General features: G+C 34.3%; 3 protein-coding genes across 7 annotated transcripts; 1 reads left to right on the forward strand and 2 right to left on the reverse strand.

Annotated features, from left to right (window-relative positions):
• Positions 1-6,975: 6,975 nt before the first annotated feature.
• Positions 6,976-29,027, reverse strand: LOC141718306 (protein FAR1-RELATED SEQUENCE 5-like). The gene is made up of 11 exons (XM_074520689.1): positions 28,973-29,027; positions 27,714-27,829; positions 27,120-27,654; positions 26,966-27,068; positions 26,643-26,829; positions 9,198-9,280; positions 8,889-9,089; positions 8,283-8,565; positions 8,145-8,207; positions 7,646-7,651; positions 6,976-7,077 (listed from the first exon to the last, which is right to left on the reverse strand). Exons 1-11 carry the CDS (start codon positions 29,025-29,027, stop codon positions 6,976-6,978), a joined length of 1,734 nt encoding a protein of 577 aa, XP_074376790.1.
• Positions 29,028-30,196: 1,169 nt separating this feature from the next.
• Positions 30,197-34,614, forward strand: LOC141717714 (uncharacterized). 5 transcript variants are annotated; one of them, XM_074519890.1, is made up of 4 exons: positions 30,197-32,901; positions 33,013-33,084; positions 33,787-33,867; positions 34,013-34,614. In XM_074519890.1, exon 1 carries the CDS (start codon positions 30,518-30,520, stop codon positions 32,846-32,848), a length of 2,331 nt encoding a protein of 776 aa, XP_074375991.1. In that variant the 5' UTR covers positions 30,197-30,517; the 3' UTR covers positions 32,849-32,901; positions 33,013-33,084; positions 33,787-33,867; positions 34,013-34,614. The 5 variants fall into 5 exon arrangements, with proteins under 5 accessions (XP_074375991.1, XP_074375992.1, XP_074375993.1 ...); XM_074519891.1 differs by having other exon boundaries at positions 30,197-32,905; positions 33,787-34,614; XM_074519892.1 differs by lacking the exon at positions 33,787-33,867 and having other exon boundaries at positions 30,197-32,905.
• A 4,294-nt stretch (positions 34,615-38,908) lies between these two features.
• On the reverse strand, positions 38,909-42,018 carry LOC141717715 (pentatricopeptide repeat-containing protein At1g74600, chloroplastic). Its single transcript, XM_074519893.1, is given in 2 exon segments — positions 38,909-40,198; positions 40,200-42,018. Coding segments are annotated over 2 exon segments (2,682 nt in total). The 5' UTR covers positions 41,949-42,018; the 3' UTR covers positions 38,909-39,265.
• Between the last annotated feature and the right edge of the window lie 30,071 nt (positions 42,019-72,089).

Genomic DNA, 72,089 nt, shown 5'->3' on the forward strand with positions numbered 1-72,089 from the left:
CTGATCTGAAATCCTACAATGCTGAGAAATTGGATTCAGTTATACCCTATGGTACTATGCAAGATTTGTTGGGGAGACTGAGGAAGGCATCTGATGCTGACAAGCGGCTGGCCAGATTGGAAGATAGGGTTCAAATCATTGAAGACTCTATGGTCACCATTCTTCAGAATCAACAAACTCAAACAAATCTACTCATGCAGCTGGCACAAGCACAAGGCTTGACCCCTACCCTTGATGATAACAAAAAGGGGGAGAATAAAGGGAAAGGGGAAGGAGAGCCATCTACAACAGTTCAGATTTCTCAAGTGCTAGTTCCTGTCATCACAACTTCTCCACCAATTCAAGTCAAAGGAAAGCTAGATGGAATTGATCTAATCCAGATAGCAGCAGCTGAATTGCAAGTCAAAGAGCAAAGGAAGAAGATTGATGAAAAGATGCAACTAATATTTGGTTCTACAACTTCTCAATCACAATCTGTGAAGCATATCACAAAAGTGGAATCAATTATTATGGAACTCAAGCCAGTAGGGAGGCATAAGGATGGAGAAACTTCTTCCAAAGATCTGCAACCTATGGTTCTCAAGCCCAACAACAGATCCAATAAGGACTCTACAAAGAATCCTCTAAAAGAGGTAGATTTTCCTCTTCCAAAAGCTGATGAGGACAAGCTTTTAGGAAGAAGTATTGCATATCTCAAAGAGACCATGGATGAGGCTGTAAGGAGAAACATGGCTATTATCTTCAGAGAGGGAAAGAGCATATGTGTGATGCAGGACATCCCAAATTCTCAATAGCCAAGAGGGAAGAAACCAAAAGGTTGAAGGAAGAAGCCAAACAGCTAAAGGCTGACAAAAGAGCACAAACAAAGCTTGAAAAACAGCTAAAGTCAAGTCAGGCTGAAGAACAGAAAGAAATTGAAGACAAAGGTGAAGATGAAGCTATGGGGGACATGGTTGGTACTGAGATGGAGGAAAGAAGTAAGGAAGAATGGCAGAAAGGGAAAAGAAAGAAGGTCAATGCAAAGAGAAAGAAGGTAGATAAGACTGAAGAAACCCAATCAATATCCAAACCACTACCCTCTATTCCTGAACCCATTGTACCTGACCCCTTCATGAACATTCATGGTGAAACAATCATTCCCAAGGAGGAACCAATTGATTGGGACACCATCAAATTGCCCACCTTCCTAACCTCTTCTCCACCATCAAAGAAGCAGAAAAGAAGAATCAAATCAACACCCTCTAAAGCCTCAATCAAATTCACACAGAAGCCTAAGCCTAAACCTCAAACCTCTAAAGATGATTATGTTCACATCTGTGACATAAAAGAATTTTCAGACATTGAACTCTATCTGGATGAGCTGGAGGAAGTAAGGGGAATAGCTGCCTACGGACAGCTACCAGAAAGACTAGTGTTCAAATATAAAGGAGCTGGGGAAAGAACATGGCCTCTTCACAAAATTCTGAATGAAGGCTACTCTACCTTGATTAGAGTCTACTCAGCCATACATAAGGATTCTGGCTTTACCAGAACTGCCAGGACTGAGATTCTCAACAAGATTGCCAACATAAGGAAAACTTGGAGGGAGCCCAATGCCTTGCCTAGAACTTTACTCATTCAAGAGAGAGGTATTACAATTCATAAATCACCTCATTGGTTGATGGAGTTCAGAGACAACAAAGGAGTCAGAAGATTTTTCAGAATTGAAGATCAGCTAAAGATTGCCAGTAATGAAACTCTCAAGGATATGCAATCTAAGTTAGATATCAATGAAGAAGATGAAGCTGAATTCTACAGACAACTTCAACTTCAAATAGAGGAGAATGACTGGAGGCTAGGAAAGAAAACCAGGGATCAAAGGAAAAGAAAGTAATTTGCTCAGGCTAAAGGAGCACCCTTGGAAATAATGTATTTCTTCAATTTTATCTCAGCATATACACTTTTGCAGCACTTTTGAATTTCTGCTTTGTTACAGTTTATATATTTGTTAAGTGTTTTGTTATCATCAAGCTAAACCCAAATTTATGCCTACAGTTCTAGTAGACATAAATAGGGGGAGATTGTTAGGAATATGTGTATTAGTTTGATGATAAGTTCAGCAAAACACTTAAGTAGAAATCTAGTGTTTGTAGCCTCAACGGATAAGACCATCTTGGCTATCCGTTGAAGGAGTAGCCTTACTTAGCAATAAGTTTGGTATTGTAGCACATCTCACTCTCTGGTTTCAAGCTGTAATTCTTAGATGTTGTTAGGAGATAATCAGTCATGTTGACTACTAATGGATGTACAAATAGGAGGGCTAATTGTAAATATTTCATGCCTTGTAATTTTGTATAAGTGAAGAAGTGTCAACGGATATTGAAGACCTTCAACGGATAAGAAACTAAGCTTCAACGGATGTCTCTAACGCTTCAACGGATAATATCCATCAACGGATAAGTGCTTCAACGGATAAAGCTTCAACTGCTAGAGCATCAACGGATAAAGCCATCAACGGATGAAAGCTTCAACGGATGCACTGCTAGAGCATCAACGGATAAAGCCATCAACGGATGAAAGCTTCAACGGATGCTCAGTCTCATAGCAGTTGATAGTGACAGTTAACAAAGCTGACAGAGGCACATGGATTGACAGAGATGTGGTAGCCTATTTCAGGAACAGCAGAAAAAGCAGCCGTTTTTAGTCTGGTTCAAAATGGAAAGTCAACAGATAATTCCATATTACACTGGATAAAAATGGAACAGAAACAAGTGGAGAACTATTGTCTTATTGTACTTTATCTTTGTCTTCACTTGTAAACTTGGTGTTATATAAACCAAGTAGTAGCTAGTAATTAGATATGAATTTTCCCTGAGCTGTTTAGAAATATCAAGAGAGAAAATCATCTAGTTTGTACTAGGAAGCAGCTGTGATTTAGTTTTGAATCACAGATTTTCTGAAATAACACATCTCTGGTGGAACAACAAATCCACCAGAAAAGTTTTTAAGTTCTTTGTGTTCATTACATTTATGTTTGAATATATATATGTCTGCATCAGCTCCAAGCAATTCACACACATTTGATCACTCAAACACTTAGTCTTACAAACTGCTCAAAACTTGAAAAAGTTTTGAGATTTACATTCAACCCCCCTTCTGTAAATCTCATTGTTAGTCCACTGGGAATAACAACTATTAATACAGTCTGGTTTCTGGGATTTAGGGTCTAACGGTCCTAAATTCTAGACAGAGTTGGGGTTTAGGGCCTTAGTCCTAAACCCTAAATAGATGCAATATTTATCCTAATTTCTTATTAGTAGAAAAAGATAAATATTTTTAAAACCTATTTAAGGAGTTAGTAAACCCTAAAAAATTAACAACTGTTAAATTAAGTTATATTTTAAATTATAGATAGTAATTTCCAGATGTTGAATTTTTAATTTTTATAAACAGACAAGACACACTATTCAAAACAATGTTGAAGAGGAAATGGAATTTGAAGAAACTGAAACACAAGACTGTCAAGATCAATTTCAAGAGCAAGAACCAAACAAGAAACCAAAAATGAACAAGTGGAAGAGGAGGACAGAGAAAAAGGTAAAAAATCACTATATTACAAATTTATTAATCACTAAATTACACATTGTAATCACTATATTGTACATAAAAATCACTATTTAAGTTTCAATTTAAATTATAGATATTAATATCTAGATCTTGAATTATTAAATTTTATAAACAGGACAACATTAAAGGTGAAGAGAAGGAGCCAAAGAGAAAAAGGGAAAATTTGAGAATTCCTAAGAAGAAAAATGCAAAACTGGACACTGAGGTAAATCATATGAATAATAAAAGTAAGTTCTTATGCTTACTTTTATAGTCGCTCACATTTTTTTATTTTAAAAATATCAACCAGATTGAAGGTGTTGTACATATCAATAAACAAAAAAAAGAGATTTAAAAATCAGGAATTCTCCAAGACTGTTCAACCAAATAGTATAATACCTCTCAAAAGAACAAAAGGAATGGGTTATATATTCTGGATTTGAGCATCTAGTCAATTTTTGTTTGGAGTTGTTGCCATCAAATCTAGCATATAACATCTTTCAGATTTTTGACCATAACAATGTTTCTTTGAGGCTTAAACATTCAAACATACAAATCACCGAGGAAGATATTTTTGATGTGTTGGGAATCCCATATGGAGGACAGTCTATCATATTGGCAGCAGGAGACAAGTACCAGAAGAGGACTGAATAGTGGTGAGAACAATTTCCTGCTGACAAATGGGAACAAAATACTACTGGAATGTTGGTCGAACTAATGAATGGCCAAGGGCTGACTGTGAAATTTAAACTGAATTTTATTATAGTTTTATTAAATGTCATGTTTGGAACACCAACACATGCATACATTGACAAACAACTTCTTAAGTTGGATATCGATCTTGATGATTTGTACAAGTTTAATTGGGCAGAGTACCTAATTTCCTCCTTGGTCAAAGCAACTAATAGTTGGAACAAAAATAATTATGTTTTCTTCAGGGGATCAATGGTCTTTCTGATGGTAACAATTGTATTTATTTGTATTATGTACATTGTTATTTTTTTTATAAATAAATGTATTTATAAAAATATGTTGTTATGTAGTTATTCTATGTAGACCGAGTACGCCACAGAGAAATTAACTTTGTAGAGAGGCATTTTCTGTCTTACAAAGGCTGGCATGAGGAACTATTGAAACAAAGACAAACAATTAAAGTGTTCAACGGAGTTTTAGGGTTAGTGCTGTTATGCCACCATTGAGGGATTATTTGGAACAACAATAACAAAAGGAAAAAATAACTAAAAAGGTAAAATTTACAATCATTAAACATCTATGCATTCTTTTTTTCAATACTTGTTTAAACTAATTATTTTTTATGGTTTAAATTCCAAGGAAAAAAACTTGAATGACAACGAATATACTGGATATGAAGCTGGTAATGACAGTTGGGAACATAATCAGGATGGACGAAACACAGATGATGTTGTCAAAGATCAAAATCGGGTACATTAAAAAATCATTGCTCTCAATACTGTATTACATAAAAAACCACTACTAACAATTAAAAAAACACAAGGTGACAAGGATGGTGAAGAATAAATGGAAATTACGCAGAATGATCCAGGAAAAACACATGAGGAAAATGTATAATCACTAAAATTTGATATTTTAATCACTAGTTCTTGAACTTTAATCACTAATTCACTGCTATAAAATCACTAATACTTGACAGTTTAATCAACAATTTTTGCTTCTTAATCACTAATTACAACTTGTATTGTATCTTATATAATGTCTCCTAAAATATATTGCATATACAGGATGAAGTTGAAAAATTGCGAGACACAACAAATGATATAATTGAATCAAAGATTTTGTTTGATACGGATCTGAAGTCTGCATTAGAAAAAGATCCAACAAATCAGAACTTATTGATGATTAAAGACTTAATCAATGATGTATTTAATCCAAAGAGCCAAGGGGATCCAACTGCAACGAAAAATAAGCAATCAAATCAGCCAAGACAACAGCAAACGGACAAAACAGATGTTGAATTGGGAGATGAAGAATTTGATGAAGAATTGGTAGATGTTGATCTTATTGAATATGTGAGAGCAACACAAGGAAATCTAACCAAATTTGATCCAGATGAAGGCGATGATGGAATTTCATCTTTTTATTTTGGAATTGATAAAGATATATATGGAGAGGATAGTACTGATTGCATTACTCCTAAGCCAATAATCAGAGAGAAGAGCACACGTCTCCAAAAGTTGGGTAGATTTGGCAAATCACCATATGTTGATAGAATGGGAAACATTGATTCTAATTTCGCATAAATATTGGCAGGAAGATAATGTTTAGCATTGATGATTTCTTTTGCATAAGGGAAGATATGCAACCTCTGAAAATTAACAATAATTTAGCAAGTGCAGTTATTGACACATACACAATTATTCTCAATGATAATAAAAAGTACAAGGCAGAGGAATCTCCGTTGCGTGTATTCTGTACTATTGACTGTTTGGTAATCAATATATCCACTAATATTCGTAAGATTATCCACTTATTTATCAATGTCCACTTCTAATTTCAAAACATACATATTTAACATCATCCAAGCTTGGATACTGACAAGAGTGTTACTGCAACATATCCGATATTTGCTGAGAATATGGATAGTATGCTTGAAAAATTCAAGAGGACAAGGCTTGATAGTATGGTCATGGTAAAATTTAAATTTACAGTATGAGCATTTCTATTTGATTTGCTATAATATTATTGTCATATTTACGTATCTGATACCAAATTTATTGCATGTGTTTTTCCCAATTATTGCCTATGAGCATTTCTATTTGATTTGCTACAACATCAAGAATCCAACATGGGAAGTAATTGACAATATAAGAAGGAATGATGATCCAAAGATCTGATATGGACAAAAACCAAAAACTCTGGTATAAAAATATCAACACTTTAAGATAAAATATTAATTTCTTGAGTAAATTCATGTAACTTATTTTTTTTCAATTTTTTTCAGCATTCACACTTTTCAAGTACATGAAAGAAAAAGGGACATGTCATGTCGACAAATAGGATAAAGGCTTGAAGCCAAATTATTTGAAAATGTCATGGAAGACATCAAATAATTCAATTGATTGTGGCATATTCCTAATTAGGCACATGGAGACTTATAAAGGAGACTCAAAAAACTGGCAAACGGGATTGAAAGAAGAACATGTATAAACAAAATTTCAAAATATTCACTAAAAACACACAAAAGATCAAAAAAATATCACAACTAATCACTGAAATCTTATAATTTTTTTAATTACAGAATGGGCAGAAAAATCAGCTCAACAGGCTTCGAATCAAATATAACAGCGTTACTATCATCACGGCTCAATTCTATAAGGCAATAAATCATGAAGGAGGGAAAGTAACTTTATATTAAAGTTTCCCCAAATAAGCTAATGAACTTGGTGATTGAATCCTCTCAACAGTCTCAGGAACAAAGAATGAGCAATAATCCAGGAGACAGAGAAGAGCAGTCTGCAAAAATGAAAAATGTAACATTTGCAAAAAACTTGACAAGTACATTTGATGAAGCTGCAAAGAACAAAGATGTACAAGACTAGTTCTATTATGTTCTATATTTTGAAAATATAGATTTAAATGGTTGGAATCTCTGTATGATATTAACGCTTAAGTAGAAGCACTATTGATGTTTTAGTACTTTCAGTTTCGAAAACTGGATAATAACGATAAGATTGGAATTTCAAATATTATGAATGTTTCGCCATATACATTGTTACTGCGTAAAATTTATATGTTATGTTTGTTTTAGTTGCTAGATAATGTTTTACTGAAATATTGATATTGTATAAAATTTATCTTTATTAGACATAAATTTTATTTAACATCCTGCATTCCTCTAAATATAATGCTAAAAATGATACAAAAGCATATCATATCATAATGAAAGTTACAAACATACTTTATAACAATCAAAAAATATTAGCTCGTCCTGTAAAAGTTAAACAATCTATATACGCAAAAATTTAAATTGTCTAAACAGTAGCAACATATTCTTGCAAGAACACATGACATGGTTACTAACAGAAACCTGCATAAAATATAGTGAACAAATTATAATCACTAATTATACAACTAACAATCACTAAACAAAACAAACCCAATCATTAAAAAATATAAATCAATCACTAATAAAAGGTGAAAAGTAACAGACTAGTAAAATAGATTAATCTTAAAAAGTTTACCTTTTTACTTTCCTCTAAATATAATGCTAAAAATTGTACAAAAGCATATTATATTATCATGAAAGTCACAAATATATACAAGTACTTTTAGAACAATCAAAAAATATTAGCTTGTCCAGTAAAAGTTCAACAATCTATATAGAAAAAATTTGAATCGCCTAAACAATAGTTACGATCAATTTTATTCAATCCTGGCTTTCTTCCTTTTTAAATAATTTCTTGTATCATGAGTTTTTGCGCCACATAGTGCACACTTCCGAATCCTTTTCTTCGATTTATTGATTGCTTTTTCCCTATCACTCATCAGCCTTTAAAGTAGTTTCTTTTGTTCTTACAAACATTAGGTGGAAGAATGTTAACTTCTCTTTCAGGTTGCTGCCCGACCATTGCAGCAATATGATCCTTTTTCGTAAAACTGACAATAGATCAATCATAATCATCCAACTCTGTATTTAACTTCTATAAAGTGCTATGTACAGGCTCAAGCCTATCCATTTCTACCCCAGCCTTGTCAACTATTTGGCGAAAATTAAACCAAATTGTGGTCAGTTTTAAAGATACTTGTTCCATCTTAAAATAATCGCTGGTTACCACATCTAAATTTGATGAAGTTCCACTATCAGCAGTTTGCATCCAGCGATTAAGAACAAGGCTTATTGGAAATTTGGTAACCCCAAATTGCTTTAAGCCACAAAATGCATGTCTGCAAACAATACCACACATCACAAATTTCTTGCAAGAACACACAGCATGGTTCATACTAACAGAAATTTGCATAAAATATAGTGAACACATTATAATCACTAATTATACAACTAACAATCACTAAACAAAATAAACCCAATCACTAAAAAATAAAATTCAGTCACTAATAAAAGGTGAAAAGTAACAGACTGGTGAAAGAGATTAACCTTAAAAAGTTTATCTTTTACCCTCACATCCCTGATTTCAAAATGAGTAACATTATCAACTTCTTCACTCATATGCTTAATTTGCATTTACAAACAAGAAGCAAGGATTTTTTCCTGAATTTTATAAAAGATAGTACGTGTGTATAAAGTGGTTGCATCATCTTATATAAACCACTTTGACAATGTTGTAGGAAGACTTAACTTTAACTCATAATCCAGTCTAACTATCTCATTCATTTTCTCGTCCATTGCACTCTCAAAACGCAACCAAAACTCACATAACGTATCTCCTTGTTTGTGAAACTGCCCAAAAAAGGAGTTTTCACTCTCAGATCTTGAAGTAGTTCTTAGCAACCCAAACATTGACTCATTTCTAAAAAATGCAGGAATCCATAAAGCCTTTAGAGCATACATATCTTGCAATCACTTATTATCTTCTAAATGAAATTCCTTTATAACTGCCTCTCATCCGCTCTCAAACTCTTCCGTTTCTATAATAGATGACAATATATAAGTTTTCATTTTCTCCATAAAGTCTGCCTCTTTGGAAAATCGATTACCAAGCTGTAAAAAAAACAATAAAATAACAAATTAGTGGAACCTAATTGTGACGCCCTCAAACTCGAGGTTAGGAATAAGGACCCACATCATCAATATACCAATATAATATAACAGAGGAAATATAATAAACCCCGAAAACTATTAGAATCTAAACAGGATAAAGTATGAGACAAGATTACAACTTCCAACCAGAATATAATTATTACAACCCATATTATAAATAAATCCAAATTATTCAATTCCGACTTGGAATCGACAGATAACCCAAACATATCTGGTTCAGCTATTACAACTCCCACCATCTATCGTCATTTCCTCACATAACAACTACCTGATCGGGCATCTAGAAATTAACGGTACGATAAAGACCGTCGGGAACGCTCTTGCGAGCGGTGCACCTAAATCTGACCATCTTTTTGCTTAACTGTCATGGTTAGATCAATGCAAATAAATGAGCAAAAATGCTCAACAAGTAACTATTTAAACAATTCTAAATATCAAAATAACAGAGGCATTCTATTTCCAATAAACTAGGTGGCAGTATTCTATCAATGGCCAGGAAAGGGTGCTAGAAGAGGTTTTTAGGGCTTTTAAGACTCAAAGTTGTAAAGCCAACATTTATCAAGATCAATGATAGGGTTCTCAGAGGGTTTCTCATATTTGAGGAGAAAAGTCATTTCAAGCTTCGAGCATCAATATCAAAGTAAAGTGACAGGGTGTTAGGAATATATGTGCATTAGTTTGATGATATGTTTAACAAAATACTTAAGTAGAAATCTAGTGTTTGTAGCCTCAACGGATAAGACCATTTTGGCTATCCGTTGATGGTGTAGCTTTACTTAGAAATAAGTCTAGTGTTGTAGCACATTTCAGTCTCTGAATTTGAGATATAAATTCTTAAATGTTGAGGGAAATTATAAGTCATGTTGACTACTAGAGGATATGCAGATAGGAAGGCCAATTGTAAGTATTTCATGCCTTGTAATTTTGTATAAATGAAATGGTGTCAACGGATAACTTAAAGACCTTCAACGGATGAGAAACAAAGCTTCAACGGATGTCTCTAAAGCTTCAACGGATAACATCCTTCAACGGATGAGTGCATCAACGGATAGAGCTTCAACTGCTAACACATCAACGGATAAAGCCATCAACGGATGAAGGCTTCAACGGACGTTCTGTTAAATAGCAGTTGACAAGTGGTAGTTGTACCTACAAACAGAGGCACATGGGTTGACAGAGAGAACTGAGATGTGGTAGCCTATTTCAGGAACATCAGAAAAAACAGCCGTTCTACTCTAGTATAAAGAGGCAATAGTCAACAATGCACTGGAGTAAAATGGAGAAGAAACAAGTGGAGAACTTATTTTATTATTGTACTTTTTATCTTTGTCTTCACTTGTAAACTTGGTGATATATAAACCAAGTAGCAGCTAGTAATTAGAAGAGAATTTTTTCCAGTGCTGTTTAGAAAAATCTTGAGAGAAAAATTATCTAGTTTGTACTAGGACGCAGCTGTGATCAACTTCTTGAATCACAGATTTTCTGAAATACCATCTCTGGTGGAACAACAATCCACCAGAAAAGTTTTTAAGGTCTGTTGTGTTCTTTACATTAGTGTTTGAATATATATCTGTCAGTATTAGCTTAAAGCAATTCATACACTTGTTTATCTTAAACACATAGCCTTTGAAACTGCTCAAAACTTGAAAAAGTTTTGAGATTTACATTCAACCCCCCTTCTGTAAATCTCATTGTTAGTTCATTAGGAATAACAATTGGTATCAGAGCAGGCTCTTGACACACAAAGAGTTTAAAGTTCTTGGAAACTAACAAAGATGAGTAAGGAGGATATTGGAGTAAAAATCTCAGTTCTTGACAAAGACAGTTATCACCATTGGAAGGTGAAAATGCACCTTCATCTACTCTCCCAAGATGAAGGTTATGTAAACTGCATTGAGAATGGTCCTCACATTCCCCACAAAGTAGCCACAGTTGCTACAGCCACAATTGCTGTTGGTCAATCCATTCCAAAACCTAGAGCAGAATGGACAATGGAAGACACAGAAGAAGTCCACAAGGATAAGAAGGCTATGAACATTTTGTTTAATGGTCTTGACAAGGATATGTTTGATAATGTGATAAATTGCACAACTGCCAAAGAGGTTTGGGACACAATTCAGCTACTGTGTGAAGGTACAGAACAAGTAAAAGAAAACAAAATGCAGCTTCTCATTCAACAGTATGAGTATTTTCATTTTGAAGAAAATGAATCTTTAAATGACACATTCAATAGATTTCAAAAGCTGTTGAATGGACTGAAGCTGTATGGTAGAGTGTACCAGGTGAAGGATTCAAATCTTAAATTTTTAAGATCCTTGCCAAAGGAATGGAAACCCATGACTGTCTCCTTGAGAAACTCTCAAGATTATAAGGACTTCACTCTTGAAAGATTATATGGATTCTTGAAGACTTATGAACTAGAGCTGGAACAGGATGAGGTATTGGAGAAGGGAAGAAAGAAAGGAGGTTCAGTTGCCTTGGTAGCTGAAAATGAGAAAGAATGCAGACAAGAAACTGTGAGATCAACATTAAACTCCAAAGATAGCACAAGCAAATCAGAATCAAGCAAGGGTAAGGAGCAAGTTGCTGAGAATGAAGACAACTCCAGCTAAGATGACTCTGATGGTATTGATGAGCATCTTGCATTTCTGTCCAGAAGATTTGCAAAGATGAAATTTAGGAAAAACACTAGAGCCACTAAACCTCATAAGAACATGGTGGACAAATCCAAGTTCAAGTGTTTCAATTGTGGTATAAGTGGACACTTTGCAAGTGAGTGCAGAAAGCCAACTTCTGAAAAGAAGAAATTTGACCAAGTAGATTACAAAAAGAAATATTTTGATCTGCTCAAGCAAAAGGAGAGGGCTTTCATTACTCAAGAAAAAGACTGGGCAGCTGATGGAGAAGAAGAGGATGAAGATGTGGAATATGTCAACTTGGCTCTCATGGCTGATTCTGAGGAAAATGAAGTTAGTTCATCAAGCAACCAGGTAATCACTACTGATTTAACACAGCTTACTAAAGAAGAGTGCAATGATGCTTTTAATGACATATCTACTGAACTGTATCATTTATGTGTGTCTCTTAAATCTCTTGCTAAAGAAAATAGTAGGATTAAAGAGAACAATTTGTTTTTAAGTAATAGAAATGCTGTGTTAGAAGATAAGTTGATTGACCTAGAGAAAACTAAGCTACATTGTATATCTGTTGAAAATGAACTAGCTAAATCTGTTAAGAAAGTAGAAATACTTTCTAATCAATTAGAGAGAGAGCAAGAGGTGATTAAAGCCTGGAAGACATCTAGGGATATTAGTGCTCAAATTGTCAAGGTCCAAGGAATTGAATCATTTTGTGAGACTGCCTGGGATAAAAACAAAAAGAAAATGGAATTAATTGATGGGCTGTCAACGGATGTGGAATCAACGGATGATGAAAATTATCCGTTGAAGGAAGAAAAGGAGCATCCGTTGAAGGTTTCTCAATTAAAACAGGCAGATGTTTCTAAAAGTGAAAATCTAAAGAAACTCAACAAAAAGTTTGGTTCAACTTCCAAGAACTTTGTCAAAGAAGAAGCAAGCACATCCAAAGATTTCAGTAAGGTGAATATAGGACACATGACCTTAGAACAGTTAAAGAATAGGCTCAAAGTGGTTGAGGATAAAAAGGAAACTAAAAGGAAATCTAATAGAAATGGGAAGGTAGGGGTTAAAAAACATAACAATTACACACCTGATAAGTATGCTCCTAGAAAAAGCTGTGTGCATTGTAGTAGTGTTAATCATCTATCTGCTAATTGCAAATCTATTAAGAAAACTCCCATACCTGTGCCCTCTTCCATGCCTAATATGTCTGCATCACCTCTGCATGCTATGCCTGTTATGTCTCAACAGAATCCTTATGCACATTTTGCAAATATGCCATATTTTAACAATCCTTATCTTGCTGCATTTAGTATGCCTCAAATGCCATACAATATGCCAATATGGAATAACATGCTTGCACAATCCATGCCTTATCAAATTCCAAATGTGCTAAATGATTCTGTGACTAACCCTACACCTCAACCAACTACATCTAAGATCAAGGTTGACTCAAAGTTACCTAAGTCTAAAGATGCAGGAGGAATGAAGTCTAGGAGAAAGGCTAACAAGAATGGACCCAAGGAAACTTGGGTACCAAAATCAACTTGATTGATTTTATGGTGTGCAGGGAAAAAGAAGAAATCTATGGTACTTGGACAGTGGCTGTTCAAGACACATGACAGGAGATTTCTCCCTGCTCACAGAGTTTAAGGAGAGAGCTGGCCCTAGCATAACCTTTGGAGATGACATCAAAGGGTTTACTATGGGATATGGCTTGATTTCAACAAGGAATGTCATAATTGATGAAGTTGCATTAGTTGATGGTCTCAAGCACAACTTACTGAGCATCAGTCAACTATGTGATAGAGGGAATACAATTTCCTTCAATTCAGAAGCCTGTGTTGTCACCAGTAAGAAAGACAACAAAGTGGTTCTAACTGGAGTTAGAAAAGGAAATGTGTACTTAGCTGACTTCAACTCTACAGATGCAGAATCTATTACTTGTCTCTTCAGCAAAGCAAGTTCAGCTGAAAGTTGGCTATGGCACAAGAAGCTATCCCATTTGAATTTCAAGACAATGAATGATCTAGTCAAAAAGGACTTAGTTAGAGGAATTCCTCTTGTTGAATTCTCAAGGGATGGTTTGTGTGATGCTTGTCAGAAAGGCAAACAAAGGAAAACATCATTCAAAAAGAAGCTTGAAACAACAATTGATGAACCATTACAGCTGCTACATATGGATTTGTTTGGACCAGTCAATGTATTGTCAATTGCAAGAAAAAGATATTGCTTGGTGATTGTAGATGATTTCTCAAAGTTTTCATGGGTCTATTTTCTTGGATCAAAGGATGAAGCAAGTGAAATCATTATCAATCATATCAGGCAAGTCAATAATCATCCTGACTTGAAGGTTAGGAATATCAGGAGTGACAATGGAACTGAGTTCAAGAATTTGACAATGAGGCTGTTCTGTGAAGAAAATGGAATCATGCATGAGTTCTCAGCTCCAAGAACACCTCAGCAAAATGGGGTAGTTGAAAGAAAGAACAGATCTTTAATTGAGGCTGCTAGAACAATGCTTGAAGAATCAAAGTTACCAACATATTTTTGGGCTGAAGCTGTTAATTGTGCCTGCTACACTCAGAATATTTCTTTGATCAATCAAGCTAAAGGCATGACTCCTTATCAGTTGTTCAAGAGAAGAAAACCAACTCTAAACTTTCTTCATGTCTTTGGATGTAAATGCTTTATACTGAGAAATCAATCTGACCATAAAGGGAAGTTTGATGCAAAGGCTGATGAAGGGATATTTGTTGGTTACTCAGCTGGAAAATCTTATAGGGTCTACAATCTAAGAACCAACATTGTTATGGAATCTGTGCATGTTGTGTTTGATGATAAAAAGATTGATGGACTAACAGATGAGGGACACCATGAAAGACTTAAATTTGACAACATTGAGATATATTGTAATGATAGTGAAGAGGAGATTGATGGAGATGACACTTCAAAAGGGATTCAAGATATGCCCTTGGATAATGCACAGAATTCTGCATCCGTTGAAATAGGCAATGCAGTATCCGTTGAAAGACATAGTGCATCATCCGTTGAAGTACATAATGAAGCATCCGTTGATCATAGTTCATCAACGGATAATCGATTTACATCATCAGTTAATAGAACTCCAAGTTTCCTGCAAAGGACCAACAACTCAGGGGGAGTTTCAACTGATCAACACTCTGTCTCACATCACGACAATACTGAGGCCACCTCATCTAGAGCACATCTTCCACCTCAAAGGAAATGGACCAAGAATCATCCCTTTGAACTGATCATTGGTGATGCATCATCTAAAGTGCAAACAAGAAAAGCTACTCAAAATGAATGTCTGTATAGTAGTTTTCTATCTCAGGAGGAACCTAAGAAAGTGGAAGAAGCCTTAATGGATCCAGATTGAATATTAGCTATGCAGGAAGAGCTGAACCAATTTAAGAGAAACAAAGTTTGGAAGCTGGTACCCAAGCCAAAGAACAAGAGTTCCATTGACACAAAATGGGTATTCAGAAACAAGATGGATGAAAATGGCATTGTCATAAGGAATAAAGCCAGATTGGTTGCTAAAGGCTATTCTCAACAAGAGGGAATAGATTTTGATGAAACATTTGCTCCAGTTGCAAGACTTGAAGCCATCAGAATCTTTCTAGCCTATGCAGCTAATGCCAATTTCAAAGTCTATCAGATGGATGTCAAGAGTGCATTTCTAAATGGGGAATTGGAGGAAGAAGTTTATGTAAGCCAACCTCCAGGTTTTGAAGATCGAAATTTTCCAGACCATGTGTATTATCTGTTGAAAGCACTCTATGGACTAAAGCAAGCACCTAGAGCCTGGTATGAGACTTTGTCAAAGTTCCTTCTAGATAATCATTTCACAAGAGGTACTGTTGACAAAACTCTCTTCTTTAGAAATGTTAATGGCTCTAAGATACTTGTATAAATTTATGTAGATGATATTATATTTGGATCTACAGATGATAAGCTTTGTAAAAAGTTTGCTAAATTAATGCAAAGTAAATATGAAATGAGCATGATGGGAGAGCTAACTTACTTTCTTGGATTACAAGTAAAACAAGTTAGTAGTGGAATTTTCATTAGTCAAACTAAATATATTTATGATCTTTTAAAGAAGTTTGACTTAATGGATTGTTCACCTGCAAAAACTCCCATGGCCACTGCCACTAAGCTTGAATTAAACAAGGCTGAAAAGTCTGTGGATATTACAAGTTATAGAGGCATGGTTGGCTCACTTTTATATTTAACTGCTAGTAGACCTGATATAATGTTTTCTACATGTCTCTGTGCTAGATTTCAAGCTGACCCTAAAGAATCTCACTTAGTGGCCATTAAAAGAATTTTCAGATATCTCAAGGGGACTCCAAATCTAGGAATTTGGTACCCTAGAGAGTCTGGTTTTGATCTAATTGGCTACTCAGATGCAAATTATGCAGGTTGCAAAATAGACAGGAAAAGCACAACAGGCACCTGTCAATTTCTAGGGAACAAGCTTGTATCATGGTTCAGCAAGAAGCAGAATTATGTTTCCACATCAACAGCTGAAGCTAAGTACATTGCAGCTGGTAGTTGCTGTGCACAAATACTATGGATGAGGAACCAGTTATTTGACTATGGTATGACTGTTGACAAAATTCCAATATTTTGTGACAACACAAGTGCCATTGCCATTACTGAAAATCCAGTGCAACACTCAAGAACCAAGCACATTGATATCAAGTACCACTTCATTAGGGAACATGTGATGAAAGGTACAGTGGAACTTCATTTTGTTCCAAGTGAACAACAAATTGCAGACATATTTACCAAGCCACTTGATGAATCAACATTCACAAGATTGGTAAGTGAGCTAGGTATGCTTAATTACTCTTAAAATTCATGTCCTTATTGTAATTTGAATTGAAGCCTGAAATGTATTAGCTACAAGAACAAATTTGATTTTTAACACAGATTATTCCATCAACGGATATTCCCTATCCGTTGAAAGTCAAAATTGTTCTGTCAACGGATGTTCATTATTCGTTGAAAGTCATATACATTTCTGGAATTTTTATCCGTCAACGGATAAAACTGAAGTGCTCTTCAACGGATGACAGTTTACCTTATCCGTTGAAATATCACATCAGTCGATTCAAGTGTTTCACAGCCGTTGATTCTATTGTCTTAACCGTTGATACTCATACATACAGCTGTATGTATTTATTTTAAAGGTAGTTTTTAGAATACTTACAGTTTATTCTTAAACGGCTGAAATTCACTTACATATATTTATTGTTTAATCTCTTATTTATGCTTTTTGATTTGAGAAAGTATATAAGCCCTTCTGATTTTTCATTTTTTACTTTACGCTTTCTTGAAATTTCAAAGCTTTTACCATTTTCTCTCTGCAAAACCTTCAAGTTATTCTCTGCAAATTCTACTCACAACAATGGCACCAGTAGTAAAGATTATGTCTCAATCCGGATTCATCTATGAGAAGAACAATTTCATAGCTTTGGTAGAAAAGAATGAAGCCCACTCCGATTATCACAAAATGATGGACTTCATCAAAAACTGTAAACTTAGCTATGCAATGATGGAAGCCCCAACGATTTACTGTGAAGTAGTTGAGGAGATTTGGACAACTGCTGAGTTTAACTCAATAGATATGACTATCTCCTTCACTCTCAAAGGTAAAAATCACTGTGTTAACTGTGATGATATACTAGCATGTTTTAAATTACCTGAGAACAATGCCATGACACCACACACTGATAATGATGTATCCAGCATGTTAGATTCCATAGGTTATTCTCTTAACTCTGCTAGTTTAGGGAGTATTAAAAGAAAAGGCCTTAGGAAAGAATGGAGTTTTCTTGGGGATGCCTTTATCAAGGTTTTCTCTGGGAAAATTAGCAATTTTGATGTCATAACTTCATCTCTTGTTAATATGCTCTATATGTTTGTTTCTGATAGGTATTTTAATTTTAGCAACTATGTTATGCTAGAATTGGGTACTAGATTAGGTAACAAAGCTAATAGATCTAATAACATCTATTATGCTAGATTCTTTATGTTATTGGCTAACCATATTGCTGAAGGTTTGGTCATAACCAATGAGAATAATAAACTCAAGTGCTGGGCACAAGAGAAAAGAGTTCTTGCAGATTTATTGAGAATGGATCTCAACAGCAGTGTGCCATTGGTATATTTACCAATCATGAATGCACCTCAGGTAAGTGAGGTAATTGCTTCTACAACTCCTACTTCTTCCAACCCCTCTATTTCTTTATCTTCTAGTGTGGCCATGGAATCTGTGACAATGCCCCAACAGATTCCTACCAAGGTCACCAAAACTAAACTTTCAAAATCAAAGACAAAGAAAACTACCTCTGTTGTTTCTCAAAAGACAACAGTTGTAACATCTACCATTAACCTTGAAGGGAGTGAACAGGGTGTGAGTGGTGAGGGGAGGGGTGAACATCAAAGAAACCCCCAGGATAAGGAAGGAGAGATAAGTGCTTCCCAAGCTAGCCAAGCCACAGTTTCTCAAAAAGCTGTGGTGGTTGAAAGGGTTACTAGCATATCCCTAGCTGCATCCTCCCAAAAGGATGTAACTATTGAAAATAGTTCCCAACCAGGAACACAGAACAAACGAGGGAGGGACACTAAAGCCAAACACTCACCAACAAAAGCCTTTATTAGAAGAAAGAGAGGGAATCCATCAAGGTTACCCAATCTTCTACACAGGGTGCACACACTGCACAGATACATCCATCTATATCTATGCCTTCTCAAACTCAGTTTGATGTGGCTCCAACAAATGTGGAGTCACAGCCCCATTCTCTCACAATTAACACACATCAATCACCACACACTTCTTCACCATCTCTAGATGTGGATATGTTATTCCCATCAATTCCTGATTCTCCCTCTTTACAACTCAGGGAGGAGCCCCACTCAAATACAGGTGATCATCATCTTTTAGATGATTTGTTGGATCACCCACAAATTCTTTCAGATGTAATTGAAGGATCTGTGTCACCAAAACTCATATCAATCTACACAGATTCAACAGTTATATCACTTTCAATTTCTACTTCTTTTCCTTCTTCAACGGATATCACTCATCCGTTGACAAGTGGTTGTTCTTCAACGGATAAGCTTAACAGCAGTTATCCGTTGATACCATCAGTTTCACCTTCAACGGATATTCCTCATCCGTTGATAGTCTCCACACACACAACTGAAACAATTCCAAGTGTAGAAGACTTGATTACTGTACAATCACTTCTAGGACCGAGGGAAGGGAGTGACAATTTGAGTGAGAGGCTGGGTTGCTCCCAGGAAAAAGGAGAGATTGAGAGCTCAAACATGCATGCTATTTTTTCCAGCATGGCAAAAGTAAGTGAGAGGAGTACCACCTTAGTAGGTGAAGGTGAGGGAGTGAGTTGTGTGAGCCAGGGGGAGCCCCTGATGCAAGAACATAGAGAAAATGAGAGAAAGGCAGGTACAGCAGAAATAAGGATGGATCCAGCCATTGCTAGTGAGTCAATGATTGTGAATGATGCTGAAAAGGAAAGACAATTTTAACAACATTACAAAGCTGTTATTGATAACATTTCCTTGGATGCTGACACTTTTACTCATCCTGTTTCAGCCTATCAATTATTGGCTGCACAGGGCAATGTGGAGGCAGAAAAGACACTACATCTAGTACATACAACAGCATCTCTTCAAAGGGACAAAGCTGCTATTAACAAGACGCCTTCAACAGCTGGTGAGTCATTTGAAGAATTTGGAGTAAATTCTGATGATGATGACTTTGTTTCTTCTGATGGAAGCATGAACTTAGGGGGAGATGAAGGCCCTAGTTCTATTCCAAATCTACCTGAATGGGCCTTCACAAAGGAGTCTACAACAGGGCAATTCAATGTCTCCTTAGTCAAACAAATCAGTACTATCAAACAGGCCATTCAGAAAACTTCTCAAGCTGGTACAAAGGCTATCCTTACAGCTCACTTGGACTCCCTGCATCTCATGAAGTTGCAGCAAGTAAGACAGAATCGGAGTGTGGATGAACTCAGAAAGGATATTACTGACTTGAAATCCTACAATTCTGAAAAATTGGATTCAGTCATGCCCTATGGTACAATGCAGGACATTTTGTTGAGATTGAAAAAGGAATCACATACTGAAAAGAGGCTGGCCAAATTGGAAGACAGAGTTCAAGTTATTGAAGATTCTGTGGCCACCATTCTTCACAACCAACAATCTCAAACAAATCTACTTATGCAGCTGGCAAAAGCACAGGGCTTGACCCCTCTCCTTGATGATAACAAAAAGGGGGAGAGTAAAAGGGAAGGGGAAGGAGAGCCATCTACAAAAATCCAAATATCTAAAGTGCTAGTTCCTGCCATCACTACTTCTCCAATCATTCAAATCAAAGGAAAGCCTGATGGAATTGATTTAATCCAGCTAGCAGCAGCTGAAATTCAAGTGAAAGAGCAAAGGAGGAGAATTGATGAAAGGATGCAACAACTGTTTGGCTCTACACAAGATAAATCAATATCTGTGAAACATAGCACAAAAGTTGAACCAATCAATATGGAGCACAAGCCAGAAAGGAGAAATAAGGTTGGAGAGACTTCTTTCAAGAATCTAAAACCTATGGTTCTCAAGCCCAACACTAGATCCAGCAAGGACTCCACAAAGAACCCTCTAGACTTTGCTCAGATGAAAGAAGTGGACTTTCCTCTTCCAAAGCCTGATGAAGACAAAGTTTTGGGTACTAGCATCATAAAACACAAGGAGACCATGGATGAGGCAGTAAGGAGAAACATGGCTATTATCTTTAGAGAGGGAAAGAGCATATGTGTAATGCAAGGACATCCCAAATTCTCAATAGCCAAGAGGGAAGAAACCAAAAGGTTAAAGAAAGAAGCTGAAAAACTCAAGGCTGACAAAAGAGCACAAGCAAAGCTTGAACAAAGCTAAAGTCAAGTCTAGTTGAAAATGAGAAAGGAATTGAAGTCAGGGGTGAAGACAAGATTGCAAACTTAGATGAGGTTTTTGGGAGTATATTTGGTGAAAGTATGGAGGAAAAAGAGGAATGGTAGAAGGGAAACAGAAGAAAGGCCAAGGCACATAGAAGGAGTGAAGGCAACACTGAAGAAACTAAATCTCTACCTTCCATACCTGAACCCTTTGTTGCTGATCCCACTATAAACATCCATGGTGAACCAATCATCCCAAAAGAGGAACCTATTGATTGGGACACCATCAATTTGCCTACCTTTTTAACCACTCTTCCACTACCAAAGAAACAGAAAAGAAAATCCAAATCTACACCTCCCCTAAACTCTAAGAAATTCACTCAAAAACATAAACCTAACCCTAAGCCACCCATTTCTAAAGATGATTATGTTCACATCTGTGACATAAAAGAAATTTCAGACATTGAACTCTATCTGGATGAGCTGGAGGATGTAAGGGGAATTGCTGCTTACAGACAGCTACCAGAGAGATTGGTGTTCAGATACAAAGGAGCTGGGGAAAGAACATGGCCTCTCTACAGGATTCTGAATGAAGGCTACTCTACCTTGATCAGAGTCTTTTCAGCCATACAAAAGGATTCTGGCTTTACCAGGACTGCCAAGACTGAAATTCTCAACAAGATTGCCAACATAAGGAAAACTTAGAGGGAGCCCAATGCCTTGCCCAGAACCTTACTCATTCAAGAAAGGGGAACTACAATTCACAAATCACCTCATTGGTTGATGGAATTCAGAGATGATAAAGGAGTCAGAAGATTTTTCAGACTTGAAGACCAACTCAAGATTGCTAGCAATGAAACTCTCAAAGAAATGCAATCTAAGTTGGATATCAGTGATGAAGATGAAGCTGAATTCTTCAGAAAACTCCAACTTCAAATTGAGGAAAATGACAAAGGGCTAGGAAAGAAAACCAGGGATCAAAGAAGAAAAAGATGATTTGCTCAGGCTAGAGGAGCATCCTTGGAAATACTGTAAATCTTTAATTACCTTCTAGTACATACACTTTTGTAGCACTTTTGAATTTCTACTTAGTTTCAGTTCATATATTTGTTAAGTGTTTTGTTATCATCAAGTTAACCTTGAATTTATGTCTACAATTCTTATAGACATAAATAGGGGGAGATTGTTAGGAATATATATGCATTAGTTTGATGATATGTTTAACAAAACACTTAAGTAGAAATCTAGTGTTTGTAGCCTCAACGGATAAGACCATTTTGGCTATCCGTTGATGGTGTAGCTTTACTTAGAAATAAGTCTAGTGTTGTAGCACATTTCAGTCTCTGAATTTGAGATATAAATTCTTAAATGTTGAGGGAAATTATAAGTCATGTTGACTACTAGAGGATATGCAGATAGGAAGGCCAATTGTAAGTATTTCATGCCTTGTAATTTTGTATAAATGAAATGGTGTCAACGGATAACTTAAAGACCTTCAACGGATGAGAAACAAAGCTTCAACGGATGTCTCTAAAGCTTCAACGGATAACATCCTTCAACGGATGAGTGCATCAACGGATAGAGCTTCAACTGCTAACACATCAACGGATAAAGCCATCAACGGATGAAGGCTTCAACGGATGTTCTGTTAAATAGCAGTTGACAAGTGGTAGTTATACCTACAAACAGAGGCACATGGGTTGACAGAGACAACTGAGATGTGGTAGCCTATTTCAGGAACATCAGAAAAAGCAGCCGTTCTACTCTAGTATAAAGAGGCAATAGTCAACAATGCACTGGAGTAAAATGGAGAAGAAACAAGTGGAGAACTTATTTTATTATTGTACTTTTTATCTTTGTCTTCACTTATAAACTTGGTGATATATAAACCAAGTAGCAGCTAGTAATTAGAAGAGAATTTTTTCCAGTGCTGTTTAGAAAAATCTTGAGAGAAAAATTATCTAGTTTGTACTAGGACGCAGCTGTGATCAACTTCTTGAATCACAGATTTTCTGAAATACCATCTCTGGTGGAACAACAATCCACCAGAAAAGTTTTTAAGGTCTGTTGTGTTCTTTACATTAGTGTTTGAATATATATCTGTCAGTATTAGCTTAAAGCAATTCATACACTTGTTTATCTTAAACACATAGCCTTTAAAACTGCTCAAAACTTGAAAAAGTTTTGAGATTTACATTCAACCCCCCTTCTGTAAATCTCATTGTTAGTTCATTAGGAATAACACAGGGTTCTCAAGCGAATTTTCATAACTCTAAAGAAGTTTCAATTCAAACTGTTCCATTTCAAATTAAAAAGAAAAGCATATCGCTTATAGCAAAGTTTATAAATCTTTTACTTTCGTATTAAACTACAAAGAACCCTTGATTGGAATATCAATATTTTAAATATAATATGGGTGATCATCCCGTACTAACCTCCATCTGGTCATTAAGGTACATATGACATTATTTCAGCCTTTATATTGGACTAGCCCCGCTTGCCTCTTACATGACTGGACTAGTCCCACTAGCCTCTTACGTCTCTATCCAATCCTTCAGGAATCTATTTAGAAAACCTTTATGTTGGAAGGTATTAAAGATTTGACTAAGCTCATTTTAACATTACCACATACGTGAAATCATTTGGACACATTCAAGTCAAAAATCATTCTTAGGTTCAATTCAAGAATTCAAATAAATAAACAAGTGAAGATCCAGAAATGTAAGTTGGGAAATGACTAAACGTCAAGCATAGGTATTTACAAGATACGATAAATAAATCAATTTCAATAAAGGAAACATTAGCGAGGTTCAAGCTTTTATAATAGACATTTGATCATCTCGGTATTGGTTAGAAATGAGTTATCAAACTACGTAAGGTCATAGGATTGCAAGAATAGCCAAAAGTATGAGAACAAGCCGGGTACTTGAAACAAAGGTGCTATTGTCAGGTTCAATCACAAGGTTCAATCACAGATTCACAATATTATGAAGATTCTTTACTCTATCAAGATATAACATTAATAGCATCTTTTCAATCAATTCACAATAAAAGGCAGAGTTACTTGCTTCAGAAAGCTTTCTTATTTTACGGAGTTCGAGCTACTGCCACCTAAGATCCCTTTTTTGTTCCTAGTCTGAATGTCTTCATTTTCCAAATCTACAATACAAAATGAATCCTAATTAGAAATCATATTAATTTCTGACGTTTCTCAGAACGTCTAATCGTCTACCTCAATCGTATTATCTCAATATAATTAAATCATATTGAACACGTATTGATTAACTATTCGTCTATCCTTTGTACCAACAATACGCCATTTACCTTACATATAGCACATAACCACGAATTCAAATAACCGGACACATTCCTTTATGACCAAAACTTTACATTATACTTTATATATATATACTTTCTTTTCGAAAATTGGGCATGACATATTCGCAAATACGCTAACCCTTGAGTCAAAAACAACAATCAACCAAACCTTTAGTCGTTTATACTTAAAAATATGTAACATGCAATTCACCTTATACGATTAACAACCTAACGACTTAACATACAGAATCAAAACTATGGCATGCAACTCGATTTCAAGGATTCACTTCTTATTTTCTTTAACACCGAATATAAACCTTAGTAATCGAATTCAAAATCACATCTTATACATGCAATTTACATCATAACACATATCATTTCAAAATCAATCGAACCTAATCATGTATCTTATAATCACACATATTCGAATTTAATCAAAGAATTAGAACCGAATTATTCAAATTTCAAACCGAAATAAGAATTCGAAATCAAAAATCTAAAATCTCCACTTAAACATATTCGAACAAAAAATGCATGGACTAAAATCATATCAACCGAATTTAAAAAATAAACGGACCCAAAATTCTCTTAAAATTGAAAAGTTTATTTGAATTTCTTAAAAATCAACATGCAACAATCGAATAAGACTTTTAGAGGTTGTAGAACTCAGGCATAACATCATTGTTCACCACCGACTCACCGGAGTTCATCGCCGGTGGTGGCGGTTCTCGGCAGTGCCCTCGAAATCGAGGGTTTCCTACTAAAAAAACACTGATTCTTCTTAACAATCAACACCAACATATTACTTTTCACCAAAACTGAATCCAACAATCAATCTCGATTCTAAAACTCATACCAAAATTTGAGGGTTTCGAATTTAATCAACATAAAAACGACATGCAAGCTAGGAGAAAGAAACTAAGAGTAAAACGAGACTCAACCATGATCTCAGATTCAAAAACAACCAAGAAATGAGATAGAACAGAGAGAGATTGTACCGAGAGCCGAGAGAGAGACATAAGAGTTCGAGAGAATGAGAGAAAAAAGAGAGTATAGTCGCGGGGAAAAGAAAGGGAGGAGGGAGTATATAGATTGGATAGGGGTAAAACATTAATTAGCCATTCCAATTTCTAAATTTTCTTTTTCTTTTCCAACTCTATAATGCTTTATACAATTAAAAGCAATTTAACAATATAAAACTGTTTTATAAAATCTGAATATGCCACGAATCATATTTTTAATGCGAAGAATATGAAATTATCTCTCCCTTTATATTTTTAAAATAATTTTTGAGCAAACAGATTATTTCTATGGATTTTACAAATAACTCACAAATAATAGATATAAACTTTGGAAAATCATTTCAAAATACCAGAATATCAAAATAATTTAAGTATCATTTTTAGAAAGTCTCTAGGACTAATCCAGAGAAGATAAAACAAATCTCGCACTTTGATCATACTTTAATGATTTTATAAAAATATATAAGGATCAAATAATCCTTATTTTTATCCAATAAATTATTTTGAAAATAATTAAAACTCATAAATCACAGAATCACATTTGTAGCTTTCAAATAATAAATATTCACATAATAGCATGAACTACAATTCATATTTGCACATCTTAACATATCATTTCCCTTTTTAATAGTTGATTACGCGTATAACAATTACTCGGTAATTCAAATAGCAACATATATTTCACAATTAGGAATCCATATAATAGGAACACACAGAGGACTAGATATCTTTCATCTCTTAATATAATCCACAGATTTTCTTATTCTTAATCCTTTTTAATTTAATCCACCTTTCATATAACGGGTTCCGTTCAACCTGACGGCCCGGAACAACTGAACAGTTATACAAAACATAGCTTATACCCTTTGCTGACTCATCAAACTAGAACGAGTCATTTTACGTTCCCTTTTACTAGTTCACAGAATTTACACATAAGCCGTAAAATTATATAACTTTATATTTTATACTCATAAATCCACGTAATCCACAAATATAACACAACATTATATTTTAGTCATATAAGTACATCGCGAAAATCCCAGTCATTACACTAATGAACTTTAAAAACTAAATTATACAGAACAAAAGCATGGAGAAACATAAAATAACAAGAAAGAACAATGATACAGGGAAAAACACAAGGGAATATGAAAATTCACTAAAACATTTATTTTAATCACTATTAAATGTCACATTAATCACTAAACATTATTGTCTTAATCACTTATAAATGGTACTATAATACCTTAACTAGAAATTTTTCCATAATATGCCACATGCATAAACGATGCTTACTACGAACAAGACCGTTGACACTAGAAAATACATCACATACATGCACTTTCATAGCATGATATTGATGAGTAATAATCAAAACAGGATTTCGTCCCATTGCCTTTACAAGATGACCAAAAGCCCAACTGTAATCAGCAACACTCTCATGTGAAAGAAAACAGGATGTAAAAGTTACATATCTGTCATGTTTGTTAACGCCAGTGAATGGTGAAAAAATCAAATTATACCTGGAAAAAAAATAAAAAACAGAAAAAAGTTAAAAACTAAATAGAAAAAACAACATAAAAACAAGGAAAATATGGTGCATTTCTTGACCTTTTAATAAAAGTCAGTATACAATTAGAGTAAATAGTTGTCGAGTACATGTTTGTATCAAATGTTGTATCAAATGATATTGCATTACCATACAATTCAAAATTCCTACAATCAATAGAATCAGCCCAAAATAGCTTTGTTAGGAGGCCATCTGAATCAACATCATAAGCATAATAGAAGGCTTTAGATTTCTCCTACATACGTTTGAATTTGTCAAACATCATCCGCGCATCCTTATCACCAATAAACAATTTCAAATCCCAATTGAAGTTCCGAAAATCTTGCAGCGAAGCACCAACATTAGCATACCCACCATACATTTCCTTGGCAAAACTAAATGACTTACTAACACCAATATTCACCTTTGCACCATTATAACAGATATTCCTCAAACTAGTAGTCATCTCACGACTAGATCGCAAAAAATGACGACCTTTTTCACATGTCAAAGGATGATTGTGATGCGCAATAAAGCAGTACACAAAATATTTATGCGGAACCATATACTTCAAAACCATCTTTGCTTTACATCCACACCTATGAGTAACAGAACGCCTTTTCATCAAATTTTTTTGATCATCCTTAGGATTATTGAACCCTTCACAGCTACAAACATAATGTTTCAACAGAGCAGTACCGACATCATCTATCTTTTTAGTTGTTTTGCGAATGTTAAAACCACCCAAATGAGCATAAGCCTTATAAAATCGGTAACCTTGATCTACACTCTCAAAAACCTGATTAGTGTAAGGCACGTCATTCTCAACAACACAACTAGGTATATAATACCTATTACCACATGTAGATATGGTATAATTTCTCGAACTACTTTCACTCTATGTTGAAGAAAGATCAGTACAACACCAATACCAATATCACTGCCACTCCTAGAAGAATTGCCACAAACCGAATCTTAAAAAATATAAAACAATCACCGAATACATATAACATAATCATTAACAAATTGTATAATTAATGCAATTATTACAATGTAATTACAAAAAATCATTGATACAGTACTATAATGGAATTTCATAATCAATAAAACATTACGAATAAGATTACAACAAACTGCCAATTTTTTTTCTCTCTCTAGAATTCTGTTATTCTTTTTATCTCGCTAACTGATTATATCTCTAGTTCATTTCTCTCTTCAAGAATTCTATCATTCGCTACTTATTTATGAGCTAATCTCTACTATTATAGTCTCTATTTCTCTGTATATCAGACACAAACAATCAATAATACATAATTAACTAATACATAGATATGTAACACACAAACAATCACTAATAGATGAACATATAATCATATAATCACTAATAGATGAGCATATAATCAAATAAAAAAAATCACAACTAACATTAATCGCATATATAATTAAAAAAAATTAAGCTAAAACTATTCGTTATACAACTTAAAATCACAAAAAGAAACAAAAAAAGCTAAACAAATAAAAAAATGAGCTTTTCAACATATCAAAACATATAAAACAAGATAATTTACCTTGATTAACTCTAATTTTATCCAAATCAGTTATAATCATCTTCAAACAACTAATTGAGAAGCCGATTATCTCTTTACAAATCAACAATCACTAAATCTGTGTTTTGAGATCAACAATAACTAATCAATCAACTGAATATTTTTTTTCTGAAACTAGATGGACAAAGTTTAATGGATTAAAACGATAAAACTAGAGAGAGGTATAAAAAGATACGGATGAAGAGAGAGAGAGCCAGAGAGAGATAAACTACCAGATATAGTCTACTTATCCTACTAAATTTCGACCAAAACTTATCCTGTTATCAAAAAATAAATAAAAAGTATTATATAATTGCTAAACTACTAAATTCTTAAAATACTAGACATAGTCTACTTATCCTTCTAAACTATGATCACATGTTATCCTATTATTTTTTTGTAAGAGTATAATTAATATATATTTATATAGATATTTTAAAATTATAATATGACGAGATAAATAAATTTTTTATATATTAATGGCATCCGTAGATCACAAGATTTAAGCTAGTAATTGTAAAGTATGATTACCGTGTGATCTTGAACTGACCTCTTCATTAGACCTGGCAATACTGGTATACGACATGTGAACATTGTATGAAACAACACGAATAATTAGTGTTTGGGTTCGAAAATTTGGTACACGAACACGAAAGTACACGAACACGAAAAAATATGAATATATTTAGTGTCGAGTTTAGGTTTCCGATTTAGGTACACGACACGGAACGAAAGTATACTGAATAAATAAATAGTTAAATTTTGAAAAAATATATAATATACATATATATACTACATATCAAAAGTGAATTTACCTATTCTAAATAACATATATATAATGGTAAATACTAAATTATATTTTATTATTTCTTGATTATGTGAGCACTTCACTATTTCACTTTTAGACTTGGGCATTCATGATTTTTAAAATATTTGTTATGGGTAAACTAAATTTGTTAATTTCTTTTTAAGATATTTTAATGGTAAACTTAATCTATGCTATTTATTTTTAGATTCGTGAATGAAAAAAATTAAGTAAGATCAAGTGGTTTGACCTTATGTTTTTAAGGGTGATGACCAAAAATACCTTTTTTTTAGAAGTTGTAACAAGAATACCACTTTTTGGAGTTTATGGCCAAAAATACCCTTCTAATACGCATTTTAGAAATGTGTAAATCTATTACGCATCTGAAAAATGGGTATTACATAAAAAATTAAAAAAAATTAAAAAAAAAATAAAAAAAAAGAAGAACATGTGATACACATGTCACAAATGCGTATCACCAGAATCAAATGAGTGATACGCATTTTGTGAATGCGTATCTTATTTTTTTATTTTTATTTTTATTTTTTTCAATTTTTTTTAATACGAATTACCCATTTTTAAAATACGTATTTGTATACCCAACTGAAAAATGCGTATTAGACGGGTATTTTTGACCAAAATTTTAAAAAGAGGTATTTTTGTCACAAATTCTAAAAAAAATGTATTTTTGTCATTTTTTCTGTTTTTAATTTATTTCGAATGTTGAACAATTTGTAGTTTGTTGTGCACACAAATATTTTCACTTGTTTCATGTTTTTTCTTTAAGAATTTTGTTATTTATTATTTAAAGCCATTTAATTATCTATTGTATTTTTTAATTATTAATTTTTTTTGTATATAATTCGATTGCTTTAGTGTGTTAAAACCGATAAAAATGAATATATTAGTTCAAATTAGTGTCATCAAATTGGTACACGGATGCAAATCGAGATCGGGTCGGAGAAGCAGAACGTTTTTCCAGGACACAAAACGTTGCCATGTCTGCTCTTCTTTCAAGTGTACACTTCAAAGTTTTTAGAACCCTAAATTCCCTCCTAATACTCGCGTTCTTCAAATTGATTCAAATCAATCAATTTGTCCTCTCAAACAACACATTAATTTTTAAGGTACTTCGTATTCTCCATTCTTTAATTATTTTTTTTAGTTTTCCGGGCTTCTTGAAATATTATCAAAACAAGCTATACTAGTTTCAAAACATCAAGATTTTGAAATGGGTCATCAAGAATATTTGTTTTGAGCTTAATCTTGTAATGAGTCGAGCTGTACTTCCTAAACATGTAGCTGCTGTTGTAAAATACCAAAAAGACCCGAAAAGGGCACTTGAAATGTTCAATTTTGTTAAAAATGAAGATGGTTTTAAGCACAATTTGTTAACTTACAAGAGTATGATTGATAAGCTTGGATTTCATGGTGAATTTGAGGCTATGGAAACATTGTTAGAGGAGATGAGGATGAATATAGATAATAGTTTGTTTGAAGGAGTGTATATTAGTGCTATGAAACATTATGGTAAGAAAGGGAAGCTTCAAGAAGCGATTGATGTGTTCGAAAAAATGGATTTTTATAATTGCGAGCCGTCTGTTCAGTCGTATAACACGATTATGAATATTCTTGTTGAATGTGGGTATTATAATCAAGCTCATAAAGTGTATATGAGAATGAAAGATAAGAGGGTTGTTCCGGATGTGTATAGTTTTACGATTAGGATTAAGTCGTTTTGTAAGACAAGTAGGCCTCATGCTGCGTTAAGGTTGCTCAATAATATACCTACTCAAGGGTGTGAGGTGAATGCAGTTGCGTATTGTACAGTAGTAGGAGGTTTATTTCAAGAGAATTTTGAGGTAGAGGCATTTGAATTGTTTGATGAAATGCTTAGACTAGGTGTCATTCCAGACATTTCTACATTTAATAAGCTTCTGCACAAGCTATGTAAGAAGGGAAATGTCCGGGGAAGTGAAAGACTTCTTGATAAGGTTTTTAAGAGAGGGGTGTCGCCAAATTTGTTTACATTTAATATATTTATTCAAGGCTTTAGCAGAAGTGGGTTCATTCATGAGGCTTCTAGGGTCATGGATGGTGTGACCAAAGCAGGTTTAAGTCCTGACCTTGTCACATATAATACATTAATATGTGGTTTGTGCAAGAACAATAAGGTTGTTGAAGCTGAGTGCTATCTGCATCAAATGGTGAATATGGGGTATGAGCCTGATGCTTTTACATACAATACAATTATCAGTGGTTATTGCAAACTGAGCAGGGCAACAGATGCACATAATATTCTGAATGATGCAATTTACAAGGGCTTTAAGCCTGATGAATTCACATACTGTTCTCTCATTAATGGATTTTGCCAGGAGGGTGACATAGAAAGGTCGGTGAACATGTTTAAGCAAGCTTTGGTGAAAGGCCTAAAGCCTACTATTATTATCTACAACACACTAATTAAAGCTTTGTCTCAACAAGGACTAATCTTGCAAGCCTTGGAACTGATGACTGAGATGCCAGAGAAGGGATGTGATCCTACTATATGGACTTATAATCTGGTTATAAATGGGTTGTGCAAGATGGGTTGTGTATCTGATGCTAGCAACCTCATGAATGATGCTATGGTCAAAGGGGTTCTTCCTGACATTTTTACCTTCAACACTTTGATAGATGGTTACTGCAAACAGTTAAAGATGAGCAACGCAATCGAGCTTGTTAACAACATGTGGGACCATGGCATTATTCCCGATGTGATTACATATAACACAGTGCTGAATGGTCTCTGCAAGACTGCAAAGTCTAATGATGTAATAGAAATGTTTAATGCAATGGTGGAGAAGGGGTTTGTTCCAAACATTATCACATACAACACGCTTATAGAAAGCCTATGTAAAGCTAGGAACTTGGAAGGAGCTCAAGACTTGCTTAAGGGCATGGAAAACAATGGCCTGACACCAGATATAATAAGTTTTGGAACATTGATTAGTGGGTATTCGGAGAATGGGGATTTGGAAGGGGCATATATGCTCTTCCAAAGCATAGAAAAACAATATAAGTTTTGTCATACGTCAGCAACATTTAATATCATGATAAATGCATTTTCTCAGAAGCTTAGATTAGATACCGCAGAAAAGCTCTATAATGAGATGAGTGCTAAGGGATACCCCCCTGATAATTACACCTATCGTTGCCTGATTGATGGCTTCTGCAAAGTAGGAAATATTGATGTTGCATATAAATACCTTCTCAAAAATATTGATGAGGGATTCATGCCATCACTCACAACGTTTGGGCGGGTAATAAATTGTCTGTGTGTAAAGAACAGGGTACATGAGGCAGTTGGTCTCATCCGTATTATGGTGAGCATGGGCATTGTCCCTGATACCGTGAACACAATTTTTGAGGCAGATAAAAGGGTGGTGGCAGCACCCAAGATTGTTGTCGAAGACCTGTTGAAGAAGAGTCATATAACTTATTATGCATATGAGCTCCTACATGATGGCGTCAGAGATAAGAAACAAAAAATGAAAAGTGATTCAAGCAAGGGTTTGAAAAAAGGGCGTACTACTTTGATGAAAGCTCGACTGCCAAAATAGCGAAGTAGACATGCAAAAAGTTATCGTGGAAGTATCCTGTTGATGTTAATGCAGTAAGTATGTTTTGCTACCATTCCTTACTGTTGTTCATAGTCCATCCCTATCCCTCGTTTATCGAAATTTCTTGTATGTAAAAAGAGTAAATGGTCTATTGTATGTTTCAGGGATGGGTATAAGTTGACTAGAAGATTCATTTTTCCGAAGGACGGTTCATGGCATTATAGCAAGCATAATAGGTACTGTTATTTTATGAAATAAGACATAATTGAACACAACTAGACTGTCTTTCTAGTTTGACTTTTAATTGACATAAATTTATCATTGTAGTTTTTCTGTCCTATCACCTTATATCCCATCTCTCATAATCTCAATTCTCAACCCTGTATTTAGTATTGAACAGAATTCTATGTTGGTTGCCTGTACTACAGTATTGAGTATGGATGATCTTATATTTGATGTACTGTCATCCTCCATATGACTTGTGTGAGCAATTATTTTGCTGTTTCCTGGACATCTAAGAATTTTGGTTTCCATTTATAAATTATATCTTGTGTATTAAGCAATCAAATGTCAAAATGTTAGTAATCCTTGAAACTACATATGAAACAAAGAGGGGCAACCATTGTTGATAATTTCGTTAGTTCATCATGTGTTGGAATCTTGGAATTATATCCTGCAAACCTTTCTTTAACTAAATCTCTTTTTGAGATTACCTTCAGAAATTAAAAACTTCCCTTTCCCCAACAATTTCAGTTAATTTGAAGAAGGGTATTTTTTCTCTGTAAGAACAGATTGGTACAGTCCAGCATGCAAAATGGGAGGGGTCTGATTTTCGAGGCTTTGAATAAGATAGCTTTTTGATATTTGATAAGTATATTATTTGTCACAGACTAATTTATGCAATGTGTGTATTGACTAGTGCAACTCTGTTGTTTCAGGTATTATATGTTTTGCAGTGCCTGAAATCGCGAAATGCATTATTATCATTTATCAGCTGTCTAAATTGTTATCTAGTTGCAGTAAGATGCCTGATCACTTTTAGACCTGACATCAAATATTGACTGTTGGTGGCTTCTTATTGCGAATTTGCAATATCTAGTTATTCATGTTTCATCTACTTTGAAGTTTACGATAATGTCATTATATTTGTTACTTCTGATGCAGGAGAGAATGCGAAATGTATAATGTCATTAAAAGTGCCAAGTGGAAGCCTAAGCCTGCAAGGATAGCGGAAGCTGCTGTCAAATGAAAACAATGTCAAAAAATATCATTTTTACTTTACCATCATAACCAGTATAGTTTGTGGCCCTTCGAACCTACGGAGTTGGGGGTGTTAATGGTGCTTGAGCTCTTTAGAGATGACGTCGGGGACATGGAAGATCAGTATATGCTTGTCACAGTGATAGCTACGAAAATGCAGATGATATTGGGCTATATATCCTTGCAGCGCCATCAAAATTTTTGTAGAATTCAGAAAATACATGTTACTGGCGAAATTTTCTTTATAGTTTGACAAATTTGTCTTGATAATTAGGCTTCATATACAGAGAAGTTTGTGTGGGTATCCTCATAGTCTTATGTTAAACAATCTTTGGTATTTTATCCGTGTAGTGCAGTAATGCTAGGAGAACATTTCTCAACAGGATTAGATTGACATAATGTATTTAAAGAGTAAGCAACATTAGCAGTTTTGAACTTAGGGATCAGACCTATCAAGATATTGTAGCTCAAATCTGATTTCCCTAAATTTAAATTGTTTAACCTGATTCTGTGAAGCAATATTTCATCCATTCCTATCTTCAATTGTCCCTTCCATCGCTTTGTCCATTCGGCTAAAAAGATTTGGGTTTCTAACTTTTTATATATCATAATTTGTACAATATAAAGATATTTTTTTCTTAAAATTTCAAAATGCAGCATATTTAGTTGATAACAATAGCCATATTCTCACACCCCTGAAGAAAAGGAGATATGAGAAGGAATGGTTGATCAATATACAATTCTACCGACGAAACGAATCTAGGGGTAAAACAAATCTATACTATTAAATTAACGTTGGGTTGTTATTCATTATTCACTCAATCTAGAGTTTTCAGAACCGTTATATATAATATTAAATATTATTATTCAAGTGATATAAGATTGAATCTTACCATAAATATATTATTAAAATTATAATTTATAATATATAATAATAAAAATGATCGTGCATTGGGTTATATAATAGTACTAATTTAAAACTCGTGCGATGCACATATCACAAGATTCTTTTTAATATTATATAATTTTTTAAAAAAATATTTTGAATTAAATTCTTAATTTTGTTTATTTAAAACTTTAAATGATATGATTTCATGATAATTATATTAATAGACATATATGTTCATAACTTTTTTTAACATTTAAACTTATTTAAAGTGATAACATTGGTAATGGGGGAATATTGTTATAATGAAATTAATAGTTTATTGAGGGTAAAAATATAATGTCTCCATTATGTGGGGACCTTAAAAAATATATCATTTTAGCTTGATAATTACTTAATCGATTAACTATAACTCAAGATATTTGAAGAAGACAATAATACTAATTGAACGATATAGTTTTATTGATAATTGTATGTGTATTTTTTTGGAAATAATATTTATGTTTTAATTAGAATTTGTTTTTTTAGTTCATATCAATAGGATACGAATTATACTTAGTCTAATATTAATTTGATTAATCTCGGATCAGTGGTTTACATTATTTTATTTTAGCTCAATGCACAATACACCGACCAAATCAAACTAATTATTTTTAGTTTAATTTTAAATTTTTTAAAATCTGGATCAATAAGATAATTTTGTTTTAGACTGGATAATTATTATATTTGATTTTGTTTTTGTTGGTCGAATTGTATTTTTATTTTAGTTTTGTGTTAGTCTGAATCAACTATATAATGTATTTTTTATCCTGGATAAATAAAATATATTATTTTGTTTATCCAAGTTCATTAGTATAATTTTTTAAGGGGATTGATCGTATTATTATTTTATCTTAGCCCGAGTAACATTATATATCAACTAAATCTTAATAATTATATTTAGTTTTCTTAAATTTAATTTAGTCCAAAGTAACAAATTAGAATAATATAGAACTCGATTATGAATTAAAATTTAAATTGGTAGAAGAAGTTGAATTAATATAAATTACAATGATATAGAGTTCAATATAAAATAGAATTAAATTGGTAAAGTAATAGAGCAAGTTGATTTCAATATCAATTATAATTAGAATTGATCGACTTAATAATTAGAATTAGAATAACTGAGTAAAGGTAGTTAAGTAATTACAACAAGTACCTGACCGACTACCAAACTTTTAATGTTTCGTCTATTATAATATAGTATAGATAACTTATTAATAAAAGTTATAAATATACGGAGTATAATTGTTGTTTGTCGTTTAACTTATTAATAAAAGTTGTAAATATACGGAATATAATTGTTGTTTGTCGTTTGGTTTAAACATCAAAGAAATCAACCGTTACATCTTTATTACATAAATAAGAGTCTTTATAGTCATAGTAAATAATATTTTATATTTAGTTTGTTTTATCAACAATCAAATCCTCTCAGCACCAATATTAATAATATTTTTTATTTAGGCTATCTATCAAAAGTTCAATATTCAAATTCTTACAATAACAATATTAAAATTTAAAATTTGTATTTTTTTTCTTAGTTATAAACCATACATGCAATCAATTAAATGAAAATTATAATTGTTATTAACGATTTTACATTATTAAGATTACAACCTCTTAAAGATGCATTTTTACCAATACAAATTATTAATATCAATTATTTTATAAACTACCCAACATGATTAAGTTTGCTATCAAAAAAGTATCATGTAAAATAAATTGCTTGAAGAAATTTTTGTAAAAAGGATTTCCAAAGGATCATAACTATTACGTTCATACTTATAGGGTTGCATCTGTTTTGGCAACTCTGTGCAGTACTGGTGGAGAAAATACTGGCATGGATGGCATTCATAATAAGATGTTTTACTTGATGAGTTGATTGGGTTTGTGCATCCATTACGTACTATAATAATATCGTTGTCATCAACAGAATTGACTTCATTATTGTCTTTCACTATCATGAACTGTATATTAGGAGGAGTACTGCATTTAAAATTTAACATTGATTTTTTTTTAAAAAAAATACTCTAATAATATACCACGGACCTTATATGAGGATTTGCGTTAACACAGTTGATATGGACAAAGATTCTTCAACCTGCGCAATAGTACACACATAGTGTTGGCTCTGTTTTATTTCTTGCAGATTTTGCAGTACTTGGAACCAAACTTAAAATACTGTTGAGGTAAATAATAATCCAGGAGAAGAGGATTCTTATGAAATTGAGATTGGAAAGAGGAAGATAAGGTTGCACAACTTGTGTGGATCCAAAAGAGACATACGGTACATCTACAAGAGGACGAATCGCTAGCCTCCTCGCCACAGGCATCACAACGGAAAGAGGCTGGACGCTGTACTATCGTTAGAGTGTGTTGATTGTGACAGGGATGATGAACAAGTGGAGACGTAACACATTTCAGGCAAACTATCAGACCACAGAAGCTACACTTATAGTATACTATCCAGTATCCACTGGAGAGGGTAATATTGGCTGCTCGCACAGATAGCAAACATCATCCTCACCACCATAATAAAACTCATTTAGGACCAGGGGATGCGGATGATTTTGCTTAACAATTTCCATCTTGGAAACAACCTCCTCATGTTTTCTTCCTTCTTTTTGCTTTTAATATTCTTTGTTTCGTTTAATACGACGGGGGGCTGTTTCCTTTATAGGTTTAATCACAAATCTCTATAAGCATTGATTTCTTGATACCACATAGTAAACTTCGTTTTCAATTCAATGTTTATGTATCCAAAAGTTGGTATGGAAGGTGCTGACAATATACTTGAGATCAGGTTACTTGATCAAAATTACTACAGTAGTAGTATAGGATAAAATCATAATGCATGATTCACCCTGCAATGTCACTACTAAATAGCTCTGAAATGATAAATTTATTACTTGATGTTGAGACAGATGAGAACAAAACTGATGAGGATTAAGACTAGTACAAGAGAGACATATAATGATTAATTTATTGTTGCAATTGTAATTACTTTCTTGGCTTATTGTCATATTCCAAACCATGACCACAATCCATGTCCTTAGCTTAGCCGACTAAGTGAGTAACTACATGCTCATCAAACAGCATTTTTTTAACTTTTGTCAGGATTTGGCCTGAACTGTTCGGGAAACTCCCCGCATTACGCACCCATTCGCCACTTTGTTTTCAACTCTTCTCATCTCCTGGCTGACAGTACACTATCCACCTCTAGCTAAGACCCTCTTTCACCTTGGTAATCATTGAATTGCAATTAAGGTTGGGATGATCATCGAGTGAGTAAGTTTACGTGGTAATTGTAGTTAATTGTCAAAGATCTGCGCTTAAAGGAGACACTTGATGAAACCTAAAGCACAGTAGTTGAATGCTCTCTAAATTTTAGAAATACAAGGATTTTAATTTTCTAGTGTAAATACTAGAAAAGATAGTTTTGAAATTCATGTGAAAAGGTGTAGTATAAAATTGCAGGAACAGAATGCATAGTAAACCAATGTAAATCAATGTTTTTTTAATATACGATCACTGAATTTGTTGGTTTGCATTGTCTCACAACTATTGCTTAGTAGTAACTGCTGGCTTGAATGCGGCAAAGGCAACATCTGAAGAAGATATAGTCCAGGTTGATCTCAAAGTTTTAAGGATTTATTACATGAATGACTGCCATGCTATGAGCATGTTTCAAGTTGAAAGTTTGCTCTGCAGTGTTGTAAATTTTCCTTGCTTTGCCTTGTGCCTTAAGGTGTTGTGAGACCTATTTTCTCTGATTTGATAAAAATAATTCAAACAAATCTTTAAAGTGCTTTAAGAGGACACTACTAATGTCAATGTATCCCAAGGTTACTAACAGTCGAACACTTAGTCGAATGAACAAATTGTTATATCAGTGATTTTTTTATTACATTAGCTTTATTATGCTTAACAGGGCTCCGATGCTAGTTGAAACTAACCTTAGAACATACATCAGATATAGAATAGTAAAAGAATAATGGGAGAATATTTATTTATCTCCCTTTCCAGCCCTACAAAAAAAACAGACTTATATCGATCTTGTACATTGCGGCCTTTTGCATCACCTAAACCTGTAAAACCTCCCTCTAATAGGGAACGTAAGTTGTGTAAATACTGTCTTATTTGCACTAATTAAACCTCATCACATCCTCATAACTGGGCAAACATTCTTAATCAGTTCTTTTTTTCTTTCTAAAATTATACCAGAATATGTGTTATGCATAGCTCCATCCATGCTCTTTCTTTAGGCCAGTTTGTTTCATCTCACTTCTGATCTTCACAACTTCATCCCACTGACCTATATCAGCACAGATGTTCGATATTGAGATATAAGCTCCAGCATCGGCTGGCTCCAACTCAATAGCCTTTTCAGCTGCTAGCCTTCCAAGCTCAGCATCACCATGCAGTTTGCAAGAGGAAAGTAGGGTTGCCCAGACTAAAGCATCGGGTTTAATAGGCATCTCATCTATAAATCTTTTTGCCTCTTCCAGTTTTCCTGAACGACCAAGAAGATCTACCATACATGCATAATGTCGATGACCTGGTGCAATCCCATAGTCTTTGGTCATTGAATTTAGATGAAAGTAGCCTTCTTCAACTAAACCACTGTGGCTACATGCAGATAAAACACCAACATAAGTTACTGAATCGGGTTTAATTCCTGATTCTTTCATAAGGTCATATAGTGTCAAAGCCTCATCACCTCTTCCATGCAAGGCATAACTTGTAATAATGGCTGTCCAACTGATCACGTCAGGTTTCTGTATATGATCAAATGCCCCGCGGCAGTCATTGATATTTCCAAATTTTGAATACATCATAACTAGGGAACTGCCGACTGAAACATCGGATTCCAATCCTAGTTTTATAATATGAGTATGTAATTGTATCCCAACGCCCTGAATATTTAAACGTGCAGCAGCTCCAACAAGAGATGACATTGTAAAGGAGTCGATTCCCAGATCAGTTATCAGCATATAATGGAACAGATTAAGTGAATCTTCAATTGAACCATTTTGAGCTAAACCAGAAACCAAGGAAGAACACGCGACCTGATCTTTTGCAGGCATCATCTCAAAAGTATTCCATGCCAAATGTAGAGCACCAGATTTGGAGTACATATTTACTAGTGCACCACCAGCAACTGCAATGCTTACCATGATCTCGACGGAGGGCATAAGCATGAATTTCCTTACCGGTCTTTAGCATATGGAGAGCAGATAATGCGGTGAGAACAGCTATTAAGGTCTTGTCATCAGGTTTAGCCTTGACAGATAGCATTTCCTTAAACAACTGAATGGCTTCATATGCGCAGCCATGTTCTGCATAGCCAGCAATCATTGAAGCCCACGAGACATTATCTTTCTGCACAATTTGTTCAAAGACTTTGTAAGACTCATCTAAACAGCCACATTTTGAGTACATAGTGGAAAGCGAACTCCCTACAGAAACATCCTCGAGCAACCCTTCTTTAAGACTAAAGCAGTGAATCTGTCTACCCAGATTCACATTTTCTACAATACTCAAGACACTAGAAGTACTAAACTTATTAGGTCTTAAACACTCCTCGAACATTCTTCGGAATAAAGTGATTGCACTTTCAGAACTCCCATGCTTAGCACAAGCAGATATCATACCTGCCCATGCGTCAACATGCTTCTTTTCGGCCTCTTTGAACACCAATTCAGCTAAACTAATTGCTCCTATTTTTGAGTACATACTAATTAAAGAAGTGTTTATAGCTAAATCTGTATACAACCCAATACGGAATATCAAAGAATGGATTTGTTGAGCCTCCGTAATCATACCTAGGTTAGCACAAGCAGCAATCACACTAGTGATTGTATACTTATTTGTTTCCACTCTAAATTTTCTCATTTCATTAAACAATTGAAGAGCAGATATAGAGTTTCCTTTCTGTACATAACCAGAGATCATGGCGGTCCAAGATACTACATTACGGATCGGCATACACCAAAACTCCTTCCTGGCTTCGTCCATATCCCCACATTTTGCATACATATCAATGATAGCAGTAGATACAAAGATATCTTCTCCAGCACCACATTTAATCACCCACCCTTGAACCCCTCTACCAAGATCAAGTTCTTCGAGTGCAGTGCAAGCCGTTAAAATACTAGAAAACGTAAAACTATTTGGCAATAAAAACCCGTGACACATCTGTTTAAAAAGATTTAACGCAACCAAGCTCTCCTTATTTTTAACAGCTCCGGAAATGATAGCATTCCAACAAACCACATTACTATCACAAAATACATCATAAAAAACCCGTAACGCATCCTCAAAGCAACCACTTTTAGCAAATAAATCAATAGTTCCAGCTCTAACATACCCATTCGAAAAGAACCCATTTTTCATGACAAGCCCATAAATCTGCTCCCCACACACATAATTCTGCAACGAGCAACAGGCGGAAATCACACCTCCATAAGTAAACTGATTAGCAACAAAACCCAAAGAATGCATTTTACAAAACACTCTCCAAGAATCCTCATACAACATATTCTCATTGTAACCCGAAACCATTATATTCCAAGAAACAACATTTATCTCAGGAATTTCATCAAACACCTTCACTGCATAACCCAAACAACCAGATTTGAAGTAAAAATCCACCAAAGAATTAGCAAAGAAAGGATCTTTATGCATTTCATAACATTTAAGCAAATGGGCATGTAAGCATTTGGTGTCACTGAGTGTATATTTTCTTGATTTGCTCCACTCATCAAAAAGCTGTAAAGGGTTAAAAAAAGACTCAATTTTTTGATATTTACTACTAACTGATGAGCTTTCTGCAAAGGCAAGAGAGTTAAAGAATTTGAAACAACCCCAAGTTGAAAATTTAATCTCCAATTTTTTTATTACAAAAGCTTTCATTTGAATTCATCAGAGACGAGAAGACAAGAATAAGCAAAGATCAAAACGTTGGCGGGAAGCTGCACAAGTATTCAATTTGTAAAAATGGTTAACCAAAGGTTTGCAGCTACCTTTGAAGTCTCTTTTTATTTTTTTTATTCAGGATATAGGGTAAATCTAAATTTTTAATCTTGAACGGGAAAAATTGATATAAATTGAGCAGTCCAAAATTAAAAAAAATATATTTTTAATATTTAAGAGACAAAAATAATGACTTTGAAATATAAATATGTATAAATATATTGATACAAGTATTGAGACTTAAAATGTCATTGAGCCTTTAAAAATTTGAAGTTGAATTTTATTTTTATTTATTAAAATATTTGGATGGGTTCAAATACCATTCTTTGACAATTTTATTTTACTTCATTTGTCTATAATGTATTTTCTCTTTCTGCAATTCCAAGAGTTTAAATTTTGAAACCTACATTCCGGCACCAGATGATGGTCATTTTTCTATAAAATGTATTTACTCCATCCGTCCATAGTTTTTCTCTAGTAAAGTTTTATTTTTATTTTTTTTATAGAAAATATTCTATCACTTTCGATAATAATGTATACATTCAATTTTACTATTTTTTTTGAAACTTTTTATATAACTATAATCGATCTATAAAGGAGAAGAATTTGTTATTTAGTGGACTCTCTCAGTATCATTTCAATTTATTTTTTTAATATTTTCAAATTTTAAAATTATTAATTAGAAAAACAATATTAGTTACCTAATATTCTCATAAATTTTCCTCTTAATTACCATCATATAATTTTTCTAAAATTTTCTACCATATTAATAAAATTTCCTCCTAAGTCAATATACAATCTTATTATTCTTCTATCTTATTATTCTTCTAATATTTTTCTACCATATTATTGTTTTAAACTTTTTTATTAATTCAATATACAAAATTATTAATTTCCCTAAAATTTCTCTACCATATTATTATATTCTTAATAAAGTCATTGCACATAATTTTTCTATATATGTTTTTACAAGCATGAAAGGATACAAACAATCAGCAAATTGGCAGGTTCACCGTTATACATACTGTTTTCAGTTTACAAAATATATGCCACTATTTCTAAAAAAATTATATTCATCAAGATTCAAATATTATATACTCGCATAAGTATTATCAAACAAATATATATCGCTCATGAATAATAATCTTTAGTTAAAATTTCAATTTTTTAGATGTAAGATATTCAATTAATTCAAATTTAGTTGTTATTTTAGTAATATACATTTATCAATTTTATAAAATAGATAGGTATATCTAGCTAATGAATGATAATTGTCCATTGTTTTTGTATGTTACAGCCTTACAGGAGATTTCCGTTCACATGTTTTAGCAATGGGATATGCTAAAATAAAAATAAATAGATGTGTTTTACTAGTATAAGTTTGTCGTGGTGGGATACAATGCTGCCTGAAGGTTATATATATATATATCACAAACCCTAATTATTATATAAAGTGACAATCCATTTCGATATTTTTTATTTAATAGGATTTGCTGTTATGTGCAAGGAAGCATGATTATCACAATATAATCTCATAGGTCTTTCATGACATATTCCTAAATAAAATAAAATTGATTTCAACTATTTCAACTCGCACGTAGTTGTAGTCATCGAACGATACTCCGCCTCGGCCAAAGAACGTAATACTGTTGGTTGCTTCTTAGTTTTCCAAGCAATTAGCGAAGACCCAAAAAAAAAATATCATGTTAATGATCGTCTAGTAAGACGGTAGTTTGCTCAATCACTCTCACAAAAATTATATATTTACATATTGCAATCTCTTCGTAAAAATTCACCATTGCATCGAGCTAACCGGTGATTTTGTTCCATTGGAGTAGAAATACGCTTCACACCTGACAAACCAGCTTCACTGATTATATCTTGCGTATACTTTATTTGATTAAGAAATATACCACTGGGATCACGAGCCATCTCGAGTCCAAGAAAATATTTTAAGACCTCAAGATCCTTCATATGAAAATAGTCACATAAATATTTATTAAATTTTGTCACTTCATCGTGGGACGATCCTGCAATAACCAGATCATCACATATAGATCATCACATATACCAGAACAGGTTGAGAAACTTGCCCCTTTGTATAATAAAACAACGAATAATCTGCATATGACTGTTTAAAACCAAATTTCTTTAATGTTGTTGAGAGCTTATCTGGCTAGTTATGAGGAGATTGACAAAGGCCGTATATAGACTTTCTAAGTCGACACACCTTACCAAGAATTGCTGAATTAAATCCCGGAGGAAGTTTCATGTTCATCAAGATCACCGTGAAAAAAAATATTGTGAACATTCGTTTGATAAAGCTCACAGTTTCGAGCAACAACAACAGCTAAAAACATGCGTACTGTCACTATCTTTACAACTGGTGTGAAAGTTTCTTTATAATCGATTCCTACTATTTGTCGATTCCCAAAGACAACAAGACGAGGCTTAAAACGTTCAATGGAGTAATCTTCCTTACATTTGATCTTGTATACCCACTTGAAGCCTAATGCAGTCTTTCCTAGGGACAAATCTTCTAAAGCCCATGTGTCATTTCTTTCTAAATCATCAATTTCTTTTTTCATGGTTACACGCCATTCTGCACTTTTGTTTGCTTCTAAAAATGATATTGGTTCTTCGCCTGTAGTTATAGTTGTCAAGAATTTTCTATGCCTCACATAAAATGCATCATTATTTACATAATAAGCTATGTTAAATGGTGTACCTGAGGACCGTGTTGGAGATTAAATATAGTGACGGGGTCTTTAACCTGGATAGTATTGGTGTTGTATCCTTTGGATCGTGATGACGGTTGACGAACACGATGCCCTCTGCCAAGATTTTATACCGAAGAAGTCTTTGTTAAAGAAGTCATAGGATATGACGGATTGGGTGTAGTTGGGCTTACAGTAGGCACCTGCTCATGATCAAGTTCTTTTTCCACCTCCATAAACTCATCTACAAAAATATTATTTTGGTTTGTAAACTCGTGCATACTCACATCATCCACAACACCAATACTCTCAGAAAAAGAAAATTTATTTTCAATAAATAAAACATCCATGGAAATAAAGTATCATTTCTTTTCTAAATCATATAACCTCCATCCTTTTTTCCGAAGGAATATCCCACAAAAATGCACTTACGTGAACTTGGCCCAAATTTGTCCTTTATCCTAGGTCGATTATTTCCATAACATTAACAACCAAAACCACTTATTGTAGAATAATTATGTGGTTTTCTAAACAAAATTTCATATGGAGATTTATTATGTAACAGAGGCGTGGGTGTCCGATTTGTGACATAAGCGGTCGTTGTAACACATTCTATGACGGCCTCAACCCCGGGGTCAGGAGTTGACGTCATCAACAACAACAATAACAAACATAATATAATCATTTCAATGATAAAATATAATTACAACCCCTTTACCAAGATCTTTTGCAGGTTTAAGTATGACTTAGGTCAACTATACCAAACCAACTGATTACAATCAATCTTAATGCAACTAACTTAATACAGCAACTCAACAGACCATCCTCGGTCCCACACAACTACCTCAGAGTAGCCTGTTTGTACCTATCTCATTTCAAAACCATTCGTTTTAACTAGCACGCATAAAAACCAGTTCACAATCATTTTCATTCGAGATAGGTACCTTTCGAAGTTACTTTTCCCCAAAACAGATTTTAAACAATGATTTATAACTACAGGGGATACGTAACTTAAAACGTTTATGTTCCATTACAAAATTAAAATATTAGCTACTCACATATACTGAACCATAAAAGAATGGTCAGGGGTACTTGCCTTGCAGAGCTTTAGGACTATTACTAATTGACTTTGAGCCGACTCGACTGCTCAGGCTTTAGCGTCTATCCACTAGATCACCCTGGATTCGACCTCAACGCTCAAGTGCTTCGATTGGAACCTTACCGAGCATATCGAATGACCACCAGACTATCTTTCGTCCAATGCCAATTCTCGGGCCTTCCGACTAGAACCTACAGAGTCGAAATACTCTATATTAAACATCTAGGTATGTTTGACATATCCTCGCTAACAACATACCCATACCAAATTAATTGACCAAACAACTTTACGATCGGAAAATGGCAATTCGGAAAAAAAAGAACCCAGGCCAGAAAGAACGAACACAAGGCAACCACAACGCAGCTCTCGGCTGCTACACACACACATACGCACGTGCGTATATATATATGCAGAAACAATCAAGACCAACAACAGTAATTACCGGAATCGGAAAGTAACAGGCGGCCAGAACAGGGGAGCACCGGAATAACGCCGGCGGCGGAACCACTAGGGACAACCGGCGGCTACTCACGGGAAATTACAGGAACCACGACCGCGAGCAAGAGGGAAATAGAGAGGGGAAAGAAAAGAGAAATGCGGAAGAGATTGTAGGAGAGAAGGATAAAATCGAGAGAGAGAAAGACTGTAGAGAGGGATAGACAAGTCGAGAATGAGAGATAGATGTCGATGAAGGAACAGGGGTGGGGGTGATGTGTTTTGTTATTATTTTTTTTTTAAAATCCTTAGCAAATGACACGTACCAAAAACAAGGGACACGCAGCAATATATGTAGTGAAAATCAAACACGTGTCCTTATTATCGACTGCAAACCCAAATTCGTTTCACAATTCACAACTTAACGAACCGAGTTGCGAGTAAAATAAACTCGAAAAATTAGAAAAATTGTTTTAAAATATTATAAATATCCCGTAGTAAATAAAAACATAATTTTCATAATTTTAAAACAATTTCTGAAAATCAACTTATACCACTTCTAACGAATAAACGAAACAACGCGCGGGTGAGTTTAATCCCGAAAATTTCCGAAATAATTTTAAAATTCTAGGATTATTCCAAACTTAAATAAATATGAATTTCATAATTTTTAAAGAATTCCGGAATTAAATACGGATTTTATAAATAAATAAAATCAGAAAATCATACGAGGCTAAATAATTGGTGGAATATTGATTTCTAAATTTTATAAAATCCCAAAAATAATTATTGTAATTATAAAACCATAAAAATAATTTTAGAGATGATTCAATTATTTATGCAAATAAATTTGCATTAAATCCACTTTTAAAAGTGAAAACAATTCAGTTCCACTCAATAATTAATTACACGAACAACCCTGTATACCAAAAATCACACATACATAATAATAAAATAACACATAGCTGACAGAAGCTATACACATATTTTATTTATTTAATAATTCCACAATTACACATTTAAATAATACGATAATACGCGAGTCGTTGTACATTCACCCCAAAAAATTATTGGTAGATCAGCTTGAAATCGTAAAGCTTGTGCAACATTAAGGATATCCCAATATTTTCTCTCTACTCTACCATTTTGTTGAGTTGTATCAACACACTCGTATGAAAGTGGTACCAATAGGTGGTAAAAGGATGTCAAATTCGATGTTTATGATGTTAACATGTTAATTGTACCAATATATTGTGGCAAGTGAGTCTTATAAGGTCCAAAATTACTCTAATATAGTTTAAAGTGACTTACATGGTTGATTAGACCCAAACTTTCGACCAATATTGACTCGTATGAAAGTGGTACCTAGAGATAGCTAATGGATATGAAATTGGATCTATATGATGTTAAAATATTAATTGTACCAATATATAGTGGCAAGTGAGTCTTATAAGATGAAAAATTACTCTAATATGGTGTAAAGTGACTTACATGGTTGATTAGAGCCAAAATGTGGACCAATATTGACTCGCATGAAAGTGGTACCAATAGATGGTAAAAGGATGTCAAATTGGATGTTTACGATGTTAACATGTTAATTGTACAAGTATGTGGTTGAAAGTGACTCTTATAGGGCGCAAATCACTCTAATATGGTGTAAAGTGACTTATATGGTTGATTAGAACAAAACTTTGGACCAATATTGACTCGTATGAAAGTGGTACCAAGAGTGGTTAATGGATGTCAAATTGGATGTATATGATGTTAAATTATTAATAGAACTAATATATGGTGGAAAGTGAGTCTTATAAGATGTAAAATTACTATAATACGGTGTAAAGTGACTCACATGGTTGATTAGAGCCAAAATGTGGACCAATATTGACTCGTTTGAAAGTGGTACCAATAGGTGGTAAAAGGATGTTAAATTGGATGTTTATCATGTTAACATGTTAATTATACCAATATATGGTGGAAAGTGAGTCTTATAAGGTCCAAAATCACTCTAATATGGTTTAAAGTGACTTACATGGTTGATTAGAGCCAAAATTTGGACCAATATTGACCCATATGAAAGTGGTACAAGAGGTGGTTAAAGGATGTCAAACTGGATGTTTATGAAGTTAACATGTTAATTGAACAATTATATGGTTTAAAGTGACTCTTATAGGGTGCAAAACATTCTAATATGGTGTAAAGTGGGTTACATGGTTGATTAGAGCCAAACTCTGGACCAATATTAACTCGTATGAAAGTGGTACCGAGAGGTGGTTAAAAGATGTCAAATTGGATGTTTATGATGTTAATGTTAATTGTACAAGTATATGGTTGAAAGTGACTTTTATAGGGTGTAAAATCACTCTAATATGGTGTAAAGTGACTTAAATGGTTGATTAGAGCCAAACTTTGGACCAATATTAACTCGTACGAAAGTGGTACCAATAGGTGGTAAAAGGATGTCAAATTGGATGTATATGATGTTAAAATATTAATTGTACCAATATATGGTGGCAAGTGAGTCTTATATGATGCAAAATTACGCTAATATGGTATAAAGTGACTTACATGGTTGATTAGAGCCAAAATATGGACCAATATTGACTCGTATAAGAGTGGTACCAATAGATGGTAAAAGGATGTCAAATTGGATGTTTACGATGTTAACATGTTAATTGTACCAATATATGGTTGAAAGTGACTATTATAGGGTGCAAAATCACTCTAATATGGTGTAAAGTGACTTACATGGTTGATTAGAGCCAAACTTTGGACCAATATTGACTCGTATGAAAGTGGTACCAAGAGTGGTTAATTGATGTCAAATTGGATGTATACGATGTTAAAATATTAATAGAACCAATATATGGTGGCAAGTGAGTCTTATAAGATGCAAAATTACTCTAATATGGTGTAAATTGACTCACATGGTTGATTAGAGCCAAAATGTGGACCAATATTGACTCGTATGAAAGTGGTAGCAATAGTTGGTAAAAGGATGTCAAATAGGATGTTTATGATGTTAACATGTTAAATGGACCAATACATGGTGGCAAGTGAGTCTTATAAGGTGCAAAATTACTCTAATATGGTGTAAAGTGACTTACATGGTTGATTAGAGCCAAAATTTGGACCAATATTGACTCGTATGAAAGTGGTACCAAGAGGTGGTTAAAGAATGTCAAATTGGATGTTGATGATGGTAACATGTTAATTGTACAAGTATATGGTTGGAAGTGACTCTTATAGGGTGCAAATCACTCTAATATGGTGTAAAGTGACTTACATGGTTGATTAGAGCCAAAATGTGGACTAAAATTGACTGGTGTGAACGTGGTCCCAAGAGGTGATTAAATGTTAGATATATTTGATAATGTCATGGCTAATATGATTTATGTTTAGTTTTTAGATCTTACTTAAACAGGATAAATCAGTACTTACTGGAAGTCAGGACTTAAGTATATCAGTACTTATATTATCAGGAGATAATCATCAGAAGATGGATATCAGAACTTAAGTACTGAAGGACATTCAGATAAGGACATCAGCTGATTAAAGGAAAGAAGATCGAGACAAATATAAGAAGAGATATGTATGAAGAAGGAATTTTATGAAGAATAGAATACTTGGAATAAAAGATATCTGATTGATATATTTTAGGAAGCAGAATTATATTCCATATCAATTAGCGATTATCTTGTAACTGTGTAGTATATAAACACAGACATAGGGTTTACACTATAAGTGTTATCATATTCGAGAAGATTATTCATTGTAACCCTAGCAGCTCTCGTGATATTTGTTCATCACTGAGAGGTAACGGTTCCATATTGTAACAGAGTTTATTGTTTCAATAAAGTTTGTTTTCTGTTACTTGAGTTATTAAAGTTCAATTTGATTGTACTATACACTGTATTCACCCCCTCTACAGTGTGTGTGTGACCTAACAAGTGGTATCAGAGCCTGTCTGTTAACACACAAACAGTTTAAGATCCAAACACAATCATGTATGATACAGAAACTCCAACTAAGCCCACCAAAACTGAAGAACCTCCAAAGACACAAATTCAAAGTCGGTATGAGACCATCAGAGTTCCCATATTGAGACCATCTGAATATGCCATATGGATGGTGAGGATGGCCATGGTTCTGGAAGCTACAGATCCAGAATATCTTGATAGAATCAAGGAAAGACCTCACAAACCAACCAAGTTCGTTGTTGCAGTTGCAGGTGAAGCAGCAAAGACTGTACCAAAGGAGAAGAGTGAGTACACTGCTGAAGATATCGCATCAATTGCGAAGGATGCTAAGGTACGACACTTACTGTATAGTGCCATTGATAATGTAATGTCAAACAGGGTAATAAACTGCAAGACTGCAAAGGAGATATGGGATGCTCTGGAAACAAGGTGTCAAGGAACTGATACGATTAAGAAGAACAGGAAGACAATACTCACTCAAGAGTATGAACACTTTGACTCAAAGGCTAATGAGTCATTGACTGATTTGTATGATAGATTTGTCAAACTCTTGAATGATCTGTCACTGGTTGATAAGCAGTATGATCTTGAAGATTCAAACCTTAAATTCCTGTTAGCTCTTCCTAAATGCTGGGATTTGAAGGCGACAACAATAAGAGACAACTACAATCTTGATGAAACAACTCTTGATGAAATTTATGGCATGCTCAAGACTCATGAACTTGAGATGGAACAAAGAAGCAAAAGGAAAGGTGGAAAGTCAAGGACAGTTGCTCTTAAGGCTAAAGAAGAATCCCCCAAGGCATCTACCTCAAGGAAAGACAAGGGTAAAGCTCTCTTCATAAAGTCTGATACTGAGTCATCAAATTCTGAAAGTGATGATGACTCAGAATCTGAAATCTTGCCTGAGACGGATGCTGATGAGGAGATGATGAAGCTGTGTGCTCTTATGGTGAAAGGGATCACAAATATTGCATACATGAAGTTCAGGAAGGGAAAGAAGTTTTCCAGGAAAGGCACAAGTTCTGATAAGAAGAATTTCAGAAGATCTGAAAGCAGAGGAGGAAAGTCTGACAGAGGAGATTATACAAATGTCAAATGCTACAACTGTGGTGAGAAAGGCCACATATCTCCTGATTGCAAGAAAGTGAAGAGTGACAAAGGCAAGGCTCTTGTCACAAAGAAGAAAAGCTGGAAAGACACCTCAGATTCTGAAAGTGAGGAGAATTATGCCTTGATGGCAAATGCTGATAAGGCAAATGCTGAAAGCAGTCCTGAAGCTGCTGAATCAAAGGTACCTCAAACTACTTATGCCTTTCATACTGATGATATAAATGAGTTGAGAAGATATCTTAAAACCATGTTTGTTAGTTATAGAGATCAAACTTTAACATGTGAAAGATTAACTTCTGAAAATCTTGCTTTTAAGAAAAGAAATGATTTCTTAGAAAAGGAGTTAGTTATGTTCCATCAAACTCAGAAAGATAGAGATGATGCTTTTTATGTTAGGGATGAAGTGCTAAAAATGAATGAATCTCAAAAAACTGAGTTAGAAAAGGAAAGAGAGGTTATCAGGACTTGGACTAACTCTGGAAGAACAACTCAGAATTTGTTAAGTAGTGAAAACTGGAAAGAGGGCTTAGGTTATGGAGAGGATAAGAATGATAAAGGAACTGAAGATATTAAGCCTGTAGTTGTTAAACAAAAGCCAAAATTAAAACCTGTTAAGTTTGTAGCTGTAAAGTCTGATAATGAGAAATCAGAAGTTAAAAAGGAATTAACTTCTGACAAACTAAAACAGGAAAAGACAGCTGATGTAAACATAGGCTTAATGACTAAGACGCAGCTTAAGCATAAGCTGAAAGATGTTAAGAATGCAAACAAGGTAAAATCACCTAGGAAAAATAGGAATGGAAATAAAGGTGTGAATAAAAGCAATGATTATAAGCCTGTTCCTGAAGCTCCTAGGAAAACGTGTCATAACTGTGGAAGTTCTAACCATCTGGCTTCTTTTTGCAGGAAGAATAAGAACATAAACTCCTTACCTTCAAAGTCAGGAGTTAAGAGTCAGTCTGTTAGATATAAGCCACAAAATCCTTGTTTTCATTATGGTAGTTTATGGCATTCCATTTATACTTGTAAGGAATATCATAGTTTGTACTATGATTATTATCAAATAAAACCACCTTCTTTAAAGAAAGTTTCCATTGTTCCTTCTAGTGTAAGTTCTGATTCAAAGTCTGATAGTGTAAATTCTGATAAGAAAAATGTTAACATAAACTCTGATGCTAAATCCGCTGCAAATGTTAACAAACTTAATAAGGCCAAAGGATCCAAGCAAGTCTGGGTCCTTAAAACTAATCATTAGTGGTCTTTGTGATTGCAGGGCAACAGGAAAAACATCCTAGTTCTGGAGTTCAGGACATATGACTGGAAACAAAGCCCTGCTATCAGACTTTGTGGAGAAAGCTGGCCCAAGTGTTTCTTATGGAGATGGAAACATTGGAAAAACATTGGGATATGGAAATATCAATCTTGGGAATGTCATCATTAAGGAAGTAGCTCTGGTCTCAGTACTTAAACACAATTTGCTAAGTATAAGTCAAATCTGTGACAGAGGTTATCATGTCGATTTCTTTGAAGAACACTGTGAAGTTGTAAGTAAATCTACAGGCAAAGTTGTTCTGAAAGGATTCAGGCGTGGTAACATTTATGAAGCTAAGCTTTCAACAAGTACTGATGGTTCTGCAATCTGTCTGATGAGTAGAGCATCAATTGAAGAAAGCTGGAATTGGCACAAGAAACTCTCTCATTTAAATTTCAACAATATAAATGAACTAGTCAAGAAAGATCTTGTGAGAGGACTGCCAAAGTCAGTATTTGCTCCTGATGGCTTTTGTGATTCTTGTCAGAAGGCCAAACAAAGGAAATCTTCATTCAAGAGCAAGACTGAATCATCAATTCTTGAGCCTTATCACCTACTACATGTTGATCTATTTGGTCCAGTAAATGTCATGTCTATTGCAAAGAAGAAATATGCTTTGGTCATAGTGGATGAGTTCACCAGATACACATGGGTGTATTTCTTGCACATAAAAAGTGAAACTGCATCTATCTTGATTGATCATGTCAGGCAACTGGATAAATTGGTCAAAGACTCGGTAAAGATAATAAGAAGTGATAATGGTACTGAGTTCAAGAATTTGATAATGGAAGAGTTCTGCAAAAACCATGGAATCAAGCAAGAATTTTCTGCTCCTGGAACTCCACAGCAAAATGGAGTTGTTGAAAGGAAGAATAGAACTCTCATTGAAGCTGCACGTACAATGCTTGATGAAGCAAAGCTTCCAACCTATTTCTGGGCTGAAGCTGTGCAGACTGCTTGTTTTACTCAGAATGAAACACTTATCAACAAGCAAGGAAAGACACCATATGAGATGGTGAAGAAAAAGAAGCCAAATCTGAAGTATTTTCATGTATTTGGATGCAAGTGTTTTGTTCTTAAGACTCATCCTGAACAGCTATCTAAATTTGATTTAAAAGCTGATGAAGGAATTTTTGTTGGATATCCACTTTCCACAAAAGCCTCCAGAGTCTATAACTTAAGAACAAGAGTGGTCATGGAATCTATCAATGTCTCTTTTGATGACAAGAAGATTACTGGACTTGAAGATTTTATTGATCATGATCAGCTGAGATTTGAAAATGAAGACTCAAATTCTGATACTGATAATCCTGACAATCTAAGTCCTGATACTGCAAACTCTGATGGATTAAACTCTGATGTTATTGAAACTGTGGTGACTACGCCGAAGGAAGATGCACCTATGCAGAGGGAGCATACTCAAGATCTTACCACATCTCAAGAAGCATCAGAACATACATCTGGCTCTTCAAGTTCTGATTCATCAAGTTCTGATTCGTCAAGTTCTGATAGGTCTGAAAATCTAAATTCTGAAGAATCCAACTCCAAGAGCATAGTTTCAGGGGGAGCATCAGAAAATGAAAATGAAGACAGCATGGATCATGGGGGAGCATCCAGTTCTAGATAAAACCTTCCATCTGCAAGGAAGTGGACTAAATCACATACACCTAATTTGATAATTGGAAATCCTGATGCAGGTGTCAGAACTAGAACAGGTACTTCAAATGAATGTCTTTACAATTCTTTTTTTTCTCAGACTGAGCTAAAGAAAGTGGAAGAAGCTCTTCAAGATGCTGATTGGGTGCAAGCAATTCAGGAAGAGTTAAATGAATTTAAAGGAAATAAAGTCTGGACCCTAGTACAAGACCAAAGAACAGATCTGTTGTTGGTACAAAATGGGTATTCAGAAACAAAACTGATAGTGATGGCATAATTACAAGGAATAAGGCAAGGCTGGTTGCAAAAGGATACTCTCAACCAGAGGGAATTGATTATGATGAAACATTTGCACCAGTTGCTAGATTGGTAGCCATAAGGATATTTTTGGCTTATGCTGCTCACAAAAAGTTTACTGTCTTTCAAATGGATGTGAAAAGTGCTTTTCTCAATGGAGAATTGGAGGAAGAAGTATATGTTGAACAACCTCCAGGCTTTGTAGATTCTAAATATCCAGATTATGTCTACAGGCTTGATAAAGCACTTTATGGAATTAAGCAAGCTCCAAGAGCATGGTATGAGACTTTAGCTCAGTTTCTTTTGGAAAGTGGATTTAACAGAGGAACTATAGACAAAACACTGTTCTACCTCAACCATGGAAATGACTTACTTCTGGTCCAGATATATGTTGATGATATCATTTTTGGTTCTACAAATGACAGACTTTGCAAGAAGTTTGCCAAACTGATGCAGTCAAGGTATCAGATGAGTATGATGGGGGAACTTAGCTATTTTCTGGGCCTTCAAGTCAAGCAGAATGAAGACGACACTTTTATTTGTCAAACTAAGTACACCAGAAACTTGCTGAAGAAATTTGGAATGCAAGATTATTCAAGTGCATCCACTCCCATGGCCACTGCAACAAAACTGGACAAGGATACTGGTAAATCAGTAGATATTACTGATTACAGAGGTATGATTGGCTCTCTACTCTATCTAAATGCTAGTAGACCTGATATCATGTATGCTACCTGTCTTTGTGCAAGATTTCAAGCAGATCCAAGAGAACCTCACTTAACAGCTGTGAAAAGAATATTCAAGTATCTTAAAGGAACAACTGATCTGGGATTGTGGTATCCCAGAGAATCAGATTTTAAACTAATAGGTTACTCAGATGCAGATTTTGCAGGTTGCAAAATTGACAGGAAAAGCACAAGTGGAAGCTGCCAATTTCTTGGAGGCAGATTGGTTTCTTGGTTTAGCAAGAAATAAAAGTCAATTTCCACATCAACTGCAGAAGCAGAGTACATTGCTGCAGGAAGCTGTTGTGCTCAGATTCTTTGGATGAAGAATCAGTTACTGGATTATGGGTTAACATATTTCAAAATCCCTATTTACTGTGATAATCAAAGTGCTATTGCTATGACAGGTAATCCAGTTCAACACTCAATGACAAAGCACATCAGCATTAGGTACCACTTCATAAGGGAACATGTGGATGAAGGTACAGTGGAATTGCACTTTGTTCCAACAGATCAATAACTAGCAGATATCTTCATAAAACCACTGTGTGAAGCTACTTTTACAAGATTGGTAAATGAACTTGGACTGGTTTCAGGTTCTTTCTCTAAATCTGCTTAGTTTTGTTCTGATGCATCAGACTTTATGATCAGTATTTACAGAAATTACTCTCTTTGTGTATTCTGTGCTTAATTGAAAATTGCTTAAGTACTGAATGTTGTCTGATGTGACTTTCTAAACTCTGATAATGATATGTCTGTTTATGTAACTATTCAATCCTATGAGGATACATGTGCTAGATGCTGACCTAGTAATCTTCAATATACTAAAGATCCCATGTTAGAAGTAATTATTTATGTGGAAATCTATTAACACAAGCAAATTCTGATATTGAGCTTAGTTGAGTTTACTTTGTCTATCTTATTACTAAGTCACAAACTATAGTTCTGATGCTAGTACATCTGTTGAATGTACTAAGTGCTGATAAACCTCACTTATCAAAAGAAAAAGAAAAGGAATCAAGGAGTAAGATTAGGTACTCCTTTGAGATCTAGAGTAAAAATATGGAAGGGACGACCCAAGTGCATTGCTGGTATTAAGTAAATATGCATCAGAAAAGTAAAATATTTTCTTGGTGACTTTTCACACTCTATGATTACTGGAGAAATACTCTGAAAATGGCATAAATTCTGATAAGCAGTCGTGACTCACTTACACTGAGAAGCCACTGTACAATGGAATTTAAAAAGATGCACAAAATTAGCACAAAACAAGTGAGGTGGACTTAAGTATGAACTCATTCAATAGTAGGCCTCAGAATAATGACAGGTTTTTAGTAAAGTTTTAGTTATGCCTTATTTCTAAGATGTACTGAAGTGAATCAGACTTTACTCTATGTCTGATATTTAGCTTAATGCACACAATAAACACCCCATATAAATGATGAAAATTCCTGTGGTGATCTATGTTATTTTAGATGAACAGTTTATGTATCAAATTGCATTATGTTCTGATGACTGTTAAGTTCTGATATAAGTCTAAGTTCTGATATTAAACTCTGATCCTTTACTTGACTTATCTGTGGATAAAATCTAAAAACAGTCTCATTTTAAATCAGAATATGTTTGGGTAGAATATTAACAGTCAATATCATTAGGGATAGTGGTACACGTAATGCACAATAATTTTTTACTTGTTACTTGTGCGCATTTAACCCTGACTTACACTTCCAATGACTGTTTTTCGTCTTCCCAAGTATAGGGAGACGAAGTAGAATTAATTCTACCTATCAGCATTAAATTTCTTTGCGTCTCCTGGCATTCTCTTGCCTATATAAACGAACACTTCACATCAGCCTATACATCAATTCCTTCCTCAAACACTTACTCTCTTATCTCTCATATACATAACATCATGGTTAACTACAATATGTTTTTAAACTATGAAACCTTCAACATGGAGTTAAGCTGTGAAGCCTGGCAGCAGGAATGGCACGTCACTGCCATTCCCGATGAGATATGGGACTCAGTTCCCCAGGAGGTACTCACCCACCTCCTGTTCTTCTATATGGACTACCATCTCCATCTGGAGCGATTGGAGGAGGAAAGGCTGGAAGCTCTCCGCAGCAAGAGTGAATCATCAGACTCGCTATTCTGTTTGTCGAGAGTAGGAAGAAGAAATAATTTATTTTCTTCTTCCTGTTTTTCTTCATCGTCAGCCTTGCCCCGCTTCTTGAGCTAGGACTAAGGCTGTTGATGTTAGGTTTAGCAGCTTAGGACAATCTTGTAAAGTTCTGATGTAATTTAAATTTCATGAATGTATTCTCTTAATATATTAATGGAATTTCTACTTTTTTTGCAAGTTTATGTCTCTGAGATGTTTATAATTTAAATGCACTGATAAATCCTGATATATCCATATTCTGATGACCATTTCAATTTTGATTTAAATTAAGTTCTGATCTTACAATATCAGTACTTGTTTACTTGATTTATTTTGGTCATTCTCACTCGATTTTTTCTTCAGAATATTAGTGTTGCAGTGAAAAATAATTGAATAAGTGGGAACAGTTTAAATTTTGAATTAAAACTGATTTACCTCGATTAATGGAATTACTGGGTAAGTGGAACAGTTTTTCCTTGAAAAACTGCAAGTGGGTAAGTAATGATTACTGTTTTCCCGTGCCCATTAACTATTCATTATTACTGCATGTCTGACAGGTGTCCAACGGTTATATTTTTTTTCAATGTATAAGTAAGACAGAGAGAGGATTTTCTAATCTTTTATTCACTTTTACACTTTATTTCTTTATTTGCTTTTACTCTCTTTCATCTCCTGACGTTGGTTTTTCATACAAACATTTTATCAAACACCTAACAGGCACTCTTAAATCTCAATTATTCTCATGGCACCTAAGGAGTTGATCATTGATGGAGCTAAATTTGTTCCAAATAACTATGCTGCAATTCTTGATCATGCTGAAGCTCCGTCTGAGTTGCATTTTATGCAAGATCTTCTTGCACACAGTGAAATTGGATATGCATTGACCCAGCCTTCAACCTTTTCGAGCCAACAAGTTCTGACGTTTTGGCGGACTGGGCACTTTGATAATGGTGGTACACATGGTACTCCCAGTATTGTTTTCGAAGTGGATGATTCTACACATGTGGTAACTCCTGGTACAATTCGCAAGGCCCTACATTTACCAGAAGGATGTACTTTTTCAACCCCGGAGGAATCAGCTCTTCAAGAGTTAATGGCCAGTTTGGGGTATGAGCAGAGTTTGGCTACGCTTGGGCAGTTGAAACGGGCTCATATCAGAAAGGAATGGAGCTTCTTCTTCGACTGCATCACTAAAGCTTTTGGGAATAAGTGTTCCAACTTTGATGACATCCCTATAATGAGTCAGCATATCGGGTATGCTATCATTAACCAAACTCATTTCGATTTTGCAAATGATGTGATAGGTTTTATTGGGGATAGGATGACAGAGGATAGGAATGTAGTTTACTTTGCTAGATTATGTCAGCTTATATATAGTTTATGTTGTGCTGATGAACCCCAACCTGCCTGTACCTTAACTCCACCATTTAAAATTGCAAAATGAGCCTTTAATGACTTGGTAAATGCTGATCTTAAGAAAAGGGTGGTTAGACCTTTACAGATTCCTCAGTCTGTAAAACAGATCTTGGTAAATGTTGATCCTGAAACCTATAGATCTGTTTATTCTGATGTCCAACCTACCACCACATCCCAAACACCACAACAACCATCAGAACATACCACTCATACTACTCAACCATCCCTCAGAACATATCTTAAATCATATCTCTCCACTTCACAGACAACTCAACCCTCATCCTCAGCACCTACTGTGAACCCTTCTTCTTCCAATCCTAAGAGGACAAAGGCTGTTCCTCAAACACCTCAGAAGAGAAGGAGGATTGTTTTGAGAGATGAGTCTGATAGTGAGGAACAGGTTTCTACATCAGAACCTGTTGTCAAAGAAGCTGAGAAAGTTCCTTCTCAGAAGGATTCTGGAATTGGGGGATCTAAGCTTCTCAAAAGGCTTAGAAGAATGACATCTGCTGAACCTCCCAAGGAATCCCCATCTTCAAAGAGATACAAGAAACAAAGAGCAAAAAGGCCAGTTTCAGATGATGAGGAAGCAACACCTAAGGAAGGAGATCAGGAATCTCTGATCTCACAAGAAAAGGAATCTGCTCAAGCCCCTGCTTCTCCATTAACTCCAACTACTGAAGTAGCTACTGAAATGGCTAACACACCATCTGTGTCTCCTGTTCACAAGACTGTATCTCCTGTTGATCCAGGCACAAGTGCTGAAATTGATATTCAGAACCTGGTTGTGCCTGAGGTACTTTACTTAGAAGCTCCAACAACAACTAATCCATCAACAACACCTGTTACTGATGCTGCTCAAACTCCAGAATTATCTACTACACCTTCTCTGCATCTAGATGATGATGATCAGAATAAAGGTGAGCATCAGGATATGGCTGTTGATCAGAACTTGGATCCAGATCAGCACTTAGAGGATGATGCTGAAGCCTCAATTGCTTCTCATACTATTGTTTTATCAGAAGATGCTGATTCTGAAAGTTCTGATGCTGCAAATACTGGAGATACTGGTGATGCTGCTCCAAATGCAGATGCTGATGAAGCAGGTCCTTCAGGACATGTACCTCAACAAACTGTTCTTAAATCTGAACTAATTAAGAAGTTTGTCATCAGAGAAGCACCAGTGCCTTGGAGTGAAACTCCTGCAGGACAGGAGTGGACTAAGGAATGAAACTCAGTTACCTGTGTTCCATATGCAAAGAACCTTGCTGAGCACTTGACTAAAGCTGATGAGATGTTAATTACTGATGATTTCAAAATACAGCTTAGAGTCACTGCATTGAGTACTAAAAATCTACAAGGACTTCATTCAATTACTCATGCAGATATACATAAGATTCAGGAAGAATTAATGAAGCAAGAACAAATTCAGAAGATTGATAAGAAAAAATTCTTCCAACCTACCTTTGACAGAGTTGCTTATATTGAGAAGACTCAAGAGAAACAACAAGCTCAGATTGATGATATTCTGAAAAATCAAGCTTCTCAACAATCTCAACTTAATGAAATCCAAGCCTCAGTGGAATTGCTTGTCTCTCCTCTCTTACCTGCTGATGCCAAAAAGGGGGAGAAAGTAATTAAGTCCAAATGCAAAACTGATAAGACACTGAAGGGGAAGGATGATGAAAAAGATGACCATGGAAACTCTGGAATGGGTAGAGGTCATAGTCAAGGTAGAGGTTTCTCATCAAGAAAAGCTGAAATCACAAGTCACAGGACAAGTTCTGATATTGGAAAAAGAATCACTTCTGCTACTGGTAAAAGCATAAGTTCTGATGAACTTTTAGATCTTGATGAAGAAATGTCAAGATAATTGTTTCTTCAAGAAAATCCAGGAATGGACTTGGAGAGTTTAATGGAAGAAGAAGCCAGACTTAAATCAGAAAAAGTCAAGTCTAAATCTGAAGCTTCTTGTAAAAAGAAACTTCCAAAACTCAAAGGCATTGTGATAAAAGAAAGGAAAAATACTAAAGCAACCATGGCTAAATCACAACCGCAGATAGATCCAAGGTCCAAGGGTAAAGAAAAAGTTGGTGAACCTATCAAGGTTTATGTGCCTCCTGTGAATGAAGAAATTACTGATGAAGATGCAGATCTTGCTCTGACTTCAAGAAAAGTTTTTAAGATAACCTCTGACATGGCTCAAGTTGTTCAGAGTCAAGAGATAGTAAGTTCTGATATTTCTAAGAAGCAAGTAGCCTCTGACATAGCTCAAGTTAACTTGATATCAGAAGATAAATCAAAGACACTCCTACGAGGATTCACTAAAGCAAAACAGACTCAACCTTTGAAGACTACTGCAAGTGGTTTTGAAGCAAGAGTGGTTACTGGAAAGGAAGCAAGAGATAAAACTGGATTGGGAAGTGCTGATGAAAGAAGAATACAAAACACTACCAATGATCCAACTTCCTTAAGTGAACCAGGTATTGGAGCAACTCCTGAGAGATTGAATCAACTGGAATCTGTACAAATGGTTTACCATACCTACTTGAAAGAACACATCTTGTTGTACTTCATGACAGATGGTAGGGTTTATCATATAAGGGAAAATGCCATTCCATTGAAGTATTTTGAAGAACTGGAGCATGTATTATTCTTACTTCAAGTGAATGACAAAATAACAGAAAGTGCTGCAAACTATTTGAAGAATCAGATTCAGAGACAAAAAAGGCTTTATTTTGTTAAGTCTGACAGCACATATCTTCCAAAGTACAGAGATCACAAGGATGATATAGTTGAAATGAAGCCCAACACTGCCAAGATTATAACTACCTTTCTGGGTTACAGGGTTGTGGAATTCAATCTTGAGTCTGACAAGGCATATTTGATCAGACTGGATCAGGATATAAGAAAAGCTAGAATTAATGATCTTAGGGCTGCAATCTTTCAAATTGGTGAAGATACTGCAGAACTTAAAGATGCTAAAAGGAGGATGATTGACGAACTCAGATATGCTGAGAGATATTTGTTGAAGAACTATCTCAGAACAACTCCTGACATCAGAGAGATCAGAAGATGAAGCCAAGTCAAAATCTACAACTACTTAAATTCTGATATGAATACAGACTGAAGTTGTTATCAGAAGTTAAAGACTGGTAAAGCTTTAAGGACTGTAAGTTGTAGTTATCTAGTCTAATTCTCATGCATTTGTACTTAATGTTTTTGACATCATCAAATATCTGTTAAACTTGTATATTATGCTAATTTACAAGTTAGGGGAGATTGTTAGATATATTTGATAATGTCATGGCTAATATGATTTATGTTTAGTTTTCAGATCTTACTTAAACAGGATAAATCAGTACTTACTGGAAGTCAGGACTTAAGGATATCAGTACTTATATTATCAGGAGATAATCATCAGAAGATGGATATCAGAACTTAAGTACTGAAGGATGTTCAGATAAGGACAACAACTGATTAAAGGAAAGAAGATCGAGACAAACATAAGAAGATATATGCATGAAGAAGGAATTCTATAAAGAATAGAATACTTGGAAGAAAAGATATCTGATTGATATATTTTAGGAAGCAGAATTATATTCCATATCAATTAGCGATTATCTTGTAACTGTGTAGTATATAAACACAAACATAGGGTTTACACTATAAGTGTTATCATATTCGAGAAGATTATTCATTGTAACCCTAACAGCTCTCGTGATATTTGTTCATCACTGAGAGGTAACAGTTCCATATTGTAACAGAGTTTATTATTTCAATAAAGTTTGTTTTATGTTACTTGAGTTATTAAAGTTCGATTTGATTGTACTATACACTGTATTCACCCCCTCTACAGTATGTGTGTGTGACCTAACATTAAAGGATGTCAAATTGGATGTTTACGATGTTAACATGTTAATTGTATTAATATATGGTTAAAAGTGACTCTTATAGGGTGCAAAATCACTCTAATATGGTGTAAAGTGACTTACATGTTTGATTAGAGCCAAAATATGGACCAATATTGACTCGTATGAATGTGATACTAATGGATGGTAAAAGGATGTCAAATTGGATGTTTACAATGTTAACATGTTAATTGTTCCAATATATAGTTGAAAGTGACTCTTATAGGGTGCAAAATCAGTCTAATATGGTGTAAAGTGACTTACATGGTTGATTAGAGCCCAACTTTGGTCCAATATTGACTCGTATAAAAGTGGTACCGAGTGGTGGTTAATGGATGTCAAATTGGATGTATATGATGTAAAATTATTAATTGTACCTTTATATGGTGGCAAGTGAGTCTTATAAGATGTAAAATTACTCTAATATGGTTTAAAGTGACTTACATGGTTGATAAGAGCCAAAATGTGGAATAATATTGACTCGTACGAAAGTTGTACCAATAGGTGGTAAAAGGATGTCAAATTGGATGTGTATGAGGTTAACATGTTAATTTTACCAATATATGGTGGCAAGTCAGTCTTATAAAGTCTAAAATTACTCTAATATGGTTTAAAGTGACTTACATGGTTGATTAGAGCCAAATTTTAAACCAATATTGACTCGTATGAAAGTGGTACCAGGAGGTGGTTAATGGAAGTTAAATTGGATGTATATGATGTTAAAATATTAATTTTACAAATATATGGTGGCAAGTGAGTCTTATAAGATGCAAAATTACTTTAATATGGTATAAAGTTACTTACATGGTTGATTAGAGCCAAAATTTGGACCAATATTGATTCGTATGAAAGTGGTACCAAGAGGTGGTTAAAGGATGTCAAATTGGTTGTTTACGATGTTAACATGTTAATTGTACAATTATATTGTTGAAAGTGACTCTTATAGGGTGCAAATAACTGTAATATGGTGTAAAGTAACTTACATGGTTGATTAGAGCCAAAATGTGGACCAATATTGACTCATACAAAAGTGGTACCAATAGGTGGTAAAAGGATGTCAAATTGGATGTTTACGATGTTAACATGTTAATTGTGCCAATATATTATGGCAAGTGAGTCTTATAAGGTCCAAAATCACTCTAATATGGTTTAAAGTGACTTACATGGTTGATTAGAGCCAAAATTTGGACCAATATTGACTCGAATGAAAGTTGTACCAAGAGGTGGTTAAAGAAAGTTAAACTGGATGTTTATGATTTTAACATGTCAATTGTACAAGTATATGGTTGAAAGTGACTCTTATAGGGCGCAAATCACTCTATTATGGTGTAAAGTGACTTATATGGTTGATTAGAGCCAAACTTTGGACCAATATTGACTCGTATGAAAGTGGTACCAAGAGTGGTTAATGGATGTCAAATTGGATGTATATGATGTTAAAATATTAATAATACTAATATATGGTGGAAATTGAGTCTTATAAGATGCAAAATTACTATAATATGGTGTAAAGTGACTCACATGGTTGATTAGAGCCAAAATGTGGACCAATATTGACTCGTATGAAAGTGGTACCAATAGATGGTAAAAGGATGTCAAATTGGATGTTTATCATGTTAACATGTTAATTTTACCAATATATGGTGGCAAGTGAGTCTTATAAGGTCCAAAATCACTCTAATATGGTTTAAAGTGACTTACATGGTTGATTAGAGCCAAAATTTGGAACAATATTGACCCATATGAAAGTGGTACCAAGAGGTGGTTAAAGGATGTCAAACTGGATGTTTATGAAGTTAACATGTTAATTGTACAAATATATGGTTTAAAGTGACTCTTATAGGGTGCAAAACACTCTAATATGGTGTAAAGTGAGTTACATGGTTGATTAGAGCCAAACTCTGGACCAATATTGACTCGTATGAATGTAGTACTAAGAGGTGGTTAAAGGATGTCAAATTGGATGTTTATGATATTAACATGTTAATTGTACAAGTGTATGGTTGAAAGTGACTCTTATAGGGTGTAAAATCATTCTAATATGGTGTAAAGTGACTTAAATGGTTGATTAGAGCCAAACTTTGGACCAATATTAACTCGTACGAAAGTGGTACCAATATGTGGTAAAAGGATGTCAAATTGGATGTATATGATGTTAAAATATTAATTGTAGCAATATATGGTGGCAAGTGAGTCTTATATGATGCAAAATTACTCTAATATGGTGTAAAGTGACTTACATGGTTGATTAGAGCCAAAATATGGACCAATATTGACTCGTATAAAAGTGATACCAATAGATGGTAAAAGGACGTCAAATTGGATATTTACGATGTTAACATGTTAATTTTACCAATATATGGTTGAAAGTGACTCTTATAGGGTGCAAAATCAATTTAATATGTTGTAAAGTGACTTACATGGTTGATTAGAGCCAAACTTTGGACCAATATTGACTCGTATGAAGATGTCAAATTGGATGTATACGATGTTAAAATATTAATAGAACCAATATATGGTGGCAAGTGAGTCTTATAAGATGCAAAATTACTCTAATATGGTGTAAAGTGACTCACATGGTTGATTAGAGCCAAGATGTGGACCAATATTGACTCGTATGAAAGTGGTAGCAATAGTTGGTAAAAGGATGTCAAATAGGATTTTTCTGATGTTAACATGTTAAATGTACCAATACATGGTGGCAAGTGAGTCTTATAAGGTGCAAAATTACTCTAATATGGTGTAAAGTGACTTACATGGTTGATTAGAGCCAAAATTTGGACCAATATTGACTCGTATAAAAGTGGTACCAAGAGGTGGTTAAAGAATGTCAAATAGGATGTTGATGATGGTAACATGTTAATTGTACAAGTATATGGTGGAAAGTGACTCTTATAGGGTGGAAATCACTCTTATATGGTGTAAAGTGACTTACATGGTTGATTAGAGCCAAAATGTGGACTAGAATTGACTGTTGTGAAAGTGGTCCCAAGAGGTGATTAAGGATGTCAAATTGGATGTTTATGATGTTAACATGTTAATTGTACTAATATATGGTTGAAAGTGACTCTTATAGGGTGCAAAATCACTCTAATATGGTGTAAAGTGACTTACATGGTTGATTAGAGCCAAAATGTGGACCAATATTGACTCGTATGAAAGTGATACTAATGGATGGTAAAAGGATGTCAAATTGGATGTTTACAATGTTAACATGTTAATTGTTCCAATATATGGTTGAAAGTGACTCTTATCGGGTGCAAAATCACTCTAATATGGTGTAAAGTGACTTACATGGTTGATTAGAGCCAAACTTTGGACCAATATTGACTCGTATGAAAGTGGTACCAAGTGGTGGTTAATGGATGTCAAATTAGATGTATATGATGTAAAAATATTAATTGTACCTATATATGATGGGAAGTGAGTCTTATAAGATGCAAAATTACTCTAATATGGTTTAAAGTGACTTACATGGTTGATAAGAGCCAAAATGTGGACCAATATTGACTCGTATGAAAGTTGTACCAATAGGTGGTAAAAGGATGTCAAATTATATGTGTATGAGGTTAACAGGTTAATTGTACCAATATATGGTGGCAAGTGAGTCTTATAAAGTCCAAAATTACTCTAATATGGTTTAAAGTGACTTACATGGTTGATTAGAGCCAAATTTTAAACCAATATTGACTCGTATGAAAATGATACCAAGAGGTGGTTAATGGATGTTAAATTGGATGTATATGATGTTAAAATATTAATTGTACAAATATATGGTGGCAAGTAAGTCTTATAAGATGCAAAATTACTTTAATATGGTGTAAAGTGACTTACATGGTTGATTAGAGCCAAAATTCGGACCAATATTGACTCGTATGAAAGTGGTACCAAGAGGTGGTTAAAGGATGTCAAATTGGATGTTTACGATGTTAACATGTTAATTGTACAATTATATTATTGAAAGTGACTCTTATAGGGTGCAATAACTGTAATCTGGTGTAAAGTGACTTACATGGTTGATTAGAGCCAAAATGTGGACCAATATTGACTCGTACAAAAGTGGTATCAATAGGTGGTAAAAGGATGTCAAATTGGATGTTTATGATGTTAACATGTTAATTGTGCCTATATATTATGGCAAGTGAGTCTTATAAGGTCGAAAATCACTCAAATGTGGTTTAAAGTGACTTACATGGTTGATTAGAGCCAAAATTTGGACCAATATTGGCTCGAATGAAAGTGGTACCAAGAGGTGGTTAAAGGAAGTTAAACTGGATGTTTATGATTTTAACATGTTAATTGTACAAGTATATGGTTGAAAGTGACTCTTATAGGGCGCAACTCACTCTAATATGGTGTAAAGTGACTTATATGGTTGATTAGAGCCAAACTTTGGACCAATATTGACTCGTATGAAAGTGGTACCAAGACGTGGTTATTGGATGTGAAATTAGATGTATATGATGTTAAAATATTAGTTGTACCAATATATGGTGGCAAGTTAGTCTTATAAGATGCAAAATTACTCTAATATGGTGTAAAGTGACTTACATGGTTGATTAGAGCCAAAATGTGGACCAATATTGACTCGTATGAAAATGGTACCAATAGGTGGTAAAAGGATTTCAAATTGGATTTTTATGATGTTAACATGTTAATTGTATAAATATATAGTTAAAAGTGACTCTTATAGGGTGAAAAATCACTCTAATATGGTGTAAAGTGACTTACATGGTTGATTAGAGCCAAACTCTGGACCAATATTGACTCGTATAAAAGTGGTACTAAGAGGTGGTTAAATGATGTCAAATTGGATGTTTATGATGTTAAAATATTAATTGTACAAGTATATGGTTGAAAGTGACTCTTATAGGGTGTAAAATCACTCTAATATGGTGTAAAGTGACTTACATGGTTGATTAGAGCCAAAATTTGGACCAATATTGACTCGTATGAAAGTGGTATCAAGATGTGATTAATGGATGTGAATGGTCCAAATTTTGGCTCTAATCAACCATGTAAGTCACTTTCAACCATATTAGAGTAATTTTGGACCTTATAAGACTCACTTGCCACTATATATTGGTACAATTAACATGTTAACATTATAAACATCCAATTTGACATCCTTTTACCACTTATTGGTACCACTTTCGTACGAGTCAATATTGGTCCACATTTTGGCTCTAATATTAATTGTACAAGTATATGGTTGAAAGTGACTCTTATAGGGGTGCAAATCACTCTAATATGGTGTAAAGTGACATACATGGTTTATTAGAGCCAAAATGTGGACCAATATTGACTCGTACGAAAGTGGTACCAATAGGTGGTAAAAGGATGTCAAATTGGATGTTTATAATGTTAACATGTTAATTGTACCAATATATAGGGGCAATTGAGTCTTATAAGGTCCAAAATTACTCTAATATGGTTGAAAGTGACTTACATGGTTGATTAGAGCCAAAATTTGGACCATTAACATCCTTTAACCACATCTTGGTACCACTTTCATACGAGTCAATATTGGGCCAAATTTTGGATCTAATTAACCATGTAAGTCATTTTACACCATATTAGAGTAATTTTGCACCTTATAAGACTCACTAGCCACCATGTATTGGTACATTTAACATGTTAACATCATAAACATCCAATTTCACATCCTTTTACCACCTATTGGTACCACTTTCATACGAGTCAATATTGGTCCACATTTTGGCTCTAATCAACCATGTAAGTCACTTTACACCATATTAGAGTGATTTGTACCCTATAAGAGTCACTTTCAACCATATACTTGTACATTTAACATGTTAACATCATAAACATCCAATTTGACATCCTTCAACCACCTCTTGGTACCACTTTCATACGAGTCAATATTGGTCCAAAGTTTGGCTCTAATCAACCATGTAAGTCACTTTACACCATATTAGAGTGATTTTGCACCCTATAAGAGTCACTTTCAACCATATACTTGTACAATTAACATGTTAACATCATAAAATCCAATTTGACATCATTTAACCTACCTCTTGGTACCACTTTCATACGAGTCAATATTGGTCCAAAGTTTGGCTCTAATCAACCATGTAAGTCACTTTAAACCATATTAGAGAAATTTTGGATCTTATAAGACTCGCTTGCCACCATATATTGGTATAATTAATATGTTAACATCATAAACATCCAATCTGACATCCTTTTACCACCTATTGGTACCACTTTCATACGAGTCAATATTGGTCCACATTTTGGCTCTAATCAGCCATGTAAGTCACTTTACACCATATTAGAGTAATTTGCATCTTATAAGACTCACTTGCCACCATATATTTGTACAATTAATAGTTTAACATCATATATATCCAATTTGACATCCATTGACCACCTCCTAGTACCACTTTCATACGAGTCAATATTGGTCCAAATTTTGGCTCTAATCAACCATGTAAGTCACTTTAAACCATATTAGAGTAATTTTGGACTTATAAGACTCACTTGCCACCATATATTGGTATAATTAATATGTTAACATCATAAGCATCCAATTTAACATCCTTTTACCACCTATTGGTACCACTTTCATACGAGTCAATATTGGTCCATTTTTTGGCTCACCATGTAAGTCACTTTACACCATATTAGAGTGATATTCACCCTATAAGAGTCACTTTCAACCATATACTTGTACAATTAACATGTTAACATCATAAACATCCAGTTTAACATCCTTTAACCACCTCTTGGTACCACTTTCATACGAGTTAATATTGGTCCAAATTTTGGCTCTAATCAACCATGTAAGTCACTTTAAACCATATTAGAGTGATTTTGGACCTTATAAGACTCACTTGCCACCATATATTGGTACAATTAACATGTTAACATTATAAATTGTTAGGTCACAAAACACTGTAGAATGGGGTTGAATACAGTGTAGAATACAATCAAATCAATTTCGAACACTAGTAACAGTAAACAGATATATTCGATATAATAAACTCAGTTACAATGGAACTTGTTCTCTCTCAGTGATGAACAAATATCACGAGAGCTGCTAGGTTACAATGTATAATCTTCTCGATAATGATAACACATATAGTATAAACCTATGTCTGTGTTTATATTGTACACAGTTACAAGATAACTTCTAATTGATATGGAATATAATTATGTCTCCTAAAATATATCAATCAGATTTCTTATAAAATTCTTTCAGTCCTCTAACTCTTTCCATGCATATCTTCTTTTTGTATTAATCTCGATCTTCTTTCTTATAAATCAGCTTCCTTCCTTAACTGTTAGACCTCCCGTACTTAAGTTCTGATATCCATCTTCTGATATTATCTTCTGATAATCTAAGTCCTGATATCCTTAAGTTCTGACTTCCAGTAAGTACTGATTCCAGTAAGTACTGATATTTCCTATTTGTTAAGATCTGAAAACTAAACATGAAACATATTAGACATGACATCTCAAATATATCTAACAATCTCTCCCAACTTGTAAATTGTGCAAAATATACAAGTTAATAGATTTGATGATGTCAAAAACATTTAAGTTCAAATGCAATAAGAGTTTAATAAGACTATTAACTACAACTTACAGTCCTTGTAGCTTTACCAACTTCACTGGATCAATCTGAATCTATAATGATTCTTAACAAAATCTCTTACCAGCTTGTCTTCAGCTCTCCTCAGAATTTCAACTAACTGTGCTTTGACCTGCATCAGTTCTTCATCTTTACTATCACCAATATGATAAATGGCTGTTCTGAGAGCTTGAATTGATGTTCTTTCAAGTCCATCACCAAGTCTGATAACTCTAGGATGTGAAGAGTTTTCATGATAACATAGGTATCTTCCTTTCAGAATAACTTCCACCTTACCAGAATTCTTCAGTATAGGAATTTCTCTTCCATCATCTTCGGTAATCATTGGTATATACTGAGAAGTATTTGTACCAGAGATTCTGAATAGATCTCTTATAGACTTCAAAATGTATTCTGACCATCTTCTTGTAACATCAGATTTTACTTCCAGAAGATAGTGAATATGTTAAAGTTCTCTGACAGAATTCTTTAGCACATCAGTATCAGCTAATCTGTAAGTTAATCCATCATAGAGAAATAAAATCAATTTGTCCTTTAGATTTTCTTTATCATGAGCATCTATCACGATTTGAGCAGACAACACCTTGTCAAGGTGCTTTTGTTTGATTTGTTCATATGGTTTGTCTGTCAACATGAAAGGATATCTTAGAGTAACTTCTACTCCTGCTTGTATCTTCTCTTCATCAGAACCTAATCCAGCTTTATCTCTAGGTTGCTTGGATCTCAACCCAAATGTTACAAGTTGATTCATCAAGAGATTGGATTTTGGTTCAACTGGAGTAGCTTTCTTCCATAACAGCTTCTTCTTATCAGCAATTGTCATCTTTTCCAAATTAACTTGATCAAAATTTGTTGTTTCTTCTGTAACTTGCTGTTCTTCATTCTGAACAACTTGAGCAGTGTCAGAGGTTGTTTTAGATTCTTCAATTACCTTTCTTCTCTTCAGAATTTGAACATTTTCATCTTCTATCAAATCATCATCATGCACTGTAGTTTGATAGACTGGAATGGAAGAACTTATCTTTTTCTCAATCTTTAAAGGTTCACCAACCTTTTCTTTTCCTTTTGACTTAGGATCAATCTCAGTTTGTGATCTAGTCTTGGACTTTGAAGTCTCAGAATTTGACTTTTCCCTGATCACAATGCCTTTTACCTTAGGCCTTGAAGGATTCTTTGTATCAGAAGCTTTAGACTTAAGATTTGTCTTCTCATCAGCAAATCTAGCTTCTTCCTCCTTGAGAGTTTCCAAATCCATTCCTGGATTTTGTTTCAGAAATAATCTTCTTGCTATCTCCTCATCAAGTGTCTAGATTTTAGGATTTTTTTTACTAAACAGTAGTCTGCTTCCCCTTTAGCTTCAGAGTTTGTAAAAACTTTTGAGAGTCTTTAGATCCCGACTGAATCAGAATATCAGAACTTGACATCAGACTTTGCTTATCAGAACTTGACTTCAGACTTTTAGCATTCATAGCATCAGAACTTGACTTGTTCAGTGTAGAAGATTTTCCTTGAATTTTTCCTTCACCTCTACTCTTATAAGAGTTTCCTTGGTTATCACCTTTATCATCCTTTTTCTTCAGTATTTGAGTAGGTGAGCATTTGGACTGAACTACCTTCTCCCCCTTTTTGGCATCATCAGGAAGT

The sequence above is a fragment of the Apium graveolens genome, chromosome 4 (assembly GCF_009905375.1).
Source record: "Apium graveolens cultivar Ventura chromosome 4, ASM990537v1, whole genome shotgun sequence".
NCBI lineage: Eukaryota > Viridiplantae > Streptophyta > Magnoliopsida > Apiales > Apiaceae > Apium > Apium graveolens.

What these genes read in the sequence shown, in the direction of transcription:
- LOC141718306 (XM_074520689.1), bottom strand. Translation starts at nt 29,027, where the DNA reads ATGTCGTATACCAGTATTGCCAGGTCTAATGAAGAGGTCAGTTCAAGA. An exon ending in ACAACATTTGATACAAACAT is followed by an intron (nt 26,830 to 26,965) that starts GTACTCGACAAC and finishes TTTTTTTTCCAG; the next exon opens with GTATAATTTGATTTTTTCAC. An exon ending in CCTACAACATTGTCAAAGTG is followed by an intron (nt 8,566 to 8,888) that starts GTTTATATAAGA and finishes AATTTCTGTTAG; the next exon opens with TATGAACCATGCTGTGTGTT.
- LOC141717714 (XM_074519891.1), top strand. Translation starts at nt 30,518, where the DNA reads ATGAGTCGAGCTGTACTTCCTAAACATGTAGCTGCTGTTGTAAAATAC.